The following is a 72089-nucleotide window of genomic DNA, read 5'->3' as shown; positions in this document are numbered from 1 at the left end:
GCTTGATTAGCACCTGTCAGCCAGTTGACCAGCACCTGTGGGCCGCTTGACCAACGCATATCAGTGGCTTGATTAGCCCCTGTCAGCCAGTTGATCAGCAATTGTCAGCCGCTTGTTAAGCACCTGTCAGCAGCTTGATCAGCGCTTGACCACTTTCCACTCAGCCGATTGAAAAGCACCGACTCAGCCGCACGAATAGCATCTTTCGGCCAGTTGATCTCTGCCTACTGAGCCCCGCAGTCAGCGCCTACTCAGCTGCCCGATCAGTGTCTGTCAGCCGCTTGAGAAGTACTGTCAGCCAGTTGATCAGCACCTGTCAGCCCCTTAATCAGCGCCTATCAGCCGCTTGATCAGCACCTGTCAGCCACTTGATCAGCACCTGTCAGCAGCTTGATAAACGCGTGTCAGCCTCTTGATCAGCACCTAATCTGCCAAGCGATGATCATTTACTCAGCCCCGCGTTCATCGCCTCAACCTCTTGATCTGTGCCTACTCAGCCCCACGACCAGCGCCTACTTAGCCACGTGATCTACGCCTGACAGCTACTTAATCAACGACTATCAGTCGCTTGATCAGCACCTGTCAACCACTTTATCATCACCTGTCAGCCGCTTGATCAGCGCCTGTTAGCCGCTTTATCATCACATAATCAGCTGCATGATCAGTGCCTAATCAGCTGCTTGATCAGTTCCAGTCAGCCAGTTGATCAGCACCTGTCTGCACCATGATCAGCGCCTGTAAGCTGCTTGATTAGCACCTGTCAGCCAGTTGATCAGCAACTCTCAGCCAGTTGATCAGAACCTGTAAGACACTGGATCAGCGCAAGTTAGCTGCTTGATCATCGCCTTATCAGCTGCACGATCAGCACCTACTCAGCCGCTTGATCAGAACCTGTCAGCCAGTTGATCAGCACCTGTCAGCCCCTTATTCAGCACCTGTCAGCAGCTTTATCAGCACCTATCAGCTGCTTGATTAGCACCTGTCAGCATGTTGATCAACACCTGTCAGCCGCTTCATTAGCAACTCTCAGCCAGTTGATCAGCCACTGTCAGCCGCTGGATTAGCACCTCTCAGCCAGTTGATCAACACCTGTCAGCTGCTTGATCAGCACCTGTAAGCCGCTTAAACAGCGCCTGCCAGCCGCTTAATCAATGCCTGTCAGCGCTTGATCAGTGCCTTCTCAGCTGTGCGATCAATGCCTACTGAGCCTCGAATCAGCCCCTACACAGCCACGTGATCATAGTCTGTCTGCCGCTTGATCAGAGACTGTCAGACGCTTGTTCAGCGCATAATCACCCCCTCGATCAGCGCCTACTGAGCGGCGCAATCAGCACCTGTCAGCTGCTTGACAAGCACCTATAAACCACTTGATCAACACCTAATTAGCTTCGCTATCAGTACTTACTGAGCCATGCGATCATCGTCTCAGCCGCATGATCTGTGCCTACTGAGCCCCGCGATCAGTGCCTACTCAGCCGTGCGATATGTGCCTGACAGCCGAATGGGAAGTACTGTCAGCCGCTTGATCAGCGATCATCAGACGCTAGATCAGCATCTGCCAACGACTTTATCAGCACCTTTCAGCCGCTTGATTAATGCCTGTTAGCCGCTTGATCAGCGATTATCAGCCGCTAGATCAACATCTGTCAACGACATTATCAGCACCTGTCAGCCGCATGATCAGCGCCTGTCAGCCTCTTTATCATCGCCTAATCAGCTGCGTGATCAGCGCCTACTCAACCGCATGATCAGTACCTGTCAGCCACATTATCAGCACCTGTCAGCCACTCTATCAGCACCTGTCAACTGCTTGATAGCGACCAATTTTCTGCGTGATCAGATCCTACTCAGCCACGTGATGCGCGACCCTCAGCTGGCTGATCAGCGCCTGTCAGCTGCTTGATCAGTTCCTGCTCTGATAGTCATTCAGCGCCTGGTCGACCACTAGATCAGTGCCTGTCAGCCCCTTGACCAGTGCCCACTCAGCTGATTGAAAAGCGCCAATGCAGCCGCACGATAAGCACCAGTCAGCCGCCTGAAAATCACCTGTCAGCAGCTTGATCATGGCCTATAGGCCACTTGATTAGCACCTGTCAGCTAGTTGATCAGCACCTGTCAGCCAATTGATCAGCACCTGCCAGCCGCTTCATTAGCACCTGTCAGCCAGTTGATCAGCACCTGTCAGCCTCTTGATCAGAACCTGTCAGCAGCTTGATCATCGCCTATCAGCTACTTGATTAGCACTTGTCAGCCAGTTGATCAGCACCTGCCTACCGATTGATCAGTGCCTGTCAGCTGCTTGATCATTGCATTCTCAGCTGCGCAATCAGCACCTATCAGCTGCTTGTTTAGCACCTGTCAGCCAGTTGATCAGCACCTGTCAGCACCTTGAGCAGTGAGTATCAGCTGCTTCATCAGCACCTGTCACCCAGTTGATCAGCACCTGTCAGCAGATTGATCAGGGCCTACCAGCCACTTGATTAGCACCTGTCAGCCAATTGATCAGCACCTGAGAGTCGCTTCATTAGCACCTGTCAGCCAGTTGATCAGCACCTGTCATCCGCTTGATCAGCACCTGTCAGCAGGTTGATCAGTGCGTATCAGCTGCTTGATTAACACCTGTCAGTCTATTGATCATCACCTGCCAACCGCTAGATCAGCGCCCACTTTGCTGCATGAACAGAGCCTACTCAGCCACGCGGTCAGTGACGCTCAGCCGGTTGATCTTCTCCTGTCAGGCGCTTGATCATTTCCTGCTCTGCTGGTCATTCAGCGCCTGGTCAACCACTTGATCAGTGTCAGTCAGCCGCTTGACCACTGCCCACTCAGCAGATTGAAAAGCGCCTACGCGGCCGAGCGATAAGCGCCTGTCAGCCGCTTTACAAGCACCTGTAAACCGCTTGATCAACACTTACTGAGCTGCGCTATCAGTGCTTAATCAGCTGCGAGATCAGTGTCTGTCAGCTGCTTGATCAGCACCTGTCAGCCGTTTGTACAGTGCCTATTCAGCTGCGCAAATAGCATCTCTCAGCCAGTTGATCTGCTCTAACTGAGCCCCACGATCAGCACCTACTCAGCCGCCCGATCAGTGACTGTCAGCCTCTTGAGAAGTACTTGTCAGCCACTTGATCAGCACCTGTCAGCCGCTTGATAAACGCGTGTCAGCAGCTTGATCAGTACCTGTCAGCCACATTATCAGCACCTGTCAGCCAATATATCAGCAACTCTCAACAGCTTGATCAGTGCCCGCTTAGCTGCATAATCATAGCCTACTCAGCCACAGGATCAGACACCCTCAGGCGGCTGATCAGCGCCTGTCAGCGGCTTGATCATTTCCTGCTCTGATGGTCATTCAGCGCCTGGACAACCACTAGATCAGTGCCTGTCAGCCCCTTGACCAGTGCCCACTCAGCTGATTGATAAACGCATACGCATCCACGCGATAAGCGCCTGTCAGCCACTTGAGAAGCATCTGTCAGCAACTTGATCAGGGCCTATCAGCCACTTGATCAGTACCTGTCAGCCAGTTGATCAGCACCTGTTAGCCACTTTATCAGCAACTGTCAGGCGCTAGGGCAGCCCCTAAAAGCAGCTTGATCATTAACTGTCAGCCACATTATCAGCACCTGTTAGCCGCTGTATCAGAACCTGTCAACCGCTTGATCAGCACCTGTCAGCAGCTTTATCAGCACCTATCAGCTGCTTGATTAGCCCCTGTCAGCCACTTGATCAGCAATTGTCAGCCGCTTGTTATGCACCTGTCAGCAGCTTGATCAGCGCTTGACCACTTTCCACTCAGCCGATTGAAAAGCAAAGACTCAACCGCGTGAAGAGCATCTTTCAGCCAGTACATCTGTGCCTACTGAGCCTCGCAGTCAGTGCCTACACAGCTGCCCGATCAGTGCTTTTCAGCCGCTTTACAAGTACCTGTCAGCCACTTGATCAGCACCTGTCAGCAGCTTGATGTGCACCTATCAGCCCCTTGATTAGCACCTGTCAGCCAGTTGACCAGCACCTGTCAGCCGCTTGGTCAGCCCCTATCAGCTGCTAGTTTAGCACCTGTCAGCCAGTTGATCAGCACCTGTCAGCATCTTGATCATCGCCTATCAGCCGTGTGATTAGCACCTGTCAGCCAGTTGATCAGCACCTGTCAGCCTCTTGATCAGAACCTGTCAGCAGCTTGATCATTGCATTCTCAGCTGTGCAATCAGCACCTATCAGCTGCTTGTTTAGCACGTGTCAGCCAGTTGAACAGCACCTGTCAGCACTTTGATCATCGCCTATCAGCTACTTGATTAGCACTTGTCAGCCAGTTGATCAGCACCTGCCTACAGATTGATCAGTGCCTGTCAGCTGCTTGATCATTGCATTCTCAGCTGCGCAATCAGCACCTATCAGCTGCTTGTTTAGCACTTGTCAGCCAGTTGATCAGCACCTGCCTACCGATTGATCAGTGCCTGTCAGCTGCTTGATCATTGCATTCTCAGCTGGGAAATCAGCGCCTATCAGCTGCTTGTTTAGCACCTGTCAGCCAGTTGATCAGCACCTGTCAGCACCTTGATCATCGCCTGTCAGCCGCTTGATTAGCACCTGTCAGCCAGATGATCAGCACCTGTCAGCAGCTTGAGCAGCGAGTATCAGCTGCTTAATCAGCACCTGTCAGCCAGTTGATCAGCACCTGTCAGCAGATTGATCAGGGCGTATCAGCCACTTGATTAGCACCTGTCAGCCAGTTGATCAGCACCTGTCATCCGCTTTATCAGCACCTGTCAGCAGGTTGATCAGTGTGTATCAGCTGCCTACTCAGAGCCTACTCAGCCACGCGGTCAGTGACGCTCAGCCGGTTGATCTTCTCCTGTCAGGCACTTGATCATTTCCTGCTCTTCTGGTCTTTCAGCGCCTCGTCAACAACTTGATCAGTGTCAGTCAGCCGCTTGACCACTGCCCACTCAACAGATTGAAAAGCGCCTACGCAGCCGAGTGATAAGCACCAGTCAGCAGGTTTACAAGCACCTGTAAACCGCTTGATCAACACTTAATGAGCTGCACTATCAGTGCTTAATCAGCCGCGATATCTGTGTCTGTCAGTTGCTTGATCAGAACCTGTCAGCCGGTTGAACAGTGCCTATTCAGCAGCGCAAATAGCATCTCTCAGCCAGTTGATCTGCTCCTACTGAGACCAACGATCAGCGCCTACTCAGCTGCCCGTTCAGTGCTTGTCAGCCTCTTGAGAAGTACCTGTCAGCCACTTGATCAGCACCTGTCAGCCGCTTGATAAACGCATGTCAGCGGCTTGATCAGTACCTGTCAGCCACTTTATCAGCACCTGTAAGCCAATATATCAGCAACTCTCAACAGCTTGATCAGTGCCCACTTAGCTGCGTAATCAGAGCCTACTCAGCCACGTGATCAGTGACTCTCAGCCGGTTGATCAGCGCGTGTCAGCCGCTTGATCATTTCCTGCTCTGCTGGACATTCAGCGCCTGGTCAACCACTTCATCAGTGCCTGTCAGCCACTTGACCAGTGCCCACTCAGCTAATTGAAAAGCGCCTACGAAGCCGCGCGATAAGTGACTCTGAGCCGCTTGACAAGCAACTGTCAGAAGCTTGATCAGGGCCTATCAGGCACTTGAATAGTACCTGTCAGCCAGTTGATCGGCACCTGTCAGCCGCTTGATCAGGACCTTTCAGCAGCTTTATCAGCACCTGTCAGCTGCTTGATCAGCACCTGTCAGCAGGTTGAAGAGTGCCTACTCAGCTGCGTGAATTTCATCTCTCAGCCAGTTGATCTGCGCCTACTGAGCCCCGCAATCAGCGCCTACTCAGCCGCCCGATCAGTGCCTGTCAGCCGCTTGAGAAGTACCTGTCAGCCCGTTGATCAGCACCTGTCAGCCCCTTGATCAGCGCCTATCAGCCGCTTGATCAGCCCCTGTCAGCCACTTGATCAGCACCTGTCAGCAGCTTGATAAACGCGTGTCAGCCTCTTGATCAGCACCTAATCAGCCACGCGATGATCATTTATTCAGCCGCGTGATCACCGCCTCAGCCTCTTGATCTGTGCCTACTCAGCTCCACGACCAGCGCCTACTCAGCCATGCGATCTGCGCCTGACAGCCACTTGATCAACGACTATCAGCCGCATGATCAGAACCTGTCAACCACTTTATCATCACCTGTCATCCGCTTGATCAGCGCCTGTTAGCCGCTATATCATTGCCTAATCAGCTGCATGATCAGCGCCTACTCAGCCACTTGATCAGTACCAGTAAGCCAGTTGATCAGCACCTGTCAGCACCTTGATCAGCGCCTATCAGCTGCTTAATTAGCACCTGTCAGCCAGTTGATCAGCACCTCTCAGCCAGTTCATCAGCACCTGTATGCCACTGGGTCAGCGCCTGTTAGCCACTTGATTATCGCCTTATCAGCTGCACGATCAGCGCCTACTCAGCCACTTGATTAGAACCTGTCAGCCAATTGATCAGCACCTGTCAGCCAGTTGATCAGCACCTCTCAGACAGTTGATCACCACCTGTAAGCCACTGGATCAGCACCTGTCAGCCGCTTGATCAGCACCTTACAGCAGCTTGATCAGCCCTTATCAGCTGCTTAATTAACACTTCTGAGCCACTTGATCAGCACCTGTTAGCCACATGATTAGCGCCTATAAACCGCTTGATTAGCACCTGTCAGCCAGTTGATTAGCACCTGTCAGCCGCTTAATCAGCACCTGTAAGCAGCTTCATCAGCAACTTTTAGCAGCTTTATCAGCACCTATTAGATGCTTGATTATCACCTGTCAGCATGTTTATCAACACCTGTCAGCTGCTTCATTAGCAACTGTCAGGCAGTTGATCAGCAACTATCATCCGCTTGATTAGCACTTGTTAGACAGTTGATGAGCACCTGTCAGCCATTTTATCAGCATCTTTCAGCAGCTTGATCAGCGCCTATCAGCTGCTTAATTAATACTTCTCAGCCAGTTGATCAGCACCTGTCAGCAGCTTTATCAGCACCTATCAGCTGCTTGATTAGCACCTGTCATCATTTTGATCAACACCTGTCAGCCGCTTCATTAGCAACTGTCAGCCAGTTGATCAGCACCTGTCAGCTTCTTGATCAGCACCTGTAAGCCGCTTAAACAGAGCCTGCCAGCCGCTTGATCAGTGCCTTCTCAGCTGCGCGATAAATGCCTACACAGCCGCGAATCAGCCACTACACAGCCAAGTGATCATAGTCTGTCAGCCGCTTGATCAGAGACTGTCAGACGCTTGATCAGCGCCTAATCACCCCTCGATCAGCACCTATTGAGCGGCGCGATCAGCACCTCTCAGCCGCTTGACAAGCACCTATAAACCACTTGATCAACACCTAATTAGCTTCGCTATTAGTATTTACTGAGCCACGGGATCATCGCCTCAGCAGCATGATCTGTGCATAGTCAGCCCCGTGATCAGTGCCTACTCAGCCGTGTGATATGTGCCTGACAACCAATTGTGAAGTACTGTCAGCCACTTGATCAGCGATTATCAGCCGCTAGATCAGCATCTGTCCACGACTTATCAGCACATTTCCGCCGCTTGATCAGGGCCTGTCAGGCGCTTTATCCTCGCCTAATCAGCTGCGCGATCAGCGCCTACTCAACCGGTTGATCAGTATCTGTCTGCCACTTTATCAGCACCTGTCAGCCAATATATCAGCACCTGTCAACTGCTTGAACAGCGACCACTTTGCTGCGTGATCAGATCCTACTCAGCCACGTGATCAGTGACCCTCAGCCGCTTGATCAGGGCCTGTCAGCCGCTTCATCATTTCCTGCTCTGCTGGTCATTCAACGCCTGGTAAACCACTTCACCAGTGCCTGTCAGTGACTTGACCAGTGCCCACTCAGCTGATTGAAAAGCGCCTACACAGCCGCGCGATAAGTGCCTCTCAGCCGCTTGACAAGCACCTGTCAGAAGCTTGATCAGGGCCTATCAGCCACTTGAATAGTACCTATCAGCCAGTTGATCTGCTCCTACTGAGCCCCACGATCAGCGCCTACTCAGCCGCCCGATCAGTGCCTGTCAGCCTCTTGAGAAGTACCTGTCAGCCACTTGATCAGCACCTGTCAACGACTTTATCAACACCTGTCAGCCGCTTGATTAGTGCCTGCAAGCTGCTTGACCGCTGCCCACTCAGCCGATTGAAAAGCGCCAATGCAGCCGCGAGATAAGCACCAGTAAGCCGCCTGAAAATCACCTGTCAGCTAGTTGATCAGCACCTGTCAGCCAATTGATCAGCACCTGTCAGCCGCTTCATTAGCACCTGTCAGCCAGTTGATCAGCAACTCTAAGCCAGTTGATCAGCACCTGTAAGCCACTGGATCAGCTCCTGTCAGCCACTTGATCAGCAACTTTCAGCAGCTTGATCAGCACCTATCAGATGCTTAATTAACACTTCTCAGCCAGTTGATCAGCACCTGTTAGCCGCTTGATCAGCGCCTATCAGCCACTTGATTAGCACCTGTCAGCCTGTTGATTAGCACCTGTCAGCCGCTTAATCAGCACCTGTCAGCAGCTTGATCAGCACCTATCAGCTGCTTGATTAGCACCTGTCAGCATGTTGATAAATACCTGTCAGCCGCTTCATTAGCAACTGTCAGCCAGTTGATCAGCGCCTGTCAGCTGCTTGATAAGCACCTGTAAGCCGCTTAAGCAGCTCCTGCCAGCCGCTTGATCAGTGCCTCTCAGCTGTGCGATCAATGCCACTCAGCCGCAAATCAGCCCCTACACAGCCGCGTTATCATAGTCTGTCAGTCGCTTGATCAGAGACTGTCAGACGCTTGATCAGCGCCTAATCACCCCCTCCATCAGCGCCTATTGAGCGGCGCGATCAGCACCTGTCAGCCGCTTGACAAGCACCTAAAAACCTCTTGTTCATCACCTAATTAGCTTGGCTATCAGTATTTACTGTTCCATGGGTTGAAAGCCTCAGCCGCATGATCTGTGCATACTCAGCCCCGCGATCAGTGCCTACTCAGCCGTGCGATATATGCCTGACAGCAGATTGAGAAGTACTCTCAGCCGCTTGATCAGCGATTATCAGCCGCTAGATCAGCATCTGTCAACGACTTTATCAGCACTTTTCAGCCGCTTGATCAGTGCCTGTCAGCTGCTTGATCAGCGATTATCAGCCACTAGATCAACATCTGTCAACGACTTTATCAGCACCTGTAAGCCGCTTAAACAGCGCCTGCCAGCCGCTTCATCAGTGCCTGTCAGCTGCTGGATCATTGCCTTCTCAGCTGCGGGATCAGCGCCTACTCAGCCGTGAATCAGCCCCTCCACAGCCGCGTGATCATAGTCTGTCAGCCTCTTTATGAGAGCCGGTCATCCGCTTAATCAGCACCTGTCAGCAGGTTGAAGAGTGCCTACTCAGCTGCGCGAATTGCACCTCTCAGCCAGTTGATCTGCGCCTACTGAGCGCGCAATCAGCGCCTACTCAGCTGCCAGATCAGTGCCTCACAGCCGCTTGATTAGCACCTGTCATCCAGTTGATCAGCACCCATCAGCCGCTTGATCAGCACCTGTCAGCAGTTTTATCAGCACCTATCAGCTTCTTGATTAGCACCTGTCAGCGATTGATCAGCGCCTGTCAGCCGCTTGATCAGTGCCTAATCAGGCGGGCAATCAGTGCCTACTCAGCCACTTGATCAGTACCTGATAGCCTCTTTATCAGCACCTGTCAGCCACTTTATCAGCAACAGTCAATCGCTAGGGCAGCCCCTATAAGCAGCTTGATCATTAATTGTCACCCACATTATCAGTGCCTGTTAGCCGCTGTATCAGAACCTGTCAACCGCTTGATCAGCACCTGTCAGCAGCTTTATCAGCACCTATCAGCTGCTTGATTAGCACCTGTCAGCATGTTGATCAACACCTGTCAGCCGCTTCATTAGCAACTGTCAGCCAGTTGATCAGCAACTGTCACCCTCTTGATTAGCACCTGTCAGCCAGTTGATCAGCACCTGTCAGCTGCTTGATTAGCACCTGTAAGCCGCTTAAAGAGCGCCTGCCAGCCGCTTAATCAGTGCCTGTCAGCTGCTGGATCATTGACTTCTCAGCTGCGGGATCAGCGCCTACTCAGCCGCGAATCAGCCCCTACACAGCCGCGTGATCATAGTCTGTCAGCCTCTTTATCAGAGTCGGTCATCCGCTTGATCAGCACCTGTCAGCAGGTTGAAGAGTGCCTACTCAGCCCCGCGAATTGCATCTCTCAACCAGGTGATCTGCGCCTACTGAGCCCAGCAATCAGCGACTACTCAGCTGCCCGATCAGTGCCTGTCAGCCGCTTGAGAAGTAAATGTCAGCCAGTTCATCAGCACCTCTCAGCCAGTTGATCACCACCTGTAAGCCACTGGATCAGCACCTGTCAGCCGCTTGATCAGCACCTGTCAGCAGCTTGATCAGCGCCTATCAGCTTCTTAATTAACACTTCTCAGCCAGGTGATCAGCACCTGTCAGCAGCTTGATAAACGCGTGTCAGCCTCTTGATCAGCACCTGTCAGCCAGTTGATCAGCACCTGTCATCCGCTTGATCAGCACCTGTCAGCCACTTGACAAGCACCTATAAACCACTTGATCAACATGTAATTAGCTTGGCTATCAGTATTGACTGAGTCATGCGATCATCGCCTCAGACCCATGATCTGTGCCTACTCAGCCCCGCGATCAGCGCCTACTCAGGCGCCCGATCAGCACCTTTCAGCCGCTTGATCAGCACCTATCAGCAGCTTGATCAGCGCCTATCAGCTGCTTAATTAACACTTCTAAGCCAGTTGATCAGCACCTGTTTGCCGCTTGATCAGCACCTATCAGACAGTTGATCATCACCTCTTAGCCAATGAATCAGCACCTTTCAGCAGCTTGATCAGCGCCTATCAGCTGCTTAATTAACACTTCTCAGCCAGTTGATCAGCACCTGTTAGCCGCTTGATTAGCACCTATTGGCCGCTTGATTAGAGCCTGTCATCCAGTTGATGAGCACCTGTCAGCTGCTTTATCAGACCTGTCAGCCTCTTGATCAGCGCCTGTTAGCCGCTTTATCATTACCTAATCAGCTGCATGACTAGCGCCTACTCAGCCGCTTGATCAGAACCTGTCAGCCAGTTCATCGGCACCTGTCAGCCACTTGATCAGCACCTGTCAGCAGCTTTATCAGTACCTATCAGCTGCTTGATTAGCACCTGTCAGCATGTTGATCAACACCTGTCAGCCGCTTGATTAACAACTCTCATCCAGTTGATCAGCAACTGTCAGCCGCTGGATTAGCACCTGTCAGCCATTTGATCAGCACCTGTCAGCTGCTTGATCAGCACCTGTAAGCCGCTTAAACAGCGCCTGCCAGCTGCTTCATCAGTGCCTGTCAGCCGCTTGATGAGCGCCTATCAGCCGCTTGATTAACACCTGACAGCCAGTTGACCAGCACTTGTCAACCGCTTGATCAGCGCCTATCAGCCACTTAAATAGTACCTATCAGCCAGAAGATCAGCACCTGTCAGCCCCTTGATCAGCGCCTATCAGGCGCTTGATCAGCACCTGTCAGCCGCTTGATGAGCGCCTATCAGCCGCTTGATTAGCACCTGTCAGCCAGTTGACCAGCACCTGTCAGCCGCTTGATCAACGCCTATCAGTGGCTTGATTAGCCCCTGTCAGCAAGTTGATCAGCAATTGTCAGCCGCTTGTTAAACACCTGTCAGGAGCTTGATCAGCGCTTGACCACTTTCCTCTCATCCGATTGAAAAGCACCGACTCAGCCGCGCGAATAGCGTCTTTCAGCCAGTTTGTCTGTGCCTACTGAGTCCGGCAGTAAGTGCCTACACAGCCTCCCGATCAGTGCTTGTCATCCGCTTGACAAATACCTGTCAGCCTCGTGATCAGCACCTGTCAGCAGCTTGATAAATGCTTGTCAGCCTATCGATCAGCACCTAATCAGCCACGTGATGATCATTTACTTAGCTGCGCGATCATCGCCTCAACCTCTTGATCTGTGCCTACTCAGCCCCACGACCAGCGCCTACTCAGCCATGCGATCTGTGCCTGAACGCCACTTGATCAATGACTCTCAGCCGCTTGATCAGCACCTGTCAACCACTTTATCATCACCTGTCAGCCGCTTGATCAGCGCCTGTTAACCGCTTTATCATCGCCTAATCAGCTGCATGATTAGCGCCTACTCAGCCGCTTGATCAATACCAGTCAGCCAGTTGATCAGCACCTGTCAGCAGCTTGTTCAGCGCCTATCAGTTGCTTGATTAGCACCTGTCAGCCAGTTAATCAGCACCTGACAGCCAGTTGATCAGCACATGTAAGCCACTGGATCATCGCCTGTTAGCCGCTTGATCACCACCTTATCAGCTGCACGATCAGCGCCTACTCAGCCGCTTGATCAGAACCTGTCAGCCAGTTGATCGGCACCTGTCAGCCACTTGATCAGCACCTGTCAGCATGTTGATCAACACCTGTCAGCCGCTTCATTAGCAACTGTCAGCCAGTTGATCAGCACCTGTCAGCAGCTTGATAAACGCGTGTCAGCCTCTTGATCAGCACTTAATCAGCCACGCAATGATCATTTACTCAGCCGCGTGATCATCCCCTCAGCCTCTTGATCTCTGCCTACTCAGCCATGCGATCTGTGCCTGACAGCTACTTGATCCACGACTATCAGCCGTTGATCAACAACTGTCAACCACTTTATCATCACCTGTAAGCCGCTTGATCAGCGCCTGTTAGCCGCTTTGTCATCGCCTAATCAGCTGCCTGATCAGCGCCTACTCAGCCGCTTGATCAGTACCAGTCAGCCAGTTGATCAGCACCTGTCAGCAGCTTGATCAGTGCCTATCAGCTGCTTGGTTAGCACCTGTCAGCCAGTTGATCAGCATGTCTCAGCCAGTTAATCATCACCTGTAAGCCACTGGATCAGTGCCTGTTAGCCGCTTGATCATCGCCTTATCAGCTGCACGATCAGCGCCTACTCAGCCGCTTGATTAGAACCTGTCAGCCGCTTGATCAGCACCTCTCAGCAGCTGTATCAGCACCTATCAGCTGCTTGATTAGCACCTGTCAGCATGTTGATCAACACCTGTCAGCCGCTTGATTAGCACCTGTCAGCCAGTTGATCAGCACCTGTCAGCTGCTTGATCAGCACCTGAAAGCCACTTAAACAGCGCCTGTCAGCCACTTCATCAGTGCCTGTCAGCTGCTTGATCATTGCCTTCTCAGCTGCGCGATCAGCACCTAATCAGCCACGAATAAGCCCATACACAGCCGCGTGATCATAGTCTGTCAGCCTCTTTATCAGAGTAGATGATCCGCTTGATCAGCACCTGTCAGCAGGTTGAAGAATGCCTACTCAGCCGCGCGAAATGCATCTCTCAGCCAGATGATCTGCGCCTACTAAGGCCCACAATCAGCGCCTACTCAGCCGCCCGATCAGTGCCTGTCAGCCGCTTGAGAAGTACCTGTCAGCCATTTGATCAGCACCTGTTATCCACTGGATCAGCAACTGTCATCCGCTTGATCAGCGCCTATCAGCTGTTTAATTAACACTTCTCTGCCAGTTGATCAGCGACTGTTAGCCGCTTGATCAGCGCCTATCAGCCGCTTGATTAGAGCCTGTCAGCCAGTTGATCAGCACCTGTCAGCCGCTTAATCAGCACCTGTCAGCAGCTTGATCAGCACCTGTCAGCAGCTTTATCAGCACCTATCAGCTGCTTGATTAGCACCTGTCAGCATGTTTATCAACACCTGTCAACCGCTTCATTAGCAACTGTCAGCCAGTTGATCAGGGGCTGCCAGCCGCTTGATTAGCACCTGTCAGCCAGTTGATCAGCACCTGTCAGCCGCTTGATAACGCGTGTCAGCCTCTAGAGAAGTACCTGTCAGCCACTTGATCAGCACCTGTCAGCCAATATATCAGCAACTCTCAACAGCTTGATCAGTGCCCGCTTAACTGCGTAATCAGAGCCTACTCAGCCACAGGATCAGTGACCCTGAGGCGGCTGATCAGCGCCTGTCAGCGGCTTGATCATTTCCTGCTCTGATGGTCATTCAGCGCCTGGACAACCACTAGATCAGTGCCTGTCAGCCCCTTGACCAGTGCCCACTCAGCTGATTGATAAACGCATACGCATCCACGCGATAAGCGCCTGTCAGCCACTTGAGAAGCATCTGTCAGCAACTTGATCAGGGCCTATCAGCCACTTGATCAGTACCTGTCAGCCAGTTGATCAGCACCTGTCAGCCACTTCATTTGCACCTGTCAGCCACTTTATCAGCAACTGTCAGGCGCTAGGGCAGCCCCTATAGCAGCTTGATCATTAACTCTCAGACACATTATCAGCACCTGTTAGCCGCTGTATAAGAACCTGTCAACCGCTTGATCAGCACCTGTCAGCAGCTTTATCAGCACCTATCAGCTGCTTGATTAGCCCCTGTCAGCCACTTGATCAGCAATTGTCAGCCGCTTGTTATGCACCTATCAGCAGCTTGATCAGCGCTTGACCACTTTCCACTCAGCCGATTGAAAAGCAAAGACTCAACTGCGTGAATATCATCTTTCAGCCAGTTGATCTGTGCCTACTGAGCCCCGCAGTCAGTTCCTACACAGCCGCCCGATCAGTGCTTGTCAGCTGCTTGACAAGTACCTGTCAGCCACTTCATCAGCACCTGTCAGCAGCTTGATGTGCGCCTATCAGCCGCTTGATTAGCACCTGTAAGCCAGTTGACCAGCACCTGTCAGCCGCTTGGTCAGCGCCTATAAATCTTGATTAGCCCCTGTCAGCCAGTTGATCAGCAACTGTCAGCCACTTGTTAAGCACCTGTCAGCAGCTTGATCAGCGCTTGACCACTTTCCACTCAGCCGATTGAAAAGCACTGACTCAGCCGTGCGAATAGCATCTTTCAGCCAGTTGATCTGTGCCTACTGAGCCCCGCAGTCAGTGCCTACACAGCCGCCCGATCAGTGCTTGTCAGCTGCTTGACAAGTACCTGTCAGCCACTTCATCAGCACCTGTCAGCAGCTTGATGTACGCCTATCAGCCGCTTGATCAGAACCTGTCAGGCAGTTGATCAGCACCAGTCAGCCGCTTGATCATTTCCTGCTCTGCTGGTCATTCAGCTCCTGGTCATCCATTTGATCAGTGCCTGTCAGCCGCTTGAGAAGTACCTGGCAGCCACTTGACCAGCACCTAATCAGCCACGCGATCATCATTTACTCAGCCGCACGATCATCGCCTCAGCCGCTTGATCTGTGTCTACTCAGCCCCGCGATCAGCGCCTACTCAGCCGTGCGAGGTGCGCCTGACAGACACTTGAGAAGTACTGTCAGCAACATTATCAGCGACTATCAGTCGCTTGATCAGCACCTGTCAACGACTTTATCAGCACCTGTCAGCCGCTTGATTAGTGCCTGTCAGCTGCTTGACCACTGCCCACTTAGCCGATTGAAAAGCGCCAATGCAGCCCCACGATAAGCACCAGTCAGCTGCCTGATAATCACCTGTCAGCAGCTTGATCAGGGCCTATTAGCCACTTGATTAGCACCTGTCAGCAAGTTGATCAGCACCTGTCAGCCAATTGATCAGCACCTATCAGCCAGTTGAACAGCACCTGTCAGCACCCTGATCATCGCCTATCAGCCGTGTGATTAGCACATGTCAGCCTCTTGATCAGAACCTGTCAGCAGCTTGATCATCGCCTATCAGTTACATGATTAACACTTGTCAGCCAGTTGATCAGCACCTGCCTACCGATTGATCAGTGCCTGTCAGCTGCTTGATCATTGCATTCTCAGCTGTGCAATCAGCACCTATCGGCTGCTTGTTTAGCAACTGTCAGCCAGTTGATCAGCACCTGTCAGCACCTTGATCATCGCCTATCAGCCGCTTGATTAGCACCTGTCAGCTAGATGATCGGCACCTGTCAGCAGCTTGAGCAGCGAGTATCTGCTGCTTGATCAGCACCTGTCAGCCAGTTGATCAGCACCTGTCAGCAGATTGATAAGGGCCTATCAGCCACTTGATTAGCACCTGTCAGCTAGTTGATCAGCACCTGTCAGCCAATTGATCAGCACCTCTCAGCCACTTCATTAGCACCTGTCAGCCAGATGAACAGCACCTGTCAGCCCCTTTATCATCTCCTATCAGCCGTGTGATTAGCACCTGTCAACCAGTTGTTCAGCATCTGTCAGCGGCTTGATCAGCACCTGTAAGCCGCTTAAACAGCGCCTGCCAGCCGCTTCATCAGTGCCTGTCAGCTGTTGATTATTGCCTTCTCAGCTCCGCAATCAGCGCCTACTTAGCCGCGAATCAGCCCCTCCACAGCCGCGTGATGATAGTCTGTCAGCCTCTTTATCAGAGTCGGTCATCCGCTTGATCAGCACCTGTCAGCGGGTTGAAGAGTGCCTACTCAGCCGCGCGAATTGTATCACTCAGCCAGTTGATCTGCGCCTACCGAGGCCCACAATCAGCGCCTACTCAGCCGCGCGATCAGTTCCTGTCAGCCACTTGAGAAGTACCTGTCAGCCAGTTGATCAGGACCTCTCAGCCAGTTTATCACAACCTGTAAGCCACTGGATCAGCACCTGTCAGCCGCTTGATCATCACGTTTCAGGCGCTTGATCAGCGCCTATCAGCCGCTTGATCAGCACCTGTCAGCCGCGTGATGAGCGTCTATCTTCCGCTTGATTAGCACCTGTCAGCAGTTGACCAGCACCTGTCAGCTGCTTGATCATCGCCTTATCAGCTGCACGATCAGCGCCTACTCAGACTCTTGATCAGAACCTGTCAGCCAGTTGATCGGCACCTATCAGCTGCTTGATCAGCACCTGTCAGCAGCCTTATCAGCACCTATCAGCTGCTTGATTAGCACCTGTCAGCATGTTGTTCAACACCTGTCAGCCGCTTCATTAGCAACTGTCAGCCAGTTGATCAGCACCTGTCAGCTGCTTGATCAGCACCTGTAAGCCGCTTAAACAAGGGCTGCCAGCCGCTTGATCAGTGCCTTCTCAGCTGCGCGATCAATGCCTACTCAGCCGTGAATCACACCCTACACAGCCGCTTGATCATAGTCTGTCAGCCGCTTGATCAGAGGCTGTCATACGCTTGATCAGCGCCTAATCACCCTCTCCATCAGCGCCTATTGAGCGGCGCGATCAGCGCCTGTGAGCCGCTTGACAAGGGCCTATACACCACTTGATCAACACCTAAGTAGCTTCGCTATCAGTATTTACTGAGCCATGCGATCATCGCCTCAGCCGCATGATCTGTGACTACTCAGCCCCTCGATCAGTGCCTACTGAGCTGTGCGATATGTACCTGACAGCCGATTGAGAAGTAATTTCAGCCGCTTGATCAGCGATTATCAGCCGCTAGATCAACATCTGTCAACGACTTTATCAGCACCTATCAGCCGCTTGATCAGCGCCTGTCAGCCGCTTTATCATCGCCTAATCAGCTGCACGATCAGCGCCTACTCAACCGCTTGATCAGTACCTGTCAGCCACTATATCACCACCTGTCAGCCACTATATCAGCACCTGTCAGCAGCTTGATCAGCGACCACTTTGCTGCGTGATCGATCCTACTCAGCCACATGATCAGTGACCCTCAGCCGGTTGATCAGCGCCTGTCAGCCGTTTGATCATTTTCTGCTCTGCTGGTCATTCAGCGCCTGGTCAACCACTTCATCAATGCCTGTCAGCCACTTGACCACTGCCCACAGAGCTGATTGAATAGCACCTCCGCAGCCGCGCGATAAGTGCCTCTCAGCCGCTTGACAAGCACCTGTCAGAAGCTTGATCAGGGCCTATCAGCCACTTGAATAGTACCTATCACCCAGTTGATCAGCACCTGTCAGCTCCTTGATCAGCGCCTATCAGCCACTTGATCAACACCTGTCAGCCACTTGATGAGCGCCTATCAGCCGCTAGATTAGCAACTGCCAACCAGTTGACCAGCACCTGTCAGCCGCTTGATCAGTGCCTATCAGTGGCTGGATTACCCCTGTCAGCTAGTTGATCAGCAATTGTCAGCCGCTTGTTAAGCACTTGTCAGTAGCTTGATCAGCGCTTGACCACTTTCCACTCAGCCGATTGAAAAGCACCGACTCAGCCGCGCGAATAGCATCTTTCAGCCAGTTGATCTGTGCCTACTGAGCCCCGCAGTCAGTGCCTACACAGCCGCCCGATCAGTGCTTGTCAGCTGCTTGACAAGTACCTGTCAGCCACTTGATCAGCACCTGTCAGCAGCTTGATAAACGCGTGTCAGCCTCTTGATCAGCACCTAATCAGCCACGCGATGGTCATTTACTCAGCCGCGTGATCATTGCCTCAGCCTCTTGATCTGTGCCTACTCAGCCCCACGACCAGCGCCTACTCAGCCATGTGATCTGTGCCTGACAGCCACTTGATCAACGACTATCAGCCGCTTGATCAGCACCTTTCAAACACTTTATCATCACCTGTCAGCCACTTGATCAGCACCTGTTAGCCGCTTTCTCATCGCCTAATCAGCTGCCTGATCAGCGCCTACTCAGCCACTTGATCAGTACCAGTCATCCAGTTGATCAGCACCTAACAGCAGCTTGATCAGCGCCAATCAGCTGCTTGATTAGCACCTATCAGCTAGTTGATCAGCACCTGTAAGCCACTGGATCAGCACCTATCAGCCAGTTAATCATCACCTGTAAGCCACTGAATCAGCACTTGTCAGCGGCTTGATCAGCACCTTTCAGCAGCTTGATCAGCGCCTATCAGCTGTTTAATTAACACTTCTCAGCCAGTTGATCAGCACCTGTTAGCCGCTTGATCAGCGCCTATCAGCCGCTTGATTAGCACCTGTCAGCGGCTTGATCAGCGCCTATCAGCTGCTTGATTAGCCCCTGTCAGCCACTTGATCAGCAATTGTCAGCCGCTTGTTATGCACCTGTCAGCAGCTTGATCTGCGCTTGACCACTTTCCACTCAGCCGATTGAAAAGCAAAGACTCAGCCGCGCGAATAGCATCTTTCAGCCAGTTGATCTGTGCCTACTGAGCCCCGCAGTCAGTGCCTACACAGCTGCCCGATCAGTGCTTGTCAGCCGCTTGACAAGTAACTGTCAGCCTCTTGATCAGCACCTAATCAGCCACACGATGATCATTTACTCAGCCGCGCGATCATCGCCTCAGCCTCTTGATCTGTGCCTACTCAGCCCCATGACCAGCGCCTACTAAGCCATGCGATCTGTGCCTGACAGCCACTTGATCAACGACTATCAGCCGCTTGATCATCGCCTTATCAGCTTCACGATCAGCACCTACTCAGCCGCTTGGTCAGAACCTGTCAGGCAGTTGATCAGCACCAGTCAGCCGCTTGATCATTTCCTGCTCTGCTGGTCATTCAGCTCCTGGTCATCCACTTGATCAGTGCCTGTCAGCCGCTTGAGAAGTACCTGGCAGCCACTGGACCAGCACCTAATCAGCCACGCGATCATCATCTACTCAGCCGCACGATCATCGCCTCAGCCGCTTGATCTGTGTCTACTCAGCCCCGCGATCAGCGCCTACTCAGCCGTGCGAGGTGCGCCTGACAGACACTTGAGAAGTACTGTCAGCCACTTTATCAGCGACTATCAGTCGCTTGATCAGCACCTGTCAACGACTTGATCAGCACCTGTCAGCCGCTTGATTAGCGCCTGTCAGCTGCTTGACCACTGCCCACTCAGCCGATTGAAAAGCGCCAATGCAGCCGCGCGATAAGCACCAGTCAGCCGCCTGAAAATCACCTGTCAGCAGCTTGATCAGGGCCTATTAGCTACTTGATTAGCACCTGTCAGCTAGTTGATCAGCACCTGTCAGCCAATGGATCATCACCTGTCAGCCGCTTCATTAGCACCAGTCAGCCAGTTGAACAGCACCTGTCAGCCCCTTGATCATCGCCTATCAGCCGTGTGATTAGCACCTGTCAGCCAGTTGATCAGCACCTGTCAGCCTCTTGATCAGAACCTGTCAGCAGCTTGATCATCGCCTATCAGCTACTTGATTAGCACTTGTCAGCCAGTTGATCAGCACCTGCCTACCGATTGATCAGTGCCTGTCAGCTGCTTGATCATTGCATTCTCAGCTGTGCAATCAGCACCTATCAGCTGCTTGTTTAGCACCTGTCAGCCAGTTGATCAGCACCTGTCAGCATCTTGATCATGGCCTATCAGCCGCTTGATTAGCACCTGTCAGCCAGATGATCAGCACCTGTCATCAGCTTGAGCAGCGAGTATCAGCTGCTTGATCAGCACCTGTCAGCCAGTTGATCAGCACCTGTCAGCAGATTGATCAGGGCCTATCAGGCACTTGATTAGCACCTGTCAGCCAGTTGATCAGCACCTGAGAGTCGCTTCATTAGCACCTGTCAGCCAGTTGATCAGCACCTGTCATCCGGTTGATCAGCACCTGTCAGCAGGTTGATCAGTGCATTTCAGCTGCTTGTTTAACACCTGTAAGTCTATTGATCATCACCTGTCAACCGCTAGATCAGCACCCACTTTGCTGCATGAACAGAGCCTACTCAGCCACGCGGTCAGTGACGCTCAGCCGGTTGATCTTCTCCTGTCAGGCGCTTGATCATTTCCTGCTCTGCTGGTCATTCAGCGCCTGGTCAACCACTGGATCAGTGTCAGTCAGTCTCTTGACCACTGCCCACTCAGCAGATTGAAAAGCGCCTACGCAGCCGAGCGATAAGCGCCTGTCAGCCGCTTTACAAGCACCTGTAAACCGCTTGATCAACACTTACTGAGCTGCGCTATCAGTGCTTAATCAGCTGCGAGATCAGTGTCTGTCAGCTGCTTGATCAGCACCTGTCAGCCGGTTGAACAGTGCCTATTCAGCCGTGCAAATAGCATCTCTCAGCCAGTTGATCTGCTCCTACTGAGCCCCATGATCAGCGCCTACTCAGCCGCCCGATCAGTGACTGTCAGCCTCTTGAGAAGTACCTGTCAGCCACTTGATCAGCACCTGTCTGCCGCTTGGTAAACGCATGTCAGCAGCTTGATCAGTACCTGTCAGCCACTTGATCAGCACCTGTCAGCCAATATATCAGCAACTCTCAACAGCTTGATCAGTGCCCGCTTAGCTGCGTAATCAGAGCCTACTCCGCCACAGGATCAGTGACCCTCAGCGGGCTGATCAGCGCCTGTCAGCGGCTTGATCATTTCCTGCTCTGATGGTCATTCAGCGCCTGGTCCACCACTAGATCAGTGCCTGTCAGCCCCTTGACCAGTGCCCACTTAGCTGATTGGTAAACGCATACGCATCCACGCGATAAGCGCCTGTCAGCCACTTGAGAAGCATCTGTCAGCAACTTGATCAGTACCTGTCAGCCAGTTGATCAGCACCTGTCAGCCACTTCATTTGCACCTGTCAGCCACTTTATCATCAACTGTCAGGCGCTGGGGCAGCCCCTATAAGCAGCTTGATCATTAGCTGTCAGCCACATTATCAGCACGTGTTAGCCGCTGTATCAGAACCTGTCCACCGCTTGATCAGCACCTGTCAGCAGCTTTATCAGCACCTATCAGCTGCTTGATTAGCCCCTGTCAGCCACTTGATCAGCAATTGTCAGCCGCTTGTTATGCACCTGTCAGCAGCTTGATCAGCGCTTGACCACTTTCCACTCAGCCGATTGAAAAGCAAAGATTCAACCGCGTGAAGAGCATCTTTCAGCCAGTTGATCTGTGCCTGCTGAGCCCCGCAGTCAGTGCCTACACAGCTGCCCGATCAGTGCTTGTCAGCCGCTTGACAAGTACCTGTCAGCCACTTGATCAGCACCTGTCAGCAGCTTGATGTGCACCTATCAGCCGCTTGATTAGCACCTGTCAGCCAGTTGACCAGCACCTGTCAGCCGCTTCATTAGCACCTGTCAGCCAGTTGAACAGCACCTGTCAGCCCCTTGATCATCGCCTATCAGCCGTGTGATTAGCACCTGTCAGCCAGTTGATCAGCACCTGTCAGCCTCTTGATCAGAACCTGTCAGCAGCTTGATCATCGCCTATCAGCTACTTGATTAGCACTTGTCAGCCAGTTGATCAGCACCTGCCTACCGATTGATCAGTGCCTGTCAGCTGCTTGATCATTGCATTCTCAGCTGCACAATCAGCACCTATCAGGTGCTTGTTTAGCACCTGTCAGCCAGTTCATCAGCACCTGTCAGCACCTTGATCATCGCCTATCAGCCGCTTGATTAGCACCTGTCAGCCAGATGATCAGCACCTGTCAGCAACTTGAGCAGCGATTATCAGCTGCTTGAGCAGCACCTGTCAGCCAGTTGATCAGCACCTGTCAGAAGATTGATCAGGGCCTATCAGCCACTTGATTAGCACCTGTCAGCCAGTTGATCAGCACCTGAGAGTCGCTTCATTAGCCCCTGTCAGCCAGTTGATCAGCACCTGTCATCCGGTTGATCAGCACCTGTCAGCAGGTTGATCAGTGTGTATCAGCTGCTTCATTAACACCTGTCAGTCTATTGATCATCACCTGTCAACCGCTAGATCAGCACCCACTTTGCTGCATGAACAGAGCCTTCTCAGCCACGCGGTCAGTGACGCTCAGCCGGTTGATCTTCTCCTGTCAGGCGCTTGATCATTTCCTGCTCTTCTGGTCATTCAGCGCCTGGTCAACCACTGGATCAGTGTCAGTCAGCCGCCTGACCACTGCCCACTCAGCAGATTGAAAAGCGCCTACGCAGCCGAGCGATAAGCGCCTTTCAGCCGCTTTACAAGCACCTGTAAACCGCTTGATCAACACTTACTGAGCTGCGCTATCAGTGCTTAATCAGCCGCGAGATCAGTGTCTGTCAGCTGCTTGATCAGCACCTGTCAGCCGGTTGAACAGTGCCTATTCAGCCGCGCAAATAGCATCTCTCAGCCAGTTGATCTGCTCCTACTGAGCCCCATGATCAACGCCTACTCAGCCACCCGATCAGTGACTGCCAGCCTCTTGAGAAGTACCTGTCAGCCACTTGATCAGCACCTGTCAGCCGCTTGATAAACGCATGTCAGCAGCTTGATCAGTACCTGTCAGCCAATATATCAGCAACTCTCAACAGCTTGATCAGTGCCCGCTTAGCTGCGTAATCAGAGCCTACTCCGCCACAGGATCAGTGACCCTCAGCGGGCTGATCAGCGCCTGTCAGCGGCTTGATCATTTCCTGCTCTGATGATCATTCAGCGCCTGGTCCACCACTAGATCAGTGCCTGTCAGCCCCTTGACCAGTGCCAACTCAGCTGATAGGTAAACGCATACGCATCCACGCGATAAGCGCCTGTCAGACACTTGAGAAGCATCTGTCAGCAACTTGATCAATACCTGTCAGCCAGTTGATCAGCACCTGTCAGCCACTTCATTTGCACCTGTCAGCCACTTTATCCGCAACTGTCAGGCGCTAGGGCAGCCCCTATAAGCAGCTTGATCATTAACTGTCAGCCACATTATCAGCACGTGTTAGCCGCTGTATCAGAACCTGTCTACCGTTTGATCAGCACCTCTCAGCAGCTTTATCAGCACCTATCAGCTGCTTGATTAGCCCCTGTCAGCCACTTGATCAGCAATTGTCAGCCGCTTGTTATGCACCTGTCAGCAGCTTGATCAGCGCTTGACCACTTTCCATTCAGCCGATTGAAAAGCAAAGACTCAACCGCGTGAAGAGCATCTTTCAGCCAGTTGATCTGTGCCTACTTAGCCCCACAGTCAGAGCCTACACAGCTGCCCGATCAGTGCTTGTCAGCCGCTTGACAAGTACCTGTCAGCCACTTGATCAGCACCTGTCAGCAGCTTGATGTGCACCTATCAGCCGCTTGATTAGCACCTGTCAGCCAGTTGACCAGCACCTGTCAGCCGCTTGGTCAGCACCTGTCAGTGGCTTGATTAGCCCCTGTCAGCCAGTTGATCAGCAATTGTCAGCCTCTTCTTAAGCACCTGTCAGCAGCTTGATCAGCGCTTGACCATTTTCCACTCAGCCGATTGAAAAGCACTGACTCAGCCGCGCGAATAGCATCTTTCAGCCAGTTGATCTGTGCCTACTGAGCCCCGCAGTCAGTGCCTACACAGCCGCCTGATCAGTGCTTGTCAGCCGCTTGACAAGTACCTGTCAGCCTCTTGATCAGCACCTAATCAGCCACACGATGATCATTTACTCAGCCGCGCGATCATCGCCTCAGCCTCTTGATCTGTGCCTACTCAGCCCCATAACCAGCGCCTACTCAGCCATGCGATCTGTGCCTGACAGCCACTTGATCAACGACTATCAGCCGCTTGATCATCGCCTTATCAGCTTCACGATCAGCACCTACTCAGCCGCTTGGTCAGAACCTGTCAGGCAGTTGATCAGCACCAGTCAGCCGCTTGATCATTTCCTGCTCTGCTGGTCATTCAGCGCCTGGTCATCCACTTGATCAGTGCCTGTCAGCCGCTTGAGAAGTACCTGGCAGCCACTGTACCAGCACCTGATCAGCCACGCGATCATCATTTACTCAGCCGCACGATCATCGCCTCAGCCGCTTGATCTGTGTCTACTCAGCCCCGCGATCAGCGTCTACTCAGCCGTGCGAGGTGCGCCTGACAGACACTTGAGAAGTACTGTCAGCCACTTTATCAGCGACTATCAGTCGCTTGATCAGCACCTGTCAACGACTTTATCAGCACCTGTCAGCCGCTTGATTAGTGCCTGTCAGCTGCTTGACCACTGCCCACTCAGCCGATTGAAAAGGGCCAATGCAGCCGCGCAATAAGCACCAGTCAGCCGCCTGAAAATCACCTGTCAGCAGCTTGATCAGGGCCTATTAGCCACTTGATTAGCACCTGTCAGCTAGTTGATCAGCAGCTGTCAGCCAATTGATCAGCACCTGTAAGCCGCTTCATTAGCACCAGTCAGCCAGTTGAACAGCACCTGTCAGCCCCTTGATCATCGCCTATCAGCCGTGTGATTAGCACCTGTCAGCCAGTTGATCAGCACCTGTCAGCCTCTTGATCAGAACCTGTCAGCAGCTTGATCATCGCCTATCAGCTACTTGATTAGCACTTGTCAGCCAGTTGATCAGCACCTGCCTACCGATTGATCAGTGCCTGTCAGCTGCTTGATTATTGCATTCTCAGCTGCGCAATCAGCACCTATCAGCTGCTTGTTTAGCACCTGTCAGCCAGTTGATCAGCACCTGTCAGCAGCTTGATCATCGCCTATCAGCCGCTTGATTAACACCTGTCAGCCAGTTGATCAGCACCTGTCAGCATCTTGATCATGGCCTATCAGCCGCTTGATTAGCACCTGTCAGCCAGATGATCAGCACCTGTCAGCAGCTTGAGCAGCGAGTATCAGCTGCTTGATCAGCACCTGTCAGCCAGTTGATCAGCACCTGTCAGCAGATTGATCAGGGCCTATCAGGCACTTGATTAGCACCTGTCAGCCAGTTGATCAGCCCCTGAGAGTCGCTTCATTAGCACCTGTCAGCCAGTTGATCAGCACCTGTCATCCGGTTGATCAGCACCTGTCAGCAGGTTGATCAGTGCATTTCAGCTGCTTGTTTAACACCTGTAAGTCTATTGATCATCACCTGTCAACCGCTAGATCAGCACCCACTTTGCTGCATGAACAGAGCCTACTCAGGCACGCGGTCAGTGACGCTCAGCCGGTTGATCTTCTCCTGTCAGGCGCTTGAACATTTCCTGCTCTGCTGGTCATTCAGCGCCTTGTCAACCACTGGATCAGTGTCAGTCAGTCTCTTGACCACTGCCCACTCAGCAGATTGAAAAGCGCCTACGCAGCCGAGCGATAAGCGCCTGTCAGCCGCTTTACAAGCACCTGTAAACCGCTTGATCAACACTTACTGAGCTGCGCTATCAGTGCTTAATCAGCCGCGAGATCAGTGTCTGTCAGCTGCTAGATCAGCACCTGTCAGCCGGTTGAACAGTGCCTATTCAGCCGCGCAAATAGCATCTCTCAGCCAGTTGATCTGCTCCTACTGAGCCCCATGATCAGCGCCTACTCAGCCGCCCGATCAGTGACTGTCAGCCTCTTGAGAAGTACCTGTCAGCCACTTGATCAGCACCTGTCAGCCGCTTGATAAACGCATGTCAGCAGCTTGATCAGTACCTCTCAGCCACTTTATCAGCACCTGTCAGCCAATATATCAGCAACTCTCAACAGCTTGATCAGTGCCCGCTTAGCTGCGTAATCAGAGCCTACTCCGCCACAGGATCAGTGACCCTCAGCGGGCTGATCAGCGCCTGTCAGCGGCTTGATCATTTCCTGCTCTGATGGTCATTCAGCGCCTGGTCCACCACTAGATCAGTGCCTGTCAGCCCCTTGACCAGTGCCCACTCAGCTGATTGATAAACGCATACACATCCACGCGATATGCGCCTGTTAGCCACTTGAGAAGCATCTGTCAGCAACTTGATCAGTACCTGTCAGCCAGTTGATCAGCACCTGTCAGCCACTTCATTTGCACCTGTCACTCACTTTATCAGCAACTCTCAGGCGCTAGGGCAGCCCCTATAAGCAGCTTGATCATTAGCTGTCAGCCACATTATCAGCACCTGTTTGCTGCTGTATCAGAACCTGTCAACCTCTTGATCAGCACCTGTCAGCAGCTTTATCAGCACCTATCAGCTGCTTGATTAGCCCCTGTCAGCCACTTGATCAGCAATTGTCAGCCGCTTGTTATGCACCTGTCAGCAGCTTGATAAGCGCTTGACCACTTTCCACTCAGCCGATTGAAAAGCAAAGACTCAACAGCGTGAAGAGCATCTTTCAGCAAGTTGATCTGTGCCTACTGAGCCCCTCAGTCAGTGCCTACACAGCTGCCCGATCAGTGCTTGTCAGCCGCTTGACAAGTACCTGTCAGCATCTTGATCAGCACCTAATCAGCCACACGATGATCATTTACTCAGCCGCGTGATCATCGCCTCAGCCTCTTGATCTGTGCCTACTCAGCCCCATGACCAGCGCCTACTAAGCCATGCGATCTGTGCCTGACAGCCACTTGATCAACGACTATCAGCTGCTTGATCATCGCCTTATCAGCTTCACGATCAGCACCTACTCAGCCGCTTGGTCAGAACCTGTCAGGCAGTTGATCAGCATCAGTCAGCCACTTGATCATTTCCTGCTCTGCTGGTCATTCAGCTCCTGGTCATCCACTTGATCAGTGCCTGTCAGCCGCTTGAGAAGTACCTGGCAGCCACTGGACCAGCACCTAATCAGCCACGCGATCATCATTTACTCAGCCGCACGATCAACGCCTCAGCCGCTTGATCTGTGCCTACTCAGCCCCGAGATCAGCGCCTACTCAGCCGTGCGAGGTGCGCCTGACAGACACTTGAGAAGTACTGTCAGCCACTTTATCAGCGACTATCAGTCGCTTGATCAGCACCTGTCAACGACTTGATCAGCACCTGTCAGCCGCTTGATTAGCGCCTGTCAGCTGCTTGACCACTGCCCACTCAGCCGATTGAAAAGCGCCAATGCAGCCGCGCGATAAGCACCAGTCAGCCGCCTGAAAATCACCTGTCAGCAGCTTGATCAGGGCCTATTAGCCACTTGATTAGGACCTGTCAGCTAGTTGATCAGCACCTGTCAGCCAATTGATCAGCACCTGTCAGCCGCTTCATTAGCACCTGTCAGCCAGTTGAAAAGCACCTGTCAGCCCCTTGATCATCGCCTATCAGCCGTGTGATTAGCACCTGTCAGCCAGTTGATCAGCACCTGTCAGCCTCTTGATCAGAACCTGTCAGCAGCTTGATCATCGCCTATCAGCTACTTGATTAGCACTTGTCAGCCAGTTGATCAGCACCTGCCTACCGATTGATCAGTGCCTGTCAGCTGCTTGATCATTGCATTCTCAGCTGCACAATCAGCACCTATCAGCTGCTTGTTTAGCACCTGTCAGCCAGTTCATCAGCACCTGTCAGCACCTTGATCATCGCCTATCAGCCGCTTGATTAGCACCTGTCAGCCAGTTCATCAGCACCTGTCAGCACCTTGATCATCGCCTATCAGCCGCTTGATTAGCACCTGATAGCCAGATGATCAGCACCTGTCAGCAGCTTGAGCAGCGAGTATCAGCTGCTTGATCAGCACCTGTCAGCCAGTTGATCAGCACCTGTCAGCAGATTGATCAGGGCCTATCAGCCACTTGATTAGCACCTGTCAGCCAGTTGATCAGCACCTGAGATTCGCTTCATTAGCACCTGTCAGCCAGTTGATCAGCACCTGTCATCCCGTTGATCAGTGCGTATCAGCTGCTTGATTAACACCTGTCAGTCTATTGATCATCACCTGTCAACCGCTAGATCAGCGCCCACTTTGCTGCATGAACAGAGCCTACTCAGCCACGCGGTCAGTTACGCTCAGCCGGTTGATCTTCTCCTGTCAGGCGCTTGATCATTTCCTGCTCTGCTGGTCATTCAGCGCCTGGTCCACCACTGGATCAGTGTCAGTCAGTCGCTTGACCACTGCCCACTCAGCAGATTGAAAAGCGCCTACGCAGCCGAGCGATAAGCGCCTGTCAGCCGCTTTACAAGCACCTGTAAACCGCTTGATCAACACTTACTGAGCTGCGCTATCAGTGCTTAATCAGCCGCGAGATCAGTGTCTGTCAGCTGCTTGATCAGCACCTGTCAGCCGGTTGAACAGTGCCTATTCAGCCGCGCAAATAGCATCTCTCAGCCAGTTGATCTGCTCCTACTGAGCCCCATGATCAGCGCCTACTCAGCCGCCCGATCAGTGACTGTCAGCCTCTTGAGAAGTACCTGTCAGCCACTTGATCAGCACCTGTCAGCCGCTTGATAAACGCATGTCAGCAGCTTGATCAGTACCTGTCAGCCACTTTATCAGCACCTGTCAGCCAATATATCAGCAACTCTCAACAGCTTGATCAGTGCCCGCTTAGCTGCGTAATCAGAGCCTACTCCGCCACAGGATCAGTGACCCTCAGCGGGCTGATCAGCGCCTGTCAGCGGCTTGATCATTTCCTGCTCTGATGGTCATTCAGCGCCTGATCCACCACTAGATCAGTGCCTGTCAGCCCCTTGACCAGTGCCCACTCAGCTGATTGATAAACGCATACGCATCCACGCGATAAGCGCCTGCCAGCCACTTGAGAAGCATCTGTCAGCAACTTGATCAGTACCTGTCAGCCAGTTGATCAGCACCTGTCAGGCACTTCATTTGAACCTGTCAGCCACTTTATCAGCAACTCTCAGGCGCTAGGGCAGCCCCTATAAGCAGCTTGATCATTAGCTGTCAGCCACATTATCAGCACGTGTTAGCCGCTGTATCAGAACCTGTCAACTGCTTGATCAGCACCTGTCTGCAGCTTTATCAGCACCTATCAGCTGCTTGATTAGCCCCTGTCAGCCACTTGATCAGCAATTGTCAGCCTCTTTTTATGCACCTGTCAGCAGCTTGATCAGCGCTTGACCACTTTCCACTCAGCCGATTGAAAAGCAAAGACTCAACCGCGTGAAGAGCATCTTTCAGCCAGTTGATCTGTGCCTACTGAGCCCCGCAGTCAGAGCCTACACAGCTGCCCGATCAGTGCTTGTCAGCCGCTTGACAAGTACCTGTCAGCCACTTGATCAGCACCTGTCAGCAGCTTGATGTGCACCTATCAGCCGCTTGATTAGCACCTGTCAGCCAGTTGACCAGCACCTGTCAGCCGCTTGGTCAGTGCGTATCAGTGGCTTGATTAGCCCCTGTCAGCCAGTTGATCAGCAATTGTCAGCCGCTTGTTAAGCACCTGTCAGCAGCTTGATCAGCGCTTGACCACTTTCCACTCAGCCGATTGAAAAGCACTGACTCAGCCGCACGAATAGCATCTTTCAGCCAGTTGATCTGTGCCTACTGAGTCCCGCAGTCAGTGCCTACACAGCCGCCTGATCAGTGCTTGTCAGCCGCTTGACAAGTACCTGTCAGCCTCTTGATCAGCACCTAATCAGCCACACGATGATCATTTACTCAGCCGCGCGATCATCGCCTCAGCCTCTTGATCTGTGCCTACTCAGCCCCATGACCAGCGCCTACTCAGCCATGCGATCTGTGCCTGACAGCCACTTGATCAACGACTATCAGCCGCTTGATCATCGCCTAATCAGCTTCACGATCAGCACCTACTCAGCCGCTTGGTCAGAACCTGTCAGGCAGTTGATCAGCACCAGTCAGCCGCTTGATCATTTCCTGCTCTGCTGGTCATTCAGCTCCTGGTCATCCACTTGATCAGTGCCTGTCAGCCGCTTGAGAAGTACCTGGCAGCCACTGGACCAGCACCTAATCAGCCACGCGATCATCATTTACTCAGCCGCACGATCATCGCCTCAGCCGCTTGATCTGTGTCTACTCAGCCCCGAGATCAGCGCCTACTCAGCCGTGCGAGGTGCGCCTGAAAGACACTTGAGAAGTACTGTCAGCCACTTGATCAGCGACTATCAGTCGCTTGATCAGCACCTGTCAACGACTTGATCAGCACCTGTCAGCCGCTTGATTAGTGCCTGTCAGCTGCTTGACCACTGCCCACTCAGCCGATTGAAAAGCGCCAATGTAGCCGCGCGATAAGCACCAGTCAGCCACCTGAAAATCACCTGTCAGCAGCTTGATCAGGGCCTATTAGCCACTTGATTAGCACCTGTCAGCTAGTTGATCAGCACCTGTCAGCCAATTGATCAGCACCTGTCAGCCGCTTCATTAGCACCTGTCAGCCAGTTGAACAGCACCTGTCAGCCGCTTCATTAGCACCTGTCAGCCAGTTCAACAGCACCTGTCAGCCCCTTGATCATCGCCTATCAGCTGTGTGATTAGCACCTGTCAGCCAGTTGATCAGCACCTGTCAGCCTCTTGATCAGAACCTGTCAGCAGCTTGATCATCGCCTATCAGCTACTTGATTAGCACTTGTCAGCCAGTTGATCAGCACCTGCCTACCGATTGATCAGTGCCTGTCAGCTGCTTGATCATTGCATTCTCAGCTGCACAATCAGCACCTATCAGATGCTTGTTTAGCACCTGTCAGCCAGTTGATCAGCACCTGTCAGCACCTTGATCATCGCCTATCAGCCGCTTGATTAGCACCTGTCAGCCAGATGATCAGCACCTGTCAGCAGCTTGAGCAGCGAGTATCAGCTGCTTGATCAGCACCTGTCAGCCAGTTGATCAGCACCTGTCAGCAGATTGATCAGGGCCTATCAGCCACTTGATTAGCCCCTGTCAGCCAGTTGATCAGCACCTGTCATCCGGTTGATCAGCACCTGTCAGCAGGTTGATCAGTGCATATCAGCTGCTTGTTTAACACCTGTAAGTCTATTGGTCATCACCTGTCAACCGCTAGATCAGCACCCACTTTGCTGCATGAACAGAGCCTACTCAGCCACGCGGTCAGTGACGCTCAGCCGGTTGATCTTCTCCTGTCAGGCGCTTGATCATTTCCTGCTCTGCTGGTCATTCAGCGCCTGGTCCACCACTGGATCAGTGTCAGTCAGTCGCTTGACCACTGCCCACTCAGCAGATTGAAAAGCGCCTATGCAGCCGAGCGATAAGCGCCTGTCAGCCGCTTTACAAGCACCTGTAAACCGCTTGATCAACACTTACTGAGCTGCGCTATCAGTGCTTAATCAGCCGCGAGATCAGTGTCTGTCAGCTGCTTGATCAGCACCTGTCAGCCGGTTGAACAGTGCCTATTCAGCCGCGCAAATAGCATCTCTCAGCCAGTTGATCTGCTCCTACTGAGCCCCATGATCAGCGCCTACTCAGCCGCCCGATCAGTGACTGTCAGCCTCTTGAGAAGTACCTGTCAGCCACTTGATCAGCACCTGTCAGCCTCTTGATAAACGCATGTCAGCAGCTTGATCAGTACCTGTCAGCCACTTTATCAGCACCTGTCAGCCAATATATCAGCAACTCTCAACAGCTTGATCAGTGCCCGCTTAGCTGCGTAATCAGAGCCTACTCCGCCACAGGATCAGTGACCCTCAGCGGGCTGATCAGCGCCTGTCAGCGGCTTGATCATTTCCTGCTCTGATGGTCATTCAGCGCCTGGTCCACCACTAGATCAGTGCCTGTCAGCCCCTTGACCAGTGCCCACTCAGCTGATTGATAAACGCATACGCATCCACGCGATAAGCGCCTGCCAGCCACTTGAGAAGCATCTGTCAGCAACTTGATCAGTACCTGTCAGCCAGTTGATCAGCACCTGTCAGCCACTTCATTTGCACCTGTCAGCCACTTTATCAGCAACTCTCAGGCGCTAGGGCAGCCCCTATAAGCAGCTTGATCATTAACTGTCAGCCACATTATCAGCACGTGTTAGCCGCTGTATCAGAACCTGTCAACCGCTTGATCAGCACCTGTCAGCAGCTTTATCAGCACCTATCAGCTGCTTGATTAGCCCCTGTCAGCCACTTGATCAGCAATTGTCAGCCGCTTGTTATGCACCTGTCAGCAGCTTGATCAGCGCTTGACCACTTTCCACTCAGCCGATTGAAAAGCAAAGACTCAACCGCGTGAAGAGCATCTTTCAGCCAGTTGATCTGTGCCTACTGAGCCCCGCAGTCAGAGCCTACACAGCTGCCCGATCAGTGCTTGTCAGCCGCTTGACAAGTACCTGTCAGCCACTTGATCAGCACCTGTCAGCAGCTTGATGTGCACCTATCAGCCGCTTGATTAGCACCTGTCAGCCAGTTGACCAGCACCTGTCAGCCGCTTGGTCAGCGCCTATCAGTGGCTTGATTAGCCCCTGTCAGCCAGTTGATCAGCAATTGTCAGCCGCTTGTTAAGCACCTGTCAGCAGCTTGATCAGCGCTTGACCACTTTCCACTCAGCCGATTGAAAAGCACTGACTCAGCCGCGCGAATAGCATCTTTCAGCCAGTTGATCTGTGCCTACTGAGCCCCGCAGTCAGTGCCTACACAGCCGCCTGATCAGTGCTTGTCAGCCGCTTGACAAGTACCTGTCAGCCTCTTGATCAGCACCTAATCAGCCACACGATGATCATTTACTCAGCCGCGCGATCATCGCCTCAGCCTCTTGATCTGTGCCTACTCAGCCCCATGACCAGCGCCTACTCAACCATGCGATCTGTGCCTGACAGCCACTTGATCAACGAATATCAGCCGCTTGATCATCGCCTTATCAGCTTCACGATCAGCACCTACTCAGCCGCTTGGTCAGAACCTGTCAGGCAGTTGATCAGCACCAGTCAGCCGCTTGATCATTTCCTGCTCTGCTGGTCATTCAGCTCCTGGTCATCCACTTGATCAGTGCCTGTCAGCCGCTTGAGAAGTACCTGGCAGCCACTGGACCAGCACCTAATCAGCCACGCGATCATCATTTACTCAGCCGCACGATCATCGCCTCAGCCGCTTGATCTGTGTCTACTCAGCCCCGCGATCCGGGCCTACTCAGCCGTGCGAGGTGCGCCTGACAGACACTTGAGAAGTACTGTCAGCCACTTGATCAGCGACTATCAGTCGCTTGATCAGCACCTGTCAACGACTTTATCAGCACCTGTCAGCCGCTTGATTAGTGCCTGTCAGCTGCTTGACCACTGCCCACTCAGCCGATTGAAAAGCGCCAATGCAGCCGCGCGATAAGCACCAGTCAGCCGCCTGAAAATCACCTGTCAGCAGCTTGATCAGGGCCTATTAGCCACTTGATTAGCACCTGTCAGCTAGTTGATCAGCACCTGTCAGCCAATTGATCAGCACCTGTCAGCCGCTTCATTAGCACCAGTCAGCCAGTTGAACAGCACCTGTCAGCCCCTTGATCATCGCCTATCAGCCGTGTGATTAGCACCTGTCAGCCAGTTGATCAGCACCTGTCAGCCTCTTGATGAGAACCTGTCAGCAGCTTGATCATCGCCTATCAGCTACTTGATTAGCACTTGTCAGCCAGTTGATCAGCACCTGCCTACCGATTGATCAGTGCCTGTCAGCTGCTTGATCATTGCATTCTCAGCTGCGCAATCAGCACCTATCAGCTGCTTGTTTAGCACCTGTCAGCCAGTTGATCAGCACCTGTCAGCAGCTTGATCATCGCCTATCAGCCGCTTGATTAGCACCTGTCAGCCAGATGATCAGCACCTGTCAGCAGCTTGAGCAGCGAGTATCAGCTGCTTGATCAGCACCTGTCAGCCAGTTGATCAGCACCTGTCAGCAGATTGATCAGGGCCTATCAGCCACTTGATTAGCACCTGTCAGCCAGTTGATCAGCACCTGAGAGTCGCTTCATTAGCACCTGTCAGCCAGTTGATCAGCACCTGTCATCCGGTTGATCAGCACCTGTCAGCAGGTTGATCAGTGCGTATCAGCTGCTTGATTAACACCTGTCAGTCTATTGATCATCACCTGTCAACCGCTAGATCAGCACCCACTTTGCTGCTTGAACAGAGCCTACTCAGCCACGCGGTCAGTGACGCTCAGCCGGTTGATCTTCTCCTGTCAGGCGCTTGATCATTTCCTGCTCTGCTGGTCATTCAGCGCCTGGTCAACCACTGGATCAGTGTCAGTCAGCCGCTTGACCACTGCCCACTCAGCAGATTGAAAAGCGCCTACGCAGCCGAGCGATAAGCGCCTGTCAGCCGCTTTACAAGCACCTGTAAACCGCTTGATCAACACTTACTGAGCTGCGCTATCAGTGCTTAATCAGCCGCGAGATCAGTGTCTGTCAGCTGCTTGATCAGCACCTGTCAGCCGGTTGAACAGTGCCTATTCAGCCGCGCAAATAGCATCTCTCAGCCAGTTGATCTGCTCCTACTGAGCCCCATGATCAGCGCCTACTCAGCCGCCCGATCAGTGACTGTCAGCCTCTTGAGAAGTACCTGTCAGCCACTTGATCAGCACCTGTCAGCCGCTTGATGAACGCATGTAAGCAGCTTGATCAGTACCTGTCAGCCACTTTATCAGCACCTGTCAGCCAATATATCAGCAACTCTCAACAGCTTGATCAGTGCCCGCTTAGCTGCGTAATCAGAGCCTACTCCGCCACAGGATCAGTGACCCTCAGCAGGCTGATCAGCGACTGTGAGCAGCTTGATCATTTCCTGCTCTGATGGTCATTCAGCGCCTGGTCCACCACTAGATCAGTGCCTGTCAGCCCCTTGACCAGTGCCCACTCAGCTGATTGGTAAACGCATACGCATCCACGCGATAAGCGCCTGTCAGCCACTTGAGAAGCATCTGTCAGCAGCTTGATCAGTACCTGTCAGCCAGTTGATCAGCACCTGTCAGCCACTTCATTTGCACCTGTCAGCCACTTTATCAGCAACTGTCAGGCGGTAGGGCAGCCCCTAGAAGCAGCTTGATCATTAACTGTCAGCCACATTATCAGCACGTGTTAGCCGCTGTATCAGAACCTGTCAACCGCTTGATCAGCACCTGTCAGCAGCTTTATCAGCACCTATCAGCTGGTTGATTAGCCCCTGTCAGCCACTTGATCAGCAATTGTCAGCCGCTTGTTATGCACCTGTCAGCAGATTGATCAGCGCTTGACCACTTTCCAATCAGCCGATTGAAAAGCAAAGACTCAACCGCGTGAAGAGCATCTTTCAGCCAGTTGATCTGTGCCTACTGAGCCCCGCAGTCAGTGCCTACACAGCTGCCCGATCAGTGCTTGTCAGCCGCTTGACAAGTACCTGTCAGCCACTTGATCAGCACCTGTCAGCAGCTTGATGTGCACCTATCAGCCGCTTGATTAGCACCTGTCAGCCAGTTGACCAGCACCTGTCAGCCGCTTGGTCAGTGCGTATCAGTGGCTTGATTAGCCCCTGTCAGCCAGTTGATCAGCAATTGTCAGCCGCTTGTTAAGCACCTGTCAGCAGCTTGATCAGCGCTTGACCACTTTCCACTCAGCCGATTGAAAAGCACTGACTCAGCCGCGCGAATAGCATCTTTCAGCCAGTTGATCTGTGCCTACTGAGCCCCGCAGTCAGTGCCTACACAGCCGCCTGATCAGTGCTTGTCAGCCGCTTGACAAGTACCTGTCAGCCTCTTGATCAGCACCTAATCAGCCACACGATGATCATTTACTCAGCCGCGCGATCATCGCCTCAGCCTCTTCATCTGTGCCTACTCAGCCCCATGACCAGCGCCTACTCAGCCATGCGATCTGTGCCTGACAGCCACTTGATCAACGACTATCAGCCGCTTGATCATCGCCTTATCAGCTTCACGATCAGCAGCTACTCAGCCGCTTGGTCAGAACCTGTCAGGCAGTTGATCAGCACCAGTCAGCCGCTTGATCATTTCCTGCTCTGCTGGTCATTCAGCTCCTGGTCATCCACTTGATCAGTGCCTGTCAGCCGCTTGAGAAGTACCTGGCAGCCACTGGACCAGCACCTAATCAGCCACGCGATCATCATTTACTCAGCCGCACGATCATCGCCTCAGCCGCTTGATCTGTGTCTACTCAGCCCCGCGATCCGCGCCTACTCAGCCGTGCGAGGTGCGCCTGACAGACACTTGAGAAGTACTGTCAGCCACTTGATCAGCGACTATCAGTCGCTTGATCAGCACCTGTCAACGACTTTATCAGCACCTGTCAGCCGCTTGATTAGTGCCTGTCAGCTGCTTGACCACTGCCCACTCAGCCGATTGAAAAGCGCCAATGCAGCCACGCGATAAGCACCAGTCAGCCGCCTGAAAATCACCTGTCAGCAGCTTGATCAGGGCCTATTAGCCACTTGATTAGCACCTGTCAGCTAGTTGATCAGCACCTGTCAGCCAATTGATCAGCACCTGTCAGCCGCTTCATTAGCACCAGTCAGCCAGTTGAACAGCACCTGTCAGCCCCTTGATCATCGCCTATCGGCCGTGTGATTAGCACCTGTCAGCCAGTTGATCAGCACCTGTCAGCCTCTTGATCAGAACCTGTCAGCAGCTTGATCATCGCCTATCAGCTACTTGATTAGCACTTGTCAGCCAGTTGATCAGCACCTGCCTACCGATTGATCAGTGCCTGTCAGCTGCTTGATCATTGCATTCTCAGCTGCGCAATCAGCACCTATCAGCTGCTTGTTTAGCACCTGTCAGCCAGTTGATCAGCACCTGTCAGCAGCTTGATCATCGCCTATCAGCCGCTTGATTAGCACCTGTCAGCCAGATGATCAGCACCTGTCAGCAGCTTGAGCAGCGAGTATTAGCTGCTTGATCAGCACCTGTCAGCCAGTTGATCAGCACCTGAGAGTCGCTTCATTAGCACCTGTCAGCCAGTTGATCAGCACCTGTCAACTGCTTGATCAGCACCTGTAAGCCAATTAAACAGCACCTGCCAGCCGCTTCATCAGTTCCTGTCAGCTGCTGGATCATTGCCTTCTCAGCTGTGCGATCAGCGCCTACTCAGCCGCGAATCAGCCCCTCCACAGCCACGTGATCATAGTCTGTCAGCCTCTTTATCAGAGTCAGTCATCCGCTTGATCAGCAACTGTCTGCAGGTTGAAGAGTGCCTACTCAGCCGCGCGAATTGCATCTCTCACCCAGTTGATCTGCGCCTACTGAGCCCCGCAATGAACGCCTACTCAGCCGCCCGGTCCGTGCCTGTCAGCCGCTTGAGAAGTACCTGTCAGCCAGTTGATCAGCACCTCTAAGCCAGTTGATCAGCACCTGTATGCCACTGGATCAGCACCTGTCAGCCGCTTGATCAGCAACTTTCAGCAGCTTGATCAGCACCTATCAGCTGCTTAATTAACACTTCTCAGCCAGTTGATCAGCACATGTTAGCCGCTTGATCAGCGCCTATCAGCCGCTTAATCAGCACCTATCAGCTGCTTGATTAGCACCTGTCAGCATGTTGATCAACACCTGTCAGCCGCTTCATTAGCAACTGTCAGCCTGTTGATCAGCGGCTGTCAGCCGCTTCATTAGTAAATGTCAGCCAGTTGATCAGCACCTGTAAACTGCTTAAACAGTGCCTGGCAGCCGATTGATCATTGCCTTTTCAGCTGCGCTATCAATGCCTACTCAGCCGCGTATCAGCAAGTACACAGCCGCGTGATCATAGTCTGTCAGCCGCTTGATCAGAGACTGACAGACTCTTGAGCAGCGCCTATTGAGCCACGCGATCAGCACCTGTCAGCTACTTGACAAGCACCTATACACCACTTGATCAACACCTAATTAGCTTCGCTATCAGTATTTACTGAGCCATGCGATAAGCGCCTCAGCCGCATGATCTGTGCCTACTCATCCCCGCGATCAGTGCCTACTCAGCCGTGTGATATGTGCCTGACAGCCGATAGAGAAATACTGTCAGCCGCTTGATCAGCGATTATCAACCGCTAAATCAGCATCTGTCAACCACTTTATCAGTACCTTTAAGCCGCTTGATCAGCACCTGTCAGCCGCTTGATCAGTGATTATCAGCCGCTAGATCAACATCTGTCAACGACTTTATCAGCACATGTTAGCCCCATGATTAGCGTCTGTCAGCGACTTAATCATCGCCTAATCAGCTGCATGCTCAGCGCGTACTCAACCGCTTGATCAGTACCTGTCAGCCACTTTATCAGCACCTGTCAGCCACTATATCAGCACCTGTCAGCCCCTTGATCAGCTCCTATCAGGCGCTTGATCAGCACCTGTCAGCCACTTGATCAGCGCCTAATCAGATGCATGATCAGCGCCTACCCAGCAGCTTGATCAGTACCAGTCTGCCAGTTGATCAGCACCTGTCAGCAGCTTGATCAGCGCCTATCAGCTGCTTGATTAGCACCTCTCAGCCAGTTGATCAGAACCTGTAAGCCACTGGATCTGCGCCTGTTAGCCAATTGATCATCGCCTTATCAGCTGCATGATCAGTGACCACTCAGCCGCTTGATCAGAACCTGTCAACCCGTTGATCAGCACCTGTCAGCCACTTGATCAGCACCTGTCAGCAGCTTTATCTGCACCTATCATCTACTTGATTAGCACCTGTCAGCCTGTAGATCAACACCTGTCAGCCGCTTCATTAGCAACTGTCAGCCAGTTGATCAGCAACTGTCAGCCGCTGGATTAGCACCTGTCAGCCAGTTGATCAGCACCTGACAGCTGCTTGATCAGCACCTGTAAGCCGCTTAAACAGCGCCTGCCAGCTGCTTCATCAGTGCCTGTCAGCTGTTGATCATTGCTTCTCAGCTGGGGGATCAGCGCCTACTCAGCTGCGAATCCGCCCCTACACAGCCGCTTGATCATAGTTTGTAAGCCTCTTTATCAGAGTCGGTCATCCGCCTGATCAGCACCTGTCAGCAGGTTGAAGAGTGGATACTCAGCCGCGCGAATTGCATCTCTCAGCCAGTTGATCTGCGCCTACTGAGCCCCGCAATCAGCGCCTACTCAGCAGCCCGATCAGTGCCTGTCAGCCGTTTGAGAAGTACCTGTCAGCCAGTTGATCAGCACCTCTCAGCCAGTTGATCACCACCTGTAAGCCACTGAATCAGCACCTGCCAGCCGCCAGATTAGTGCCTTCTCAGCTGCGCGATCAATGCCTACATAGCAGCGAATCAGCCCCTACACAGCGGCGTGATCATAGTCTGTCAGCCGCTTGACAACTCCCTAATACCACTTGATCAACACCTAATTAGCTTCGCTATCAGTATTTACTGAGCCATGCCGATCATGACAGCCAAAAGACTATGATCACGCGGCTGTGTAGGGGCAGTTTCGTGGCTGAGTAGGCATTGATCGCGCAGCTGAGAAGGCACTGATCAAGAGGCTGGCAGACGCTGTTTAAGCGGCTTACAGGTGCTGATCAACTGGCTGACAGTTGCTAATGAAGCTGCAGCCAGGTGTAGATCAACATGCTGACAGGTGCTAATCAAGCAGCTGACAGGTGCTGATCAAGCAGCTGACAGGTGCTGATCAACTGACTGACAGGTTTTGATCAAGCGGCTGAGTAGGTGCTGATCGTGCAGCTGATAAAGCGATGATCAAGAGGCTACAGGGGCTGATCCAGTGGCTTACAGGTGCTGATCAACTGGCTGAGAGGTGCTGATCAACTGCTGACAGGTGCTAATCAAGCAGCTGATAGGCGCTGATCAAGCTGCTTACAGGTGCTGATCAAGCTGCTGACAGGTGCTGATTAAGCAGCTGACAGGTGCTAATCAAATGCCTGACAGGTGCTAATCAAGCGTCTAAAAGGTGTTGATCAACTGGCAGAGAAGTGTTTATTAAGCAGCTGCTAGGCGCTGATAAAGCTGATGAAAGGTGCTGATCAAGCCGCTGACAAGTGCTGATTCAGTGGCTTACATGTGATGATCAACTGGCTGATAGGTGCTGATCAAGCGGCTAACAGGTGCTGATCAACTGGCTGAGAAGTGTTAATTAAGCAGCTGATAGGCACTGATCAAGCTGCTGATAGGTGCTGATCAAGCGGCTGACAGGTGCTGATCCAGTGGCTTACAGGTGTTAATCAAGTGGCTGACAGTTGCTGATCAACTGGCTGACAGTTGCTAATGAAGCGCCTGACACGTGTTGATCAACATGCTGACAGGTGCTAATCAAGCAACTGACAGGTGCTGATCAACTGGCTGACAAGTGCTAATCAACTGGCTGACAGGTGCTAATCAAGCGTCTGACAGGTGCTGATCAACTGGCTGACAGGTTCTGATCAAACGGCTGAGTAGGTGCTGATCCTGCAGCTGATAATGCGATGATCAAGCGGCTAACAGGCGCTGATCCAGTGGCTTACACGCGCTGATCAACTGGCTGACAGGTGCTAATCAAGCAGCTGATAGGCGCTGATCAAGCTTCTGACAGGTGCTGATCAACTGGCTGACTGGTACTGATCAAGCGGCTGAGTAGGCACTGATCATGCAGCTGATTAGGCGATGAGAAAGCGGGTAAAAGGCACTGATCAAGCATCTGACATGTGATGATCAAGTGGCTCCCAGGTGCTGATCAAGCGGCTAACAGGTGCTGATCAACTGGCTGAGAAGTGTTAATTAAGCAGCTGATAGGCACTGATCAAGCTGCTGATAGGTGCTGATCAAGCGGCTGACAGGTGCTGATCCAGTGGCTTACAGGTGTTAATCAAGTGGCTGACAGTTGCTGATCAACTGGCTGACAGTTGCTAATGAAGCGCCTGACACGTGTTGATCAACATGCTGACAGGTGCTAATCAAGCAACTGATAGGTGCTGATCAAGCTGCTGACAGGTGCTGATCAACTGGCTGACAGGTTCTGATCAAACGGCTGAGTAGGTGCTGATCCTGCAGCTGATAATGTGATGATCAAGCGGCTAACAGGCGCTGATCCAGTGGCTTACACGCGCTGATCAACTGGCTGACAGGTGCTAATCAAGCAGCTGATAGGCGCTGATCAAGCTTCTGACAGGTGCTGATCAACTGGCTGACTGGTACTGATCAAGCGGCTGAGTAGGCACTGATCATGCAGCTGATTAGGCGATGAGAAAGCGGGTAAAAGGCACTGATCAAGCATCTGACATGTGATGATCAAGTGGCTCCCAGGTGCTGATCAAGAGGCTGATAGGCGCTGATTAAGGGGCTGACAGGAGCTGATCAACTGGCTGAGCGTCACTGATCACGTGGCTGAGAAGGATCTGATCACGCAGCATAGGGTCGCTGATCAAGCAGTTGACAGGTGCTGTTATAGTGGCCGACTGATGCTGATAAAGTGGCTGACAGGTACTGATCAAGCGGTTGAGTAGGCGCTGATCGCGCAGCTGATTAGGCAATGATAAAGCGGCTGAAAGGCGCTGCTCAAGCGGCTGACATGTGCTGATAAAGTCGTTGACAGATGTTGATCTAGCGGCTGATAATCACTGATCAAGCGGCTGACAGTACTTCGCAATCGGCTGTCAGGCACATATCGCACGGCTGAGTAGGCACTGATCACGGGGCTGAGTAGGCTCAGATCATGCGGCTGAGGCGATGATGGCATGGCTCAGTAAATACTGATAGCGAAGCTAATTAGGTGTTGATCAAGTGGTTTATAGGTGCTTGTCAAGCGGCTGACAGGTGCTGATCACGCCGCTCAATAGGCGCTGATCGAGGGGTGAGTAGGCGCTGATCAAGCGTCTGACAGTCTCTGATCAAGCGGCTGGCAGACTATGATCACGCGGCAGTGTAGGGGCTGATTTGCGGCTGAGTAGACATTGATTGCCCAGCTGAGAAGGCACTGATGAAGCGGCTGGCAGGCGCTGTTTAAGCGGCTTACAGGTGCTGATCAAGCAGCTGACAGGTGCTGATCAACTGGCTGGCAGGTGCTAATCAAGCGGCTGACAGTTGCTGATCAACTGGCTGACAGTTGCTAATGAAGCGGCTGACAGGTGTTGATCAACATGGTGTCAGGTGTTAATCAAGCAGCTGATAGGTGCTGATAAAGCTGCTGACAGGTGCTTATCAAGCGGTTGACAGGTTCTGATACAGCGGCTAACAGGTGCTGATAATGTGGCTGACAGTTAATGATCAAGCTGCTTATAGGTGCTGCCCTAGCGACTGACAGTTGCTGATAAAGTGGCTGACAGGTGCTGATAAAGTGGCTATCAGGTACTGATCAAGTGGCTGAGTAGGCGCTGATTGCCCGCCTGATTAGGCACTGATCAAGTGGCTGACAGGCGCTGATCAAGCCGCTGACAGGTGCTTGATTAGCAGCTGGCAAGCCCTGATCAGGCGTCTTAGTAGGCGCTAATCGTGAGGACGACAGATGCTGATCACCCAGCTGACAGGCGCTTATCAATCAGATTACACACTCTGATGGAACAGCTGAGTAGGCGATGATGAAGCCGCTGAGTTGGCTCTGATGAAGTGGCTGAGTAGGTGGTGATTGCCCAGTGAGTAGGCGCTGTTCAACCGGCTAACAGGTTCTGATCAAGCGGCTGACAGACAACGATCACGCAGTTGTGTAGCCACTGATTTATGGCTGAGAATGCGCTGACATGCGGCTGAGAAGGCAATGATCAAAAAGCTGAAAGTTACTGATCAAGTGGCTGGCAGGTGCTGTTCAAGCGGCTGAAAGGTGCTGATCAAGCGGCTGACAGGTGCTGATCAACTGGCTGACAAGTGCTGATCAACTGGCTGACAGGTGCTAATCAAGTGGCTGATAGGCCCTGATCAATCTGCTGACAGGTGCTGATCAACTGGCTGACAGGTGCTGATCAAGCAGCTGATACTCGCTGCTCAAGCTGCTGACAGGTGCTGATCATCTGGCTGACAGGTGCTAATCAAGCGGCTGATAGGCGATGATCAAGCTGCTGACAGGTGCTGATCAACTGGCTGACAGGTGCTAAACAAGCAGCTGATAGGTGCTGATTGCGCAGCTGAGAATGCAAAGATCAAGCAGCTGACAGGCACTGATCAATCGATAGGCAGGTGCTGATCAACTGGCTGACAAGTGCTAATCAAGTAGCTGATAGGCGATGATCAAGCTGCTGACAGGTTCTGATCAAGAGGCTGACAGGTGCTAATCACACGGCTGATAGGCGATGATCAAGGTGCTGACAGGTGCTGATCATCTGGCTGACAGGTGCTAATCAAGTAGCTGATAGGCGATGATCAAGCTGCTGACAGGTTCTCATCAAGAAGCTGACAGGTGCTAATCACACGGCTGATAGGCGATGATCAATGTGCTGACAGGTGCTGATCAAGCGCCTGAGAGGTGCTGATCCAATGGCTAACAGGTGGAGATCAACTGGCTGAGAGGTGCTGATCAACTGGCTGACAGGTACTTTTCAAGCGGCTGACAGGCACTGATCGGTTGGCTGAGTAGGCGCTGATTGAGGGGCTCAATAGGCGCAGATCAACTGGCTGAGAGATGTAATTCGCGCGGCTACGTAGGCACTCTTCAAACTGCTGACAGGTGCTGATCAAGCGGATAACCTACTCTGATAAAGAGGCTGACAGACTATAATCACTCGGCTGTGTAAGGGCAGATTCGCGGCTGAGTAGGCACTGATCCCGCAGCTGAGAAGGCAATGATCAAGCAGCTGACAGGCACTGATGAAGAGGCTGGCAGGCGGTGTTTAAGCGTCTTAGAGTTGATGATCCAGCGGCTCACAGTTGCTGATCAACGGTCGGACAGTTGCTAAAAAAGCGGTTGACAGGTGTTGATCAACATGCTGACAGGTGCTAATGAAGCAGCTGATAGGCGCTGATCAAGCTGCTGACAGGTGCTGATCAACTGGCTGACTGGTACTGATCAAGCGGCTGAGTAGGCGCTGATCATGAAGCTGATTAGGCGATGATAAAGTGGCTAACAGGCGCTGATCAAGCGGCTGACAGACGCTGATAAAGTGGTTGACAGGAGCTGATCAAGCAGCTGATAGTCGTTGATCAGGTGGCTGTCTGGAGCAGATCGCATGGCTGAGTAGGAACAGATCAAGAGGCTGAGGCGATGATCACGCGGCTGAGTAAATGATCATCGCATGGCTGATTAGGTGCTGATCAAGAGGGTGACACACGTTTATCAAGCTGCTGAAGGGACCTGATCAAGCGGCTGACAGGTGCCGATCAACTGGCCGACAGGTACTATTCAAGTGGCTGATAGGCCCTGATCAAGCTTCTGACAGGTGCTTGTCAAGCGGCTGAGAGGCCCTTATCGCGCGGCTACGTAGGCCCTTTTCAATCAGCTGAGTGGGCACTGGTCAAGTGGCTGACAGGCACTGCTGAAGTGGTTGACCAGGCGCTGAATGACCACAAGAGCAGGAAATGATCAAGCGGCTGACAGGCGCTGATCAACCGGCTGAGGGTCACTGATCACGTGGCTGAGTAGGATCTGATCACGCAGCAAAGTGGTCGCTGATCAAGCAGTTGACAGGTGCTGATATAGAGGCTGACAGTTGCTGATAAAGTGGCTGACAGGCGCTGATCAAGCGGCTGACAGGTGCTGATAGTCGTTGACAGATGTTGATCTAGCAGCTGATAATCACTGATCAAGCGGCTGACAGGGGCTGATCAAGCGGCTGACAGGTACTGATAGTCATTGACAGATGTTGATCTAGCGGCTGATAATCACTGATCAAGCAGCTGACAGGCGCTGATCAAGCGGCTGACAGGTGCTGGTCAACTGCTGACAGGTGCTGATCAAGCGACTGATAGTCGCTTATAAAGTGGCTGACAGTACTTCTCAAGTGTCTGTCAGGCGCACATCGCACGGCTGAGTAGGCGCTGATCGCGGGGCTGAGTAGACACAGATCAAGTGGCTGACGTGATGATTGTGTGGCTGAGTAAATGATGATCGCGTGGCTGATTAGGTGCTGGTCAAGCGGCTGACACGCGTTTATCAAGCTGCTGACAGGTGCTGATTAACTGGCTGACTGGTACTGATCAAGCGGCTGAGTAGGCGCTGATCATGCAGCTGGTTAGACGATGATAAAGTGGGTAACAGGCGCTGATCAAGCGGCTGATAGGTGCTCATCAAGCGGCTGACAGGTGCAGATCGAGCGGCTGATAGGCGCTCATCAAGCAGCTGACAGGTGCTGATCAAGTGGCTGATAGGTACTATTCAAGTGGCTGATAGTTACTATTCAAGTGGCTGATAGGCCCTGATCAAGCTTCTGACAGGTGCTTGTCAAGCGGCTGAGAGGCACTTATCGCGCGGCTGCGTAGGCGCTTTTCAATCAGCTGAGTGGGCACTGGTCAAGTGGCTGACAGGCACTGATGAAGTGGTTGACCAGGCGCTGAATGACCAGCAGAGCAGGAAATGATCAAGCGGCTGACAGGCGCTGATCAACCAGCTGAGGGTCACTGATCACGTGGCTGAGTAGGATCTGATCACGCAACAAAGTGGTCGCTGATCAAGCAGTTGACAGGTGCTGATATAGAGGCTGACAGGTGCTGATAAAGTGGATGACAGGTACTGATCAAGCGGTTGAGAAGGCGCTGATCGCGTAGCTGTTTAGGCAATGATAAAGTGGCTGACAGGCGCTGATCAAGCGGCTGACAGGTGCTGATAGTCGTTGACAGATGTTGATCTAGCTGCTGATAATCACTGATCAAGCGGCTGACAGGCACTGATCAAGCGGGCGACAGGTGATGATATTCGTTGACAGATGTTGATCTAGTGGCTGATAATCACTGATCAAGCAGCTGACAGGTGCTGATCAAGCGGCTGACTGGTGCTGGTCAACGGATGACAGGTGCTAATCAAGTGGATGATAGGCGCTAATCAAGTGGCTGACAGGTGCTGTTCAAGCGGCTGATAGGCGCTGATCAAGCGCCTGAAACGTGCTGATCAAGCGGCTGACAGGTGCTGATCCAGTGGCTTTCAGGTGGTGATAAACTGGCTGAGAGGTGCTGATAAACTGGCTGACAGGTACTTCTCAAGCGGCTGACAGGCACTGATCGGGCGGCTGAGTAGGCGCTGATTGCGGGGATCAGTAGGCGCAGATCAACTGGCTGAGTGATGCAATTCGCGCGGCTGAGTAGGCACTCTTCAACCCGCTGACAGGTGCTGATCAAGTGGATGACCGACTCTGATAAAGAGGCTGACAGACTATATTCACGCATCTGTGTAGGGGATGATTCGTGGCTGAGTAGGCGCTGATCACGCAGCTGAGAAGGCAATGATCAACAGCTGACAGGCATTGATGAAGCGGCTGGCAGGCGCTGTTCAAGCGGCTTACAGGTGCTGATCAAGCAGCTGACAGGTGATGATCAACTGACTGACAGGTACTAATCCAGCAGCTGACAGTTGTTGATCAACATGCTGACAGGTGCTAATGAAGCAGCTGATAGGTGCTGATAAAGCTGCTGACAGGTACTGATCAAGCGGCTGACAGGTGCCGATCAACTGGCTGAGAGGTTCTGATCAAGAGTCTGAGTAGGCGCTGATCGTGCAGCTGATAAGGCGATGATCAAGCGGCTAACAGGCGCTGACCCAGTGGCTTACAGGTGCTGGTCAACTGGCTGAGAGGTGCTGATCAACTGGCTGAAAGTTGCTAATGAAGGGGCTGTCAGGTGTTGATCAACATGCTGACAGGTGCTAATCAAGCAGCTGATAGGTGCTGATAAAGCTGCTGGAAGGTCCTGGTCAAGCGGCTGACAGGAGTCGATCAACTGGATGACAGGTACTATTCAAGTGGCAGATTGGTCCTGATCAAGCTTCTGACAGGTGCTTGTCAAGCAGCTGAGAAGCACTTATTGCACAGCTGCGTAGGCACTTTTCAATCAGCTGAGTGGGTACTGGTCAAGTGGCTGACAGGCACTGATGAAGTGGTTGACCAGGCGTTGAATGACCAGCAGAGCAGGAAATAATCAAGCGGCTGACAGGCGCTGATCAACCGGCTGAGAGTCAATGATCACGTGGCTGAGTAGGATCTGATCACGCAGCAAAGTGGTCGCTGATCAAGCAGTTGACAGGTGCTGATATAGTGGCTGACAGGTGCTGATAAAGTGGCTGACAGGTACTGATCAAGCGGTTGAGTAGGCGCTGATCGCGCAGCTGATTAGGCGATGATAAAGTGGCTGACAGGTGCTGATCAAGCGGCTGACAGGTGACGATAAAGTGGTTGACAGGTGCTGATCAAGCCGCTGATAGTCGTTGATCAAGTGGCTGTCAGGCACAGATCGCATGACTGAGTAGGCGCTGGTCGTGGTGCTGAATAGGCACAGATCAAGAGGCTGAGGCGATGATCATGTGGCTAAGTAAATGATCATCGCTTGGCAGATTAGGTGCTGATCAAGAGGCTGACACGCGTTTATCAAGCTGCTGACAGGTGCTGATCAACTGGCTGACAGGTGCTAATCAAGCGGCGGACAGTTGCTGATCAACTGGTTGACAGTTGCTAATGAAGCGGCTGACAGGTGTTGATCAACATGCTGACAGGTGCTAATCAAGCAGCTGATAGGTGCTGATAAAGCTGCTGACAGTTGCTGATCAAGCGGTTGACAGGTTCTGATACAGCGGCTAACAAGCGCTGATAATGTGGCTGAAAGTTAATGATCAAGATGCTTATAGGGGCTGCCCTAGCGCCTGACAGTTGCTGATAAAGTGGCTGACAGGTGCTGATAAAGTGGCTATCAGGTACTGATCAAGTGGCTGAGTAGGCGCTGATTGCCCACATGATTAGGCACTGATCAAGCGGCTGACAGGCGCTGATCAAGCCGCTGACAGGTGCTAATCAAGAAGCTGATAGGTGCTGATAAAGCTGCTGACAGGTGCTGATCAAGCGGCTGACAGGTGCTGATCAACTGGCTGACAAGTGCTAATCAAGTAGCTGATAGGCGATGATCAAGATGCTGACAGGTTCTGATCAAGATGCTGACAGGTTCTGATCAAGGGGCTGACCGGTGCTGTTCAACTGGCTGACAGGTGCTGATCAACTAGCTGACAGGTGCTAATCAAGTGGCTAATAGGCCCTGATCAAGCTGCTGACAGGTGATTTTCAGGCGGCTGACTGGTGCTTATCGCGCGGCTGCATTGGCGCTTTTCAATCGGCTGAGTGGGCAGTGGTCAAGCAGCTGACAGGCACTAATGAAGCGGCTGACAGGTGCTGATAAAGTCGCTGACAGGTGCTGATCAAGCGACTGATAGTCGCTGATAAAGTGGCTGACAGTACTTCTCAAGTGTCTGTCAGGCGCACCTCGCACGGCTGAGTAGGCGCTGATTGCGGGGCTGAGTAGACACAGATCAAGCGGCTGAGGCGATGATCGTGCGGCTGAGTAAATGACGCGTGGATGCGTATGCGTTTATCAATCAGCTGAGTGGGCACTGGTCAAGGGGCTGACAGGCACTGATCTAGTGGTGGACCAGGCGCTGAATGACCATCAGAGCAGGAAATGATCAAGCCGCTGACAGGCGCTGATCAGCCCGCTGAGGGTCACTGATCCTGTGGCAGAGTAGGCTCTGATTACGCAGCTAAGCGGGCACTGATCAAGCTGTTGCGAGTTGCTGATATATTGGCTGACAGGTGCTGATAAAGTGGCTGACAGGTACTGATCAAGCTGCTGACATGCGTTTATGAAGCGGCTGACAGGTGCTGATCAAGTGGCTGACAGACACTGATCTCGCGGCTGATTAAGCACTGATAGCGCAGCTCAGTAAGTGTTGATCAAGCGGTTTACAGGTGCTTGTAAAGCGGCTGACAGGCGCTTATCGCTCGGCTGCGTAGGCGCTTTTCAATCTGCTGAGTGGGCAGTGGTCAAGCGGCTGACTGACACTGATCCAGTGGTTGACCAGGCGCTGAATGACCAGCAGAGCAGGAAATGATCAAGCGCCTGACAGGAGAAGATCAACCGGCTGAGCGTCACTGACCGCGTGGCTGAGTAGGCTCTGTTCATGCAGCAAAGTGGGTGCTGATCTAGCGGTTGACAGGTGATGATCAATAGACTGACAGGTGTTAATCAAGCAGCTGATACGCACTGATCAACCTGCTGACAGGTGCTGATCAACCTGCTGACACGTGCTGATCAACTGGCTGACAGGTGCTAATGAAGCGACTCTCAGGTGCTGATCAACTGGCTGACAGGTGCTAATCAAGTGGCTGATAGGCCCTGATCAATCTGCTGACAGGTGCTGATCAACTGGCTGACAGGTGCTGATCAACTGGCTGACAGTTGCTAAACAAGCAGCCGATAGGTGCTGATTGCGCAGCTGAGTATGCAATGATCAAGCAGCTGACAGGCATTGATCAATCGGCAGGCAGGTGCTGATCAACTGGCGGACAAGTGCTAATCAAGTATCTGATAGGCGATGATCAAGCTGCTGACAGGTTCTGATCAAGAGGCTGAGAGGTGCTGATCAACTGGCTGACAGGTGCTAATCACACGGCTGATAGGCGATGATCAAGGGGCTGACAGGTGCTGTTCAACTGGCTGACAGGTGCTAATCAAGTGGCTGATAGGCCCTGATCAAGCTGCTGACAGGTGATTTTCAGGCGGCTGACTGGTGCTTATCGCGCGGCTGCATTGGCGCTTTTCAATCGGCTGAGTGGGCAGTGGTCAAGCAGCTGACAGGCACTAATCAAGCGGTTGACAGGTGCTGATAAAGTCGTTGACAGGTGCTGATCAAGCGACTGATAGTCGCTGATAAAGTGGCTGACAGTACTTCTCAAGTGTCTGTCAGGCGCACCTCGCACGGCTGAGTAAGCGCTGATCGCGGGGCTGAATAGACAAAGATCAAGCGGCTGAGGCGATGATCGTGCGGCTGAGTAAATGATGATCGCGTGGCTGATTAGGTTCCGGTCCAGTGGCTGCCAGGTACTTCTCAAGCGGCTGACAGGCACTGATCAAGTGGATGACCAGGAGCTGAATGACCAGCAGAGCAGGAAATGATCAAGCGGCTGACTGGTGCTGATCAACTGCCTGACAGGTTCTGACCAAGCGGCTGAGTAGGTGCTGATCGTGAAGCTGATATGGCGATGATCAAGCGGCTGATAGTCGTTGATCAAGTGGCTGTCTGGCACAGATGGCATGGCTTAGTAGGCGCTGGTCATGGGGCTGAGTAGGCACAGATCAAGAGGCTGAGGCGATGATCGCGCGGCTGAGTAAATGATCATCGTGTGGCTGATTAGGTGCTGATCAAGAGGCTGACAGGTACTTGTCAAGCGGCTGACAAGCACTGATCAGGCGGCTGTGTAGGCACTGACTGCGGGGCTCAGTAGGCACAGATCAACTGGGTGAAAGATGCTATTCGCCCGGCTGAGTCAGTGCTTTTCAATCGGCTGAGTGGAAAGTGGTCAAGCCCTGATCAAGCTGCTGACAGGTGCTTAACAAGCGGCTGACAATTGCTGATCAACTGGCTGACAGGGGCTAATCAAGCCACTGATAGGCGCTGACCAAGCGGCTGACAGGTGCTGGTCAACTGGCTGACAGGTGCTAATCAAGCGGCTGATAGGTGCACATCAAGCTGCTGACAGGTGCTGATCAAGTGGCTGACAGGTACTTGTCAAGCGGCTGACAAGCACTGATCGGGCGGCTGTGTAGGCACTGACTGCGGGGCTCAGTAGGCACAGATCAACTGGCTGAAAGATGATATTCACGCGGTTGAGTCTTTGCTTTTCAATCGGCTGAGTGGAAAGTGGTCAAGCGCTGATCAAGCTGCTGACAGGTGCATAACAAGCGGCTGACAATTGCTGATCAAGTGGCTGACAGGGGCTAATCAACCAGCTGATAGGTGCTGATAAAACTGCTGACAGGTGCTGATCAAGCGGTTGACAGGTTCTGATACAGCGGCTAACACGTGCTGATAATGTGGCTGACAGTTAATGATCAAGCTGCTTATAGGGGCTGCCCTAGCGCCTGACAGTTGCTGATAAAGTGGCTGACAGGTGCAAATGAAGTGGCTGACAGGTGCTGATCAACTGGCTGACAGGTACTGATCAAATTGCTGAGAGATGCTTCTCAAGTGGCTGGCAGGCGCTTATCGCGTGGATGCGTATGCGTTTACCAATCAGCTGAGTGGGCACTGGTCAAGGGGCTGACAGGCACTGATCTAGTGGTGGACCAGGCCCTGAATGACCATCAGAGCAGGAAATGATCAAGCCGCTGACAGGCGCTGATCAGCCCGCTGAGGGTCACTGATCCTGTGGCGGAGTAGGCTCTGATTACGCAGCTAAGCGGGCACTGATCAAGCTGTTGAGAGTTGCTGATATATTGGCTGACAGGTGCTGATAAAGTGGCTGACAGGTACTGATCAAGCTGCTGACATGCGTTTATCAAGCGGCTGACAGGTGCTGATCAAGTGGCTGACAGGTACTTCTCAAGAGGCTGACAGTCACTGATCGGGCGGCTGAGTAGGCGCTGATCATGGGGCTCAGTAGGAGAAGATCGACTGGCTGAGAGATGCTATTTGCGCGGCTGAATAGGTACTGTTCAACCGGCTGACATGTGCTGATCAAGCAGCTGACAGACACTGATCTCGCGGCTGATTAAGCACTGATAGCGCAGCTCAGTAAGTGTTGATCAAGCGGTTTACAGGTGCTTGTAAAGCGGCTGACAGGCGCTTATCGCTCGGCTGCATAGGCGCTTTTCAATCTGCTGAGTGCGCAGTGGTCAAGCGGCTGACTGACACTGATCCAGTGGTTGACCAGGTGCTGAATGACCAGCAGAGCAGGAAATGATCAAGCGCCTGACAAAAGAAGATCAACCGGCTGAGCGTCACTGACCGCGTGGCTGAGTAGGCTCTGTTCATGCAGCAAAGTGGGTGCTGATCTAGCGGTTGACAGGTGATGATCAATAGACTGACAGGTGTTAATCAAGCAGCTGATACGCACTGATCAATCTGCTGACAGGTGCTGATCAACTGGCTGACAGGTGCTGATCAACTGGCTGACAGTTGCTAATGAAGCGACTCTCAGGTGCTGATCAACTGGCTGACAGGTGCTAATCAAGTGGCTGATAGGCCCTGATCAATCTGCTGACAGGTGCTGATCAACTGGCTAACAGGAGCTGATCAAGCAGCTGATACTCGCTGCTCAAGCTGCTGACAGGTGCTGATCATCTGGCTGACAGGTGCTAATCAAGCGGCTGATAGGCCATGATCAAGGTGCTGACAGGTGCTGATCAACTGGCTGACAGGTGCTGATCAACTAGCTGACAGGTGCTAATCAAGTGGCTAATAGGCCCTGATCAAGCTGCTGACAGGTGATTTTCAGGCGGCTGACTGGTGCTTATCGCGCGGCTGCATTGGCGCTCTTCAATCGGCTGAGTGGGCAGTGGTCAAGCAGCTGACAGGCACTAATCAAGCGGCTGACAGGTGCTGATAAAGTCGTTGACAGGTGCTGATCAAGCGACTGATAGTCGCTGATCAAGCGGCTGACAGTACTTCCCATTCGGCTGTCAGGCACATATCGCACGGCTGAGTAGGCACTGATCGCGGGGCTCAGTAGGCACAGATCATGCGGCCGAGATGATGATCGCATGGCTCAGTAAATACTGATAGCGAAGCTAATTAGGTGTTGATCAAGTGGTGTATAGGAGCTTGTCAAGCGGCTGACAGGTGCTGATCACGCTGCTGAATAGGCGCTGATCGAGGGGGTGATTAGGCGCTGATCAAGCGTCTGACAGTCTCTGATCAAGCGGCCGACAGACTATGATCACCCGGCAGTGTAGGGGCTGTTTCTCGGCTAAGTAGGCATTGATGGCGCAGCTGAGAAGGCACAGATCAAGCGGCTGGCAGCACTGTTTAAGCGGCTTACAGGTGCTGATCATGAAGCTGACAGGTGCTGATCTACTGGCTGACAGTTGCTAATGAAGCGGCTGACAGGTGTTGATCAACATGCTGACAGGTGCTAATCAAGCAGCTGATAGGTGCTGATAAAGCTGCTGACAGATGCTGATCAAGCTGCTGACAGGTGCTGATTAAGCGGCTGACAGGTGCTAATCAACTGGCTGACAGGTGCTAATCAAGCAGCTGATAGGTGGTGATAAAGCTGCTGACAGATGCTGATCAAGCTGCTGACAGGTGCTGATTAAGCGGCTGACAGGTGCTAATCAACTGGCTGACAGGTGCTAATCAAGCAGCTGATAGGCGCTGATCAAGCGGCTCTCAGGTGCTGATCAACTGGCTGAGAAGTGTTAATTAAGCAGCTGATAGGCCTTGATCAAGCGTCTGAAAGGTGCTGATAAAGTAGTTGACAGATGCTGATCTAGCTGTTGATGATCGCTGATCTAGCGGCTGATTATCACTGATCAAGCGAGTGACAGTACTTCTCAATCGGCTGTCAGGCACATATCGCACGGCTGAGTAGGCACTGATCGCGGGGCTGAGTAGGCACAGATCATGCAGCTGAGGCCATGATCGCATGGCTCAGGAAATACTGAGAGTGAAGCTAATAAGGTGTTGATCAAGTGGTGTATAAGTTCTTATCAAGCGCCTGACAGGTGCTGATTGCCCTGTTCAATAGGCACTGATGGAGGGGGTGATTAGGCGCTGATCAAGCGCCTGACAGTCTCTGCTCAAGCGGCTGGCAGACTATGATCACGCGTCTGTGTAGGGGCTGATTCGCGGCTGAGTAGGCGCTGATAGCCCAGCTGAGAAGGCAATGATCAAGCAGCTGACGGGCACTGATGAAGCCGGTTATATGTGCTGATCAAGCAGCTGACAGGTGCTGATCAACTGGCTGACAGATTCTGATCAAGCGGCTGAGTAGGCGCTGATCGCGCAGCTGATTAGGCAATGATAAAGTGGCTGACAGGCGCTGATCAAGTGGCTGACAGGTGCTGATCAAGTCGTTGACAGATCTTGATCTAGCGGCTGATAATCGCTGATCAAGCAGCTGACAGGCGCTGATCAAGCGGCTGAAAGGTGCTGATAAAGTCGTTAATAGATGCTGATCTAGCGGCTGATAATCGCTGATCAAGCGACTGACAGTACTTCTCAATCGGATTTCAGGCACATATCGCATGGCTGAGTAGACATTGATCGCGGGGCTGAGTAGGCACAGATCATGCGGCTGAGGCGATGATCGCATGGCTCAGTAAATACTGATAGCGAAGCTAATTAGGTGTTGATCAAGTGGTGTATAGGAGCTTGTCAAGCGGCTGACAGGTGCTGATCACGCCTCTGAATAGGCGCTGATCGAGGGGGTGATTAGGCGCTGATCAAGTGTCTGACAGTCTCTGATCAAGCGGCTTACAGACTATGATCACGTGGCTGTTTAGGGGCTGATTCGCAGATGAGTAGGCATTGATCCCGCAGCTGAGAAGGCAATGATCAAGAGGCTGTCAGGTGCTGTTTAAGCGGCTTTCAGGTGCTGATCAAGCAGCTGACAGGTGCTGATCAACTGGCTGACAGTGGCTAATGAAGCGGCTGACAGGTGCTGATCAACTGGCTGACAGTTGCTAATGAAGCGGCTGAAAGGTTTTGATCAACATGCTGACAGGTGCTGATTAAGCGGCTGACAGGTGCTGATAAAGCTGCTCACAGGTGCTGGTCAACTGGCTGACAGGTGTTTAACAAGCATCTAACAATTGCTGATCAACTGGCTGACAGGGTCTAATCAAGCCACTGATAGGCGCTTATCAAGCGGCTGACAGGTGCTGGTCAACTGGCTGACAGGTGCTAATCAAGCGGCTGATAGGCACTCATCAAGCAGCTGGCAGGTGCTGATCAAGTGACTGATAGGCCCTGATCAAACTTCTGACAGGTGCTGGTCAAGCGGCTGAGAGGCATTTATCGCGCGGCTGTGTAGGCGCTTTTCAATCAGCTGATTGGGCACTGGTCAAGTGGCTGACAGGCACTGATGAAGTGGTTGACCAGGCGCTGAATGACCAGCAGAGCAGGAAATGATCAAGCGGCTGACAGGCGCTGATCAACCGGCTGAGGGTCACGGATCACGTGGCTGAGTAGGAACTGATCACGCAGCAAAGTGGTCGCTGATCAAGCAGTTGACAGGTGCTGATAGAGTGGCTGACAGGTGCTGATAAAGTGGCTGACAGGTACTGATCAAGCCGTTGAGTAGGCGCTGATCGCGCAGCTGATTAGGCGATGATAAAGCGGCTGACAGGCGCTGATGAAGTGGCTGACAGGTGCTGATAAAGTCGTTGACAGATGTTGATCTAGCGGCTAATAATCGCTGATCAAGGGGCTGACAGGTGCTGTTAAATCTTTGACAGATGCTGATCTGGCGGCTGATAATCGCTGATCAAGCGGCTGACAGTAATTCTCAATCGGCTGTCAGGCACATATCGCACGGCTGAGTAGGCAGTGATCGCGGGGTTGAGTAGGCACAGATCATGCGGCTGAGGCGAGCATCGCATGGCTCAGTAAATACTGATAGCGAAGCTAATTAGGTGTTGATCAAGTGGTGTATAGGAGCTTGTCAAGCGGCTGACAGGTGCTGATCACGCCGCTGAATAGGCGCTGATCGAGGGGGTGATTAGGCGCTGATCAAGCGTCTGACAGTCTCTGATCAAGCGGCCGACAGACTATGATCACCCGGCAGTGTAGGGGCTGTTTCTCGGCTAAGAAGGCATTGATGGCGCAGCTGAGAAGGCACTGATCAAGCGGCTGGCAGCACTGTTTAAGCGGCTTACAGGTGCTGATCAAGCAGCTGACAGGTGCTGATCAACTGGCTGACAGTTGCTAATGAAGCGGCTGACAGGTGTTGATCAACATGCTGACAGGTGCTAATCAAGCAGCTGATAGGTGCTGATAAAGCTGCTGACAGATGCTGATCAAGCTGCTGACAGGTGCTGATTAAGCGGCTGACAGGTGCTAATCAAGCAGCTGATAGGTGCTGATAAAGCTGCTGACAGGTGCTAATCAAGCAGCTGATAGGTGCTGATAAAGCTGCTGACAGGTGCTGATCAAGCTGCTGACAGGTGCTGATTAAGCGGCTGACAGGTGCTAATCAACTGGCTGACAGGTGCTAATCAAGCAGCTGATAGGCGCTGATCAAGCGGCTCTCAGGTGCTGATCAACTGGCTGAGAAGTGTTAATTAAGCAGCTGATAGGCGCTGATCAAGCGTCTGAAAGGTGCTGATAAAGTAGTTGACAGATGCTGATCTAGCGGTTGATGATCGCTGATCTAGCGGCTGATTATCACTGATCAAGCGAGTGACAGTACTTCTCAATCGGATGTCAGGCACATATCGCACGGCTGAGTAGGCACTGATCGCGGGGCTGAGTAGGCACAGATCATGCAGCTGAGGCCATGATCGCATGGCTCAGGAAATACTGAGAGTGAAGCTAATAAGGTGTTGATCAAGTGGTGTATAAGTTCTTGTCAAGCGCCTGACAGGTGCTGATCGCCCTGCTCAGTAGGCGCTGATGGAGGGGGTGATTAGGCGCTGATCAAGCGCCTGACAGTCTCTGCTCAAGCGGCTGGCAGACTATGATCACGCGTCTGTGTAGGGGCTGATTCGCGGCTGAGTAGGCGCTGATAGCCCAGCTGAGAAGGCAATGATCAAGCAGCTGACGGGCACTGATGAAGCCGGTTATATGTGCTGATCAAGCAGCTGACAGGTGCTGATCAACTGGCTGAGAGGTGCTAATGAAGCGGCTGACAGGTGTTGATCAACATGCTGACAGGTGCTAATCAAGCAGCTGATAGGTGCTGATAAAGCTGCTGACAGGTGCTGATCAAGCAGCTGACAGGTGCTGATCAACTGGCTGACAGATTCTGATCAAGCGGCTGAGTAGGCGCTGATCGCGCAGCTGATTAGGCAATGATAAAGTGGCTGACAGGCGCTGATCAAGTGGCTGACAGGTGCTGATCAAGCTGCTGACAGGTGCTGATCAAGCAGTTGACAGGTTCTGATACAGCGGCTGACACGTGCTGATAATGTGGCTGACATTTAATGATCAAGCTGCTTATAGGGGCTGCCCTAGCGCCTGACAGTTGCTGATAAAGTGGCTGACAGGTGCAAATGAAGTGGCTGACAGGTGCTGATCAACTGGCTGACAGGTACTGATCAAGTTGCTGACAGATGCTTCTCAAGTGGCTGACAGGCACTTATCGCGTGGATGCGTATGCGTTTACCAATCAGCTGAGTGGGCACTGGTCAAGGGGCTGACAGGCACTGATCTAGTGGTGGACCAGGCGCTGAATGACCATCAGAGCAGGAAATGATCAAGCCGCTGACAGGCGCTGATCAGCCCGCTGAGGGTCACTGATCCTGTGGCGGAGTAGGCTCTGATTACGCAGCTAAGCGGGCACTGATCAAGCTGTTGAGAGTTGCTGATATATTGGCTGACAGGTGCTGATCAAGCAGCTGACAGACACTGATCTCGCGGCTGATTAAGCACTGATAGCGCAGCTCAGTAAGTGTTGATCAAGCGGTTTACAGGTGCTTGTAAAGCGGCTGACAGGCGCTTATCGCTCGGCTGCATAGGCGCTTTTCAATCTGCTGAGTGGGCAGTGGTCAAGCGGCTGACTGACACTGATCCAGTGGGTGACCAGGCGCTAAATGACCAGCAGAGCAGGAAATGATCAAGCGCCTGACAGGAGAAGATCAACCGGCTGAGCGTCACTGACCGCGTGGCTGAGTAGGCTCTGTTCATGCAGCAAAGTGGGTGCTGATCTAGCGGTTGACAGGTGATGATCAATAGACTGACAGGTGTTAATCAAGCAGCTGATACGCACTGATCAACCTGCTGATAGGTGCTGATCAACCGGATGACAGGTGCTAATGAAGCGACTCTCAGGTGCTGATCAACTGGCTGACAGGTGCTAATCAAGTGGCTGATAGGCCCTGATCAATATGCTGACAGGTGCTGATCAACTGGCTGACAGGTGCTGATCAAGCAGCTGATACTCGCTGCTCAAGCTGCTGACAGGTGCTGATCATCTGGCTGACAGGTGCTAATCAAGCGGCTGATAGGCGATGATCAAGGTGCTGACAGGTGCTGATCAACTGGCTGACAGGTGCTAAACAAGCAGCTGATAGGTGCTGATTGCGCAGCTGAGAATGCAATGATCAAGCAGCTGACAGGCACTGATCAATCGGTAGGCAGGTGCTGATCAACTGGCTGACAATGCTAATCAAGTAGCTGATAGGCGATGATCAAGCTGCTGACAGGTTCTGATCAAGAGGCTGACATGTGCAGATCAACTGGCTGACAGGTGCTGATCAACTAGCTGACAGGTGCTAATCACACAGCTGATAGGAGATGATCAAGGGGCTGACAGGTGCTGTTCAACTGGCTGACAGGTGCTAATGAAGCGGCTGACAGGTGCTGATCAACTAGCTGACAGGTGCTAATCAAGTGGCTAATAGGCCCTGATCAATCTGCTGACAGGTGAATTTCAGGCGGCTGACTGGTGCTTATCGCGCAGCTGCATTGGCGCTTTTCAATGGGCTGAGTGGGCAGTGGTCAAGCAGCTGACAGGCACTAATCAAGCGGCTGACAGGTGCTGATAAAGTCGTTGACAGGTACTGATCAAGCGACTGATAGTCGCTGATAAAGTGGCTGACAGTACTTCTCAAGTGTCTGTCAGGCGCACCTCGCACGGCTGAGTAGGCGCTGATCGCGGGGCTGAGTAGACACAGATCAAGCGGCTGAGGCGATGATCGTGCGGCTGAGTAAATGATCATCGAGTGGCCGATTAGGTGCTGATCAAGAGGCTGATAGGTACTTGTGAAGCGACTGACAAGCACTGATCGGGCTGCTGTGTAGGCACTGACTGCGGGGCTCAGTAGGCACAGATCAACTGGCTGAAAGATGCTATTCACGCGGCTGAGTCAGTGCTTTTCAATCGGCTGAGTGGAAAGTGGTCAAGCGCTGATCAAGCTGCTGACAGGTGCCTAACAAGTGGCTGACAATTGCTGATCAACTGGCTGACAGGGGCTAATCAAGCCACTGATAGGCGCTGATCAAGCGGCTGACAGGTGCTGGTCAACTGGCTGACAGGTGCTAATCAAGCGGCTGATAGGTGCACATCAAGCTGCTGACAGGTGCTGATCAAGTGGCTGACAGGTACTTGTCAAGCGGCTGACAAGCACTGATCGGGCGGCTGTGTAGGCACTGACTGCGGGGCTCAGTAGGCACAGATCAACTGGCTGAAAGATGCTCTTCACGCGGTTGAGTCTTTGCTTTTCAATCGGCTGAGTGGAAAGTGGTCAAGCGCTGATCAAGCTGCTGACAGGTGCATATCAAGCGGCTGACAATTGCTGATCAAGCGGCTGACAGGGGCTAATCAAGCAGCTGATAGGTGCTGATAAAGCTGCTGACAGGTGCTGATCAAGCGGTTGACAGGTTCTGATACAGCGGCTAACACGTGCTGATAATGTGGCTGACAGTTAATGATCAAGCTGCTTATAGGGGCTGCCCTAACTCCTGACAGTTGCTGATAAAATGGCTGACAGGTGCAAATGAAGTGGCTGACAGGTGCTGATCAACTGGCTGACAGTTGCTAATGAAGCGGCTGTCAGGTGTTGGTCAACATGCTGACAGGTGCTAATCAAGCATCTGATACGTGCTGATCAAGCTGCTGACAGGTGCTGATCAAGCGGCTGACAGGTACTGATCACGCGGCTGAGTAGGCGCTGATCGTGCAGCTTATAAGGCAATGATCAAGCGGCTAACAGGCGCTGATCCATTGGCTTACAGGTGATGATCAACTGGCTGAGATGTGCTGATCAACTGGCTGACAGGTGCTAACCAAGCAGCTGATAGGCGCTGATCAAGCTGCTGACAGGTGCTGATCAACTGGCTGACTGGTACTGATCAAGCGGCTGAGTAGGCGCTGATCAGGCAGCAGATTAGGCGATGACAAAGCGGCTAACCGGCGCTGATCAAGCGGCTTACAGGTTATGATAAAAGGTTGACAGTTGCTGATCAAGCGGCTGAGAGTCATTGATCAAGTGGCTGTCAGGCGCAGATCACATGGCTGAGTAGGCACAGATCAAGAGTCTGAGGGGATGATCGCGCGGCTGAGTAAATGATCATCGCGTGTCTGATTAGCTGCTGGTCAAGAGGCTGACACGCGTTTACCAAGCTGCTGACAGGTGCTGATCAACTGGCTGACAGGTACTTCTCAAGCTGCTGACAGGCACTGATCGAGCGGCTGAGTAGGCGCTGATTGCGGGGCTCAGTAGGAGCAGATCAACTCTCTGAGAGATGCAATTCGCGTGGATGAGTAGGCACTCTTCAACCTGCTGAAAGGTGCTGATCAAGCGAATGACCGACTCTGATAAAGAGCCTGACAGAATATGATCACGCGTTTGTGTAGGGGCTCATTCACTGCCGAGTAGGCGCTGATCGCGCAGCTGAGAAAGCAATGATCAAGCAGCTGACAGGCACTGATGAAGAGGCTGGCAGGCGCTGTTTAAGTGGCTTACAGGTGCTGATCAAGCAGCTGACAGGTGCTGATCAACTGGCTGACAGGTGCTAATCAAGCAGCTGATAGGTGCTGATAAAGCTGCTGACAGGTGCTGATCAACATGCTGACAGGTGCTAATCAAGCAGCTGATAGGTGCTGATAAAGCTGCTGACAGGTGCTGATCAAGCGGTTGACAGGTCCTGATTTAGCGGCTAACAGGTGCTGATAAAGTGGCTGAGAGGTAATGATCAAGCTGCTTATAGGGGCTGCCCTAGCGCCTGACAGTTGCTGATAAATTGGCTGAGAGGTGCAATTGAAGTGGCTGACAGGTGCTGATCAACTGGCTGACAGGTACTGATCAAGTGGCTGATAGGCCCTGATCAGGTTGCTGACAGATGCTTCTCAAGTGGCTGACAGGCGCTTATCGTTCGGCTGCGTAGGCGCTTTTAAGTCTGCTGAGTGGGCAGTGGTCAAGCGGCTGACTGACACTGATCAAGTGGTTGACCAGGCGCTGAATGACCAGCATAGCAGGAAATGATCAAGCGCCTGACAGGAGAAGATCAACCGGCTGAGCGTCACTGACCGCGTGCCTGAGTAGGCTCTGTTCATGCAACAAAGTGTGTGCTGATCTAGCGGGTGGCAGGTGATGATCAATAGACTGACAGGTGTTAATCAAGCAGCTGATAACGCACTGATCAACCTGCTGACAGGTGCTGATCAACTGGCTCACAGGTGCTAATGAAGCGACTCTCAGGTGCTGATCACTGGCTGACAGGTGCTAATCAAGTGGCTGATAGGCCCTGATCAATCTGCTGACAGGTGCTGATCAACTGGCTGACGGTGCTGATCAAGCAGCTGATACTCGCTGCTCAAGCTGATGACAGGTGCTGATCATCTGGCTATCAGGTGCTAATCAAGCGGCTGATAGGCGATGATCAAGGTGCTGACAGGTGCTGATCAACTGGCTGACAGGTGCTAAACAAGCAGCTGATAGGTGCTGATTGCACAGCTGAGAATGCAATGATCAAGAAGCTGACAGGCACTGATCAATCGGTAGGCAGGTGCTGATCAACTGGCAGACAAGTGCTAATCAAGTAGCTGATAGGCGATTGTCAAGCTGCTGACAGTTTCTGATCAAGAGGCTGAGAGGTGCTGTTCAACTGGCTGACAGGTGCTAATGAAGCGGCTGACAGGTGCTGATCAATTGGCTGACAGGTGCTGATCAACTAGCTGACAGGTGCTAATCAAGTGGCTAATAAGCCCTGATCAAGCTGCTGACAGGTGATTTTCAGGCGGCTGACTGGTGCTTATCGCGCGGCTGCATTGGCGCTTTTCAATGGGCTGAGTGGGCAGTGGTCAAGCACCTGACAGGCACTAATCAAGCGGCTGACAGGTGCTGATAAAGTCGTTGACAGGTGCTGATCAAGCGACTGATAGTCGCTGATAAAGTGGCTGACAGTACTTCTCAAGTGTCTGTCAGGCGCACATCGCACGGCTGAGTAGGCGCTGATCGCGGGGCTGAGTAGACACAGATCAAGCGGCTGAGTTGATGATCGTGCGGCTGAGTAAATGATGATCGCGTGGCTGATTAGGTGCTGGTCAAGTGGCTGCCAGGTACTTCTCAAGCGGCTGACAGGCACTGATCAAGTGGATGACCAGGAGCTGAATGACCAGCAGAGCAGGAAATGATCAAGCGGCTGACTGGTGCTGATCAACTGCCTGACAGGGACTAATCAAGCCACTGATAGGCGCTGATCAAGCGGCTGACAGGTGCTTGTTAACTGGCTGACAGGTGCTAATCAAGCGGCTGATAGGCGCACATCAAGCTGCTGACAGGTGCTGATCAAGTGGCTGACAGTTACTTGTCAAGCGCTGACAAGCACTGATCGGGCAGCTGTGTAGGCACTGACTGCGGGGCTCAGTAGGCCCAGATAAACTGGCTGAAAGATGGTCTTCACGCGGTTGAGTCTTTGCTTTTCAATCGGCTGAGTGGAAAGTGGTCAAGCGCTGATCAAGCTGCTGACAGGTGCATAACAAGCGGCTGACAATTGCTGATCCAGTGGCTGACAGGGGCTAATCAAGCAGCTGATAGGTGCTGATAAAGCTGCTGACAGGTGCTGATCAAGCGGTTGACAGGTTCTGAAACAGTGGCTAACAGGTGCTGATAATGTGGCTGACAGTTAATGATCAAGCTGCTTATAGGGGCTGCCCTAGCGCCTGACAGTTGCTGATAAAGTGCCTGACAGGTGCAAATGAAGTGGCTGACAGGTGCTGATCAACTGGCTGACAGGTACTGATCAAGTGGCTGATAGGCCCTGATCAAGCTGCTGACAGGTGCTGATTAAGCGGCTGACAGGTGCTATTCAACTGGCTGACAGGGGCTAATCAAGCGGCTGATAGGCGCTGATCAAGCGGCTAACAGGTGCTGATCAACTGGCTTAGAAGTGTTAATTAAGCAGCTGATAGGTGCTGATCAAGCTGCTGAAAGTTGCTGATCAAGCGGCTGACAGGTGCTGATCCAGTGGCTTACAGGTGCTGATCAACTGGCTTAGAGGTGCTGATCAACTGGCTGACAGGTACTTCTCAAGCGGCTGACAGGCACGGACCGGGCGGCTGAGTAGGCGTTCATTGCGGGGCTCAGTAGGCGCAGATCAACTGGGTGAGAGATGCAATTCGCGCGGCTGAGTAGGCACTCTTCAACCTCCAGACAGTTGCTGATCAAGCGGATGACTGACTCTGATAAAGAGGCTGACAGACTATGATCACGTGGCTGTGGAGGGGCTGATTCGCGGCTGAGTAGGCGCTGATCGCGCAGCTGAGAAGGCAATGATCCAGCAGCTGACAGGCGCTGATGAAGCGGCTGGCAGGTGCTGTTTAATCGGCTTACAGGTGCTGATCAAGAGGCTGACAGGTGCTGATCAACTGGCTGACAGGTGCTAATCAAGTGGCTGACAGTTGCTGATCAACTGGCTGACAGTTCCTAATGAAGCGGCTGACAGGTGTTGATCAACATGCTGACAGGTGCTAATCAAGCAGCTGATAGGTGCTGATAAATCTGCTGACAGGTGCTGATCAAGCGGTTGGCAGGTTCTGATACAGCGGCTAAAATGTGCTGATAATGTGGCTGACATTTAATGATCAAGCTGCTTATAGGCGCTGCCCTGGCACCTGACAGTTGCTGATAAAGTGGCTGACAGGTGCAAATGAAGTGGCTGACAGGTGCTGGTCAACTGGCTGACAGGTACTGATCAAGTGGCTGATAGGCCCTGATCATGTTGCTGACAGATGCTTCTCAAGTGGCTGACAGGCGCTTACGCGTGGATGCGTATGCGTTTATCAATCATCTGAGTGGGCACTGGTCAAGGGGCTGACAGGCACTGATCTAGTGTTTGACCAGGCGCTGAATGACCATCAGAGCAGGAAATGATCAAGCCGCTGAGAGGCGCAGATCAGTCGCCTGAGGGTCACTGATCCTGTGGCTGAGTAGGCTCTGATTACGCAGCTAAGCGGGCACTGATCAAGCTGTTAAGAGTTGCTGATATATTGGCTGACAGGTGCTGATAAAGTGGCTGACAGGTACTGATCAAGCTGCTGACACGCGTTTATCAAGCGGCTGACAGGTGCTGATCAACTGGCTGATAGGTACTATTCAAGTGGCTGATAGGCCCTGATCAAGCTTCTGAGAGGTGCTTGTCAAGTGGCTGAGAGGCACTTATCCCGTGGCTGCGTAGGCGATTTTCAATCAGCTGAGTGGGCACTGGTCAAGTGGCTGACAGGCACTGATGAAGTGGTTGACCAGGCGCTGAATGACCAGCAGAGCAGGAAATGATCAAGCGGCTGACAGGCGCTGATCAACCGGCTGAGGGTCACGTATCACGTGGCCGAGTAGGATCTGATCACGTAGCAAAGTGGTCGCTGATCAAGCAGTTGACAGTTGCTGATAGAGTGGCTGACAGGTGCTGATAGAGTGGCTGACAGGTACTGATCAAGCCGTTGAATAGGCGCTGATCGCGTTGCTGATTAGGCGATGATAAAGCAGCTGATATGCGCTGATCAAGCGGCTGACAGGTGCTGATAAAGTCGTTGACAGATGTTTATCTAGCGGCTGATAATCGCTGATCAAGCGGCTGACAGTAATTCTCAATCGGCTGTCAGGCACATATTGCATGGCTGAGTAGGCACTGAGCGCGGGGTTGAATAGGAACAGATCACCGGCTGAGGCGATGATCGCATGGCTCAGTAAATACTGATAGCGAAGCTAATTAGGTGTTGATCAAGTGGATTATAGGAGCTTGTCAAGCGGCTGACAGGTGCTGATCGCGCTGCTCAATAGGCGCTGATCGAGGGGGTGTTTAGGCGCTGGTCAAGCGTCTGACACTCTCTGATCAAGCGGCCGACAGACTATGATCACGCGGCTGTGTAGGGGCTGTTTCGCGGCTGAGTAGGCATTGATCGCGCAGCTGAGAAGGCACTGATCAAACGGCTGGAAGGCGCTGTTTAAGCGGCTTACAGGTGCTGATCAAGCAGCTGACAGGTGCTGATCAACTGGCTGACAGTTGCTAATGAAGCGGCTGACAGGTGTTAATCAACATGCTGACAGGTGCTAATCAAGCAGCTGATAGGTGCTGATAAAGATGCTGACAGGTGCTGATCAAGCTGCTGACAGGTGCTGATTAGCGGCTGACAGGTGCTCATCAACTGGCTGACAGGTGCTAATCAAGCGGCTGATAGGCCCTGATCAAGAGGCTAACAGGTGCTGAACAACTGGCTGAGAAGTGTTAATTAAGCAGCTGATAGGCGCTGATCAAGCTGCTGAAAGGTGTAGATCAAGACGCTGACAGGTGCTGATTCAATGGTTTACAAGTGATGATCAACTGGCTGATAGGTGATGATCAAGCGGCTAACAGGTGCTGATCAACTGGCTGAGAAGTGTTAATTAAGTAGGTGATACGCGCTGATCAAGCGGCTGACAGGTCCTGATCCAGTGGCTTACAGGTGGTGATCAACTGGCTGAGAGGTGCTGATCAACTGAATGACAGGTACTTCTCAAGCGGCTGACAGGCACGGATCGGGCGGCTGAGTAGGCGTTGATTGCTGGGCTCAGTAGGTGCAGATGAACTGGCTGGGAGATGCAATTTGCGCAGCTGAGTAGGCACTCTTCAACTTGCTGACAGGTGCTGATCAAGCGGATGACCGACTCTGATAAAGAGGCTGACAGACTATGATCACGCGGCTGTGTAGGGGCTGATTCGCGGCTGAGTAGGTTCTGATCGCGCAGCTGAGAAGGCAATGATCAAGCACCTGACAGGCACTGATGAAGCAGCTGGCAGGCGCTGTTTAAGCGGCTTACAGGTGCTGATCAAGTAGCTGACATGTGCTTATCAACTGGCTGACAGGTGCTAATCCAGCGGCTGAAAGGTGTTGATCAACATGCTGACAGGTGATAATCAAGCAGCTGATAGGTGCTGATAAAGCTGCTGACAGGTGCTGATCAAGCGGCTGACAGGTGCTGATTAAGCAGCTGACAGGTGCTAATCAACTGGCTAGACAGGTGCTAATCAAGCGGCTGATAGGCGCTGATCAACAGGCTGACAAGTCCTGGTCAAGCGGCTGAGTAGGCGCTGATCGTGCAGCTGGTAAGGCGATGATCAAGCGGCTAACAGGCGCTTATCCAGTGGCTTACAGGTTCTGATCAACTGGCTGACAGCTGCTGATCAACTGGCTGACAGGTGCTAATCAAGAAGCTTATAGGCGCTGATCAAGGTGCTGACAGGTGCTGATCAACTGGCTGACTGGTACTGATCAAGCGGCTGAGTAGGCGCTGATCATGCAGCTGATTATGTGATGATAAAGCGGCTAACAGGCGCTGATCAAGCGGCTGACAGGTGATGATAAAGTGGTTGACAGGTGCTGATCAAGCGGCTGATAGTCGTTGATCAAGTGGCTCTCAGGCACAGATCGCATGGCTGAGTAGGCGCTGGTCATGGGGCTGAGTAGGCACAGATCAAGAGGCTGAGGCGATGATCGCGCGGCTGAGTAAATGATCATCGTGTGGCTGATTAGGTGCTGATCAAGAGGCTGACAGGTACTTGTCAAGCGGCTGACAAGCACTGATCAGGCGGCTGTGTAGGCACTGACTGCGGGGCTCAGTAGGCACAGATCAACTGGCTGAAAGATGCTATTCGCGCGGCTGAGTCAGTGCTTTTCAATGGGCTGAGTGGAAAGTGGTCAAGCGCTGATCAAGCTGCTGACAGGTGCTTAACAAGCGGCTTACAATTGCTGATCAACTGGCTGACAGGGGCTAATCAAGCAGATGATAGGTGCTGATAAAGCTGCTGACAGGCACTGATCAAGCGGCTGACAGGTGATGATAAAGTGGTTGACAGGTGATGATCAAGCGGCTGACAGGTGCTAGTCAACTGGCTGACAGGTTCTGATCAAGCAGCTGAGTATGCGCTGATCATGCAGCTGACAAAGCGATGATCAAGCGACTAACAAGTGATGATCCAGTGGCTTACAGGTGCTGATCAACTGGCTGAAGGTCACTGATCACGTGGCTGAGAAGGATCTGATCACGCAGCAAATTGGTCGCTGATCAAGCAGTTGACAGGTGCTGTTATAGTGGCCGACAGGTGCTGATAAAGTGGCTGACAGGTACTGATCAAGCGGTTGAGTAGGCGCTGATCGTGCAGCTGATTAGGCGATGATAAAGCGGCTGACAGGCGCTGATGAAGTGGCTGACAGGTGCTGATAAAGTCGTTGACAGATGTTGATCTAGCGGCTAATAATCGCTGATCAGGGGCTGACAGGTGCTGTTAAAACTTTGACAGATGCTGATCTGGTGGCTTATAATCGCTGATCAAGCGGCTGACAGTAATTCTCAATCGGCTGTCAGGCACATATCGCACGGCTGAGTAGACATTGATCGCGGGGCTGAGTAGGCACAGATCATGCGGCTGAGGCGATGATCGCATGGCTCAGTAAATACTGATAGCGAAGCTAATTAGGTGTTGATCAAGTGGTGTATAGGAGCTTGTCAAGCGGCTGACAGGTGCTGATCACGCCGCTGAATATGCGCTGATCGAGGGGCTGATTAGGCGCTGATCAAGTGTCTGACAGTCTCTGATCAAGCGGCTTACAGACTATGATCACGCGGCTGTTTAGGGGCTGATTCGCAGATGAGTAGGCATTGATCCCGCAGCTGAGAAGGCAATGATCAAGAGGCTGTCAGGTGCTGTTTAAGCGGCTTTCAGGTGCTGATCAACTGGCTGACAGTGGCTAATGAAGCGGCTGAAAGGTTTTCATCAACATGCTGACAGGTGCTGATTAAGCGGCTGACAGGTGCTGATAAAGCTGCTGACAGGTGCTGATCAAGCTGCTGACAGGTGCTGATCAAGCTGCTGACAGGTGTTTAACAAGCATCTAACAATTGCTGATCAACTGGCTGACAGGGGCTAATCAAGCCACTGGTAGGCGCTTATCAAGCGGCTGACAGGTGCTGGTCAACTGGCTGACAGGTGCTAATCAAGCGGCTGATAGGCACTCATCAAGCGGCTGACAGGTGCTGATCAAGCGGCTGATAGGCGCTGATCAAGGGGCTGACAGGTGCTGATCAACTGGCTGACAGGTGCTAATCAAGCGGCTGATAGGCACTCATCAAGCAGCTGGCAGGTGCTGATCAAGTGGCTGATAGGCCCTGATCAAACTTCTGACAGGTGCTGGTCAAGCGGCTGAGAGGCACTTATCGCGCGGCTGTGTAGGCGCTTTTCAATCAGCTGATTGGGCACTGGTCAAGTGGCTGACAGGCACTGATGAAGTGGTTGACCAGGGGCTGAATGACCAGCAGAGCAGGAAATGATCAAGCGGCTGACAGGCGCTGATCAACCGGCTGAGGGTCACGGATCACGTGGCTGAGTACGAACTGATCACTCAGCAAAGTGGTCGCTGATCAAGCAGTTGACAGGTGCTGATAGAGTGGCTGACAGGTGCTGATAAAGTGGCTGACAGGTACTGATCAAGCCGTTGAGTAGGCGCTGATCGCGCAGCTGATTAGGCGATAATAAAGCGGCTGACAGGCGCTGATGAAGTGGCTGACAGGTGCTGATAAAGTCGTTGACAGATGTTGATCTAGCGGCTAATAATCGCTGATCAAGGGGCTGACAGGTGCTGTTAAATCTTTGACAGATGCTGATCTGGCGGCTGATAATCGCTGATCAAGCGGCTGACAGTAATTCTCAGTCGGCTGTCAGGCACATATCGCACGGCTGAGTAGGCAGTGATCGCGGGGTTGAGTAGGCACAGATCATGCGGCTGAGGCGAGCATCGCATGGCTCAGTAAATACTGATAGCGAAGCTAATTAGGTGTTGATCAAGTGGTGTATAGGAGCTTGTCAAGTGGCTGACAGGTGCTGATCACGCTGCTGAATAGGCGCTGATCGAGGGGGTGATTAGGCGCTGATCAAGCGTCTGACAGTCTCTGATCAAGCGGCCGACAGACTATGATCACCAGGCAGTGTAGGGGCTGTTTCTCGGCTAAGTAGGCATTGATGGCGCAGCTGAGAAGGCACTGATCAAGCGGCTTGCAGCACTGTTTAAGCGGCTTACAGGTGCTGATCAAGCAGCTGACAGGTGCTGATCAACTGGCTGACAGTTGCTAATGAAGCGGCTGACAGGTGTTGATCAACATGCTGACAGGTGCTAATCAAGCAGCTGATAGGTGCTGATAAAGCTGCTGACAGATGCTGATCAAGCTGCTGACAGGTGCTGATTAAGCGGCTGACAGGTGCTAATCAACTGGCTGACAGGTGCTAATCAAGCAACTGATAGGCGCTGATCAAGCGGCTCTCAGGTGCTGATCAACTGGCTGAGAAGTGTTAATTAAGAAGCTGATAGGCGCTGATCAAGCGTCTGAAAGGTGCTGATAAAGTAGTTGACAGATGCTGATCTAGCGGTTGATGATCGCTGAACTAGCGGCTGATTATCACTGATCAAGCGAGTGACAGTACTTCTCAATCGGCTGTCAGGCACATATCGCACGGCTGAGTAGGCACTGATCGCGGGGCTGAGTAGGCACAGATCATGCAGCTGAGGCCATGATCGCATGGCTCAGGAAATACTGAGAGTGAAGCTAATAAGGTGTTGATCTAGTGGTGTATAAGTTCTTGTCAAGCGCCTGACAGGTGCTGATCGCCCTGCTCAATAGGCGCTGATGGAGGGGGTGATTAGGCGCTGATCAAGCGCCTGACAGTCTCTGCTCAAGCGGCTGGCAGACTATGATCACGCGTCTGTGTAGGGGCTGATTCGCGGCTGAGTAGGCGCTGATAGCCCAGCTGAGAAGGCAATGATCAAGCAGCTGACGGGCACTGATGAAGCCGGTTATATGTGCTGATCAAGCAGCTGACAGGTGCTGATCAACTGGCTGAGAGGTGCTAATGAAGCGGCTGACAGGTGTTGATCAACATGCTGACAGGTGCTAATCAAGCAGCTGATAGGTGCTGATAAAGCTGCTGACAGGTGCTGCTCAAGCGGCTGACAGGTTCTGATCAAGCGGCTGAGTAGGCGCTGATCGCGCAGCTGATTAGGCAATGATAAAGTGGCTGACAGGCGCTGATCAAGTGGCTGACAGGTGCTGATCAAGTCGTTGACAGATCTTGATCTAGCGGCTGACAATCGCTGATCAAGCAGCTGACAGGCGCTGATCAAGCGGCTGAAAGGTGCTGATAAAGTCGTTAATAGATGCTGATCTAGCGGCTGATAATCGCTGATCAAGCGACTGACAGTACTTCTCAATCGGCTTTCAGGCACATATCGCATGGCTGAGTAGACATTGATCGCGGGGCTGAGTAGGCACAGATCATGCGGCTGAGGCGATGATCGCATGGCTCAGTAAATACTGATAGCGAAGCTAATTAGGTGTTGATCAAGTGGTGTATAGGAGCTTGTCAAGCGGCTGACAGGTGCTGATCACGCCGCTGAATATGCGCTGATCGAGGGGGTGATTAGGCGCTGATCAAGTGTCTGACAGTCTCTGATCAAGCGGCTTACAGACTATGATCACGCGGCTGTTTAGGGGCTGATTCGCAGATGAGTAGGCATTGATCCCGCAGCTGAGAAGGCAATGATCAAGAGGCTGTCAGGTGCAGTTTAAGCGGCTTTCAGGTGCTGATCAAGCAGCTGACAGGTGCTGATCAACTGGCTGACAGTGGCTAATGAAGCGGCTGACAGCCGCTGATCAACTGGCTGACAGTGGCTAATGAAGCGGCTGAAAGGTTTTGATCAACATGCTGACAGGTGCTGATTAAGCGGCTGACAGGTGCTGATAAAGCTGCTGACAGGTGCTGATCAAGCTGCTGACAGGTGTTTAACAAGCATCTAACAATTGCTGATCAACTGGCTGACAGGGGCTAATCAAGCCACTGATAGGCGCTTATCAAGCGGCTGACAGGTGCTGGTCAACTGGATGACAGGTGCTAATCAAGCGGCTGTTAGGCACTCATCAAGCGGCTGACAGGTGCTGATCAAGCGGCTGATAGTCGCTGATCAAGGGGCTGACAGGTGCTGTTCAACTGGCTGACAGGTGCTAATCAAGCGGCTGATAGGCACTCATCAAGCAGCTGGCAGGTGCTGATCAAGTGGCTGATAGGCCCTGATCAAACTTCTGACAGGTGCTGGTCAAGCGGCTGAGAGGCACTTATCGCGCGGCTGTGTAGGCGCTTTTCAATCAGCTGATTGGGCACTGGTCAAGTGGCTGACAGGCACTGATGAAGTGGTTGACCAGGCGCTGAATGACCAGCAGAGCAGGAAATGATCAAGCGGCTGACAGGCGCTGATCAACCGGCTGAGGGTCACGGATCACGTGGCTGAGTAGGAACTGATCACGCAGCAAAGTGGTCGCTGATCAAGCAGTTGACAGGTGCTGATAGAGTGGCTGACAGGTGCTGATAAAGTGGCTGACAGGTACTGATCAAGCCTTTGAGTAGGCGCTGATCGCGCAGCTGATTAGGCGATGATAAAGCGGCTGACAGGTGCTGATGAAGTGGCTGACAGGTGCTGATAAAGTCGTTGACAGATGTTGATCTAGCGGCTAATAATCGCTGATCAAGGGGCTGACAGGTGCTGTTAAATCTTTGACAGATGCTGATCTGGCGGCTGATAATCGCTGATCAAGCGGCTGACAGTAATTCTCAATCGGCTGTCAGGCACATATCGCACGGCTGAGTAGGCAGTGATCGCGGGGTTGAGTAGGCACAGATCATGCGGCTGAGGCGAGCATCGCATGGCTCAGTAAATACTGATAGCAAAGCTAATTAGGTGTTGATCAAGTGGTGTATAGGAGCTTGTCAAGCGGCTGACAGGTGCTGATCACGCTGCTGAATAGGCGCTGATCGAGGGGGTGATTAGGCGCTGATC

Source organism: Bubalus kerabau, unplaced genomic scaffold (assembly GCF_029407905.1).
Source record: "Bubalus kerabau isolate K-KA32 ecotype Philippines breed swamp buffalo unplaced genomic scaffold, PCC_UOA_SB_1v2 scaffold_25, whole genome shotgun sequence".
NCBI classification, from domain to species: domain Eukaryota; kingdom Metazoa; phylum Chordata; class Mammalia; order Artiodactyla; family Bovidae; genus Bubalus; species Bubalus kerabau.
Note: the sequence above shows the minus strand (reverse complement) of the source record.